The sequence below is a fragment of the Cinclus cinclus genome, chromosome 3 (genome assembly GCF_963662255.1).
Source record: "Cinclus cinclus chromosome 3, bCinCin1.1, whole genome shotgun sequence".
Taxonomy (NCBI): Eukaryota; Metazoa; Chordata; class Aves; order Passeriformes; family Cinclidae; genus Cinclus; species Cinclus cinclus.
Genome location: NC_085048.1, coordinates 3,496,201 through 3,565,683, shown reverse-complemented (window position 1 = coordinate 3,565,683; position 69,483 = coordinate 3,496,201). Strand labels below are relative to the sequence as shown.

The 69,483-nt window shown below is 49.5% G+C and overlaps 3 protein-coding genes across 3 annotated transcripts; 2 read left to right on the top strand and 1 right to left on the bottom strand.

Annotated features, from left to right (window-relative positions):
- The first annotated feature begins 19,626 nt into the window (after window positions 1-19,626).
- Window positions 19,627-20,685, top strand: PAQR8 (progestin and adipoQ receptor family member 8). The gene has a single exon (XM_062488402.1). The coding sequence runs from the start codon at window positions 19,627-19,629 to the stop codon at window positions 20,683-20,685; it is 1,059 nt and encodes a 352-aa protein (XP_062344386.1).
- Window positions 20,686-28,832: 8,147 nt separating this feature from the next.
- Window positions 28,833-45,578, top strand: EFHC1 (EF-hand domain containing 1). Its single transcript, XM_062488401.1, has 11 exons — window positions 28,833-28,937; window positions 33,909-34,130; window positions 35,774-36,061; window positions 37,795-37,944; window positions 39,012-39,204; window positions 39,432-39,652; window positions 40,362-40,502; window positions 41,661-41,874; window positions 42,213-42,360; window positions 43,162-43,363; window positions 45,453-45,578. The coding sequence occupies exons 1-11, from the start codon at window positions 28,833-28,835 to the stop codon at window positions 45,576-45,578; spliced, it is 2,010 nt and encodes a 669-aa protein (XP_062344385.1).
- A 1,763-nt stretch (window positions 45,579-47,341) lies between these two features.
- Window positions 47,342-66,988, bottom strand: TRAM2 (translocation associated membrane protein 2). The gene is made up of 11 exons (XM_062489609.1): window positions 66,857-66,988; window positions 59,495-59,558; window positions 57,209-57,318; window positions 56,856-56,972; window positions 55,216-55,274; window positions 54,601-54,685; window positions 54,436-54,506; window positions 53,672-53,776; window positions 53,386-53,544; window positions 52,237-52,406; window positions 47,342-51,600 (listed from the first exon to the last, which is right to left on the bottom strand). Exons 1-11 carry the CDS (start codon window positions 66,974-66,976, stop codon window positions 51,527-51,529), a joined length of 1,134 nt encoding a protein of 377 aa, XP_062345593.1. The 5' UTR covers window positions 66,977-66,988; the 3' UTR covers window positions 47,342-51,526.
- Between the last annotated feature and the right edge of the window lie 2,495 nt (window positions 66,989-69,483).

Below are 69,483 nucleotides of genomic sequence, written 5' to 3'. Positions count from 1 at the left end.
TTATGGGGTTTGTTTGTTTAAGTGGGCACATCATCCACTGAGGATCTAAATTGGCTGGAGGAATCTGTGAAAATCCCCAAAGGAAATAAGATTTATCCCATAAAAATTGCCAGAACCCGATGTGAGATTTCACCTCTGAGAGGCTTTTCCTCCCTCTGCAGCAGGCAGAATATTAAATCCAGCAATGGACTGTCTGCATGCTCCACTGCAGATAAAATATGGGTGGAAAAATTAAAATATGGGTGCAAAGCACCCCGTGAGTACAACACGGAGCGGGTACCAGGGTGGGATTCAGGCATATCTATGCGGATTGCACAAGATCTCACCCACATTTGGGTGGTCAAAACGAATCCCAGCCCACGGAGATGTTGTTGGTGGATGCGGTTTTCCTCCTGCCAGGAGCTCCTGGCCGCAAGGTAACAGGAGTTGGGGATAAAAATAGCGCTTGTGTTATTCATGACAGCGCCCTATAGCAACTGCTGAGTGCCTGAATAATTCATCGAGCAGGGCAGGCTGGGGAGGGATGGACAGAGGTGGGGAAGGCTGGGAAGAAGGCAGGAGCCTTCCCTGCCTCTTGAGATTCCCCAGGATTGTGGGTTCACCTCCCTGCCGAATTCTGGAGGTTACGGGGTGAAAAGGCAGCACAAGCTCACAGGGACGTTTAGTACTTCCTATCCACTGGAAAAACAACAACAACAACAACAACAACAACAAAAGAAAAAGAAAAAGAAAAAAAAAAAACCCCAGGAATTAAGCACTTAGCACACAGAGGGACAGGTCTGCAAGGCTTGCAGAGAAACAGAAGGATCGAGGGTGGATGCAGGAGCAATTTCTATGGCCAGAGCACTCAGTGTGGATTATCTCATCCCCTCCTCACACCTCTGTGTGTCAGCATCCACCTGTACTTAGTTTCTGAGGTTTAAGAGTACCCTGTGATCCCTCTAATACTCTGGGATGTTGTGGGGTTTTGTTGTTATTGCTGTCATTTTGTTGGTTTTGTTGTTTTGTTTTTGTTTTTTTTTTCCTCGTAGTTCAATGAAATGTCAGTTTTCAAGCCACAGTTCAATTTTCAAGTTGCCATCTCTTTGCTTTCCTGTCTGCTGAGTAGCCTTGCCTCACCCATGAAGGGTAGGGGTGAGATTTGTGGCTCATTCACATCTCCAAAAACAGGGGAAGGGTACCCCAAATTCGATGGAGTGTCACCTGATCATCAAGCAACACACTGGAGTGGAGGTTTCTAATCTATTTGTAATAAAATAGAAGGATAACAACATGGAATGCAATGTTTGGAATGGAGAAAAGCCTCTTTTTAGAACTGAAATTATGTGGAGAAGTGAGACCACCTATGAGATGTTTTTATCAGGGTAATTTTTACATTTTCCAGGAGATTAAAGGGATTTATATTTACTGGGTTCTCCTGAAGCTGCAGTTGCAGGAGCTGAACCCTAACTAGGGGGTGAATTCATTCTCACAAGCGGAGTGTTGTCCTGACTCTCTCATCACAAATAATTTGATGCTGAAGGAGCCCTTCTTAATCCTCTCTCCTGACCTTTTCCCTAACACAGGCTGGAGAACTTCACCCCATGGCATCTTCACCCAGCTCAGGCATTTCTGACATTGTTTTCTTGAAGGATTTGTTATTTCCATGCACTCTGGTAAATCTTTAAATGGTTATAGAGTCTGGTTTCTTTCCAAGTTGCGGAGAAGAAAAACATGGAAAACTACTATTAGGGTGTATAAATGGAATTTCTTTTTTTGAAAGGCACAGGGAGCTGCTGGTATCTCACCAGGAGAGCACAGGAAAGTGGGTAAGGAGTTAAAGCTCTGACTTTCAGTGTGTTTGGATGGGCTGTAGCCACCTTCTTTCTTCCCACAGTAGGAGCCCAGAGCATATGGATTTGTTTTTCCTCCCAGATGCCTCTAGCACAGCCCTAGCACAGCGATGGGAACATAAAATCTTGTTGTGGTCCTGATGCACAGCTACTCCAGATCCTGTGGGGGTTCATCCTGTCTTCGTGCTGTGCAGGAGGAAAATACAGCAATTAATAGAAAACCAAAACAAACCCACACAGGCCATGCCTGCGGGCATAGGGAAAACTGAATTCCAAATGAAACCAAAGGAGTGGCTGAATCAACAAGAAAGCTATGGAATGGGACAACCCAACCACATTTGCAGGGAAGTCCAAAGGGGCCCAGACACACAGCTGAGGTTTGGTGCTGTTATTTTTGGTCTCCTCATCTGCTCTCATGACTTCTGGCTGTTACTAAACAGTGACAGCTGCTTGTGGGTTTTTTTCCCCTATTCTCTCATTTTTTCTACCCTCAAGCCTAAAAATCACCCATCTGTATGCAAAATATCTCTGCCTCTTCCTCAGAATCTCTGGGAGCTGCTGTCAGCCCTGGGGCAGGATCCATTGGTCACTTGAGCAAGTGATATCCAGCTTTAGAATCACAGAATCATGGAATGGTTTGGGCTGGAAGGGACCTAAAAGAACTCTTAATTCCACCCCCTGCCATGGGCAGGGACACCTTCCACTATCCCAGGCTGCTCCAAGCCCCATCCAACCTGGCCTTGGACACTTCCAGGGAAGTGTACATCACCCTTATTATAAAGAATTTATTCCAAGCATCTAATCTAACCCTGCCCTTTTACACCCATTCCCTCTGTCCTGTCCCTCCATCCCTTGTCCCCAGTCCCTCTCCAGCTCTCCTGGAGCTCCTTTAGGCTCTGGCAGGGGCTCTGAGCTCTCCCTGGATCCTTCTCTTCTCCAGGTGAACACCCCCAGCTCTCCCAGCCTGGCTCCAGAGCAGAGGGGCTCCAGCCCCTGGAGAAGCTCCTCTGGATTTACTCCAGCAGCTCCATATCCTATTTATGCTGAGTACCCCAGATCTGGAGGCAGCTCTGCAGGTAGGGTCTCACCTGAGAGAAGCAGAGGGGCAGAATCCCACCCTCCCCTGCTGCCCCAGGACTTGGGGGGTTTCAGGGATGGGTCATGTCCATCTCTCACCCACCAGCACTCCCAAATCCTTCTACCCAGGGCTGCTGTGGATCTGTTCCCCGCCCTGATGGGAAGCTGCAGCACTCAGTGTAAGGCACACTAGTAACCCCCATCAGACTGTCACAATGGGCTGTCACTGCTGCGGGCAAACCACGAGGAGGCAGGGAAATCCCGACCCCGAATTGCTACACAATCCTTGTGCAGCACGTGGGGAACAGCTGATGGTGCCAAAATTAACTGCATCGAGCTAATGGTTCTTCTTTCTGATTGCAGAGGCTGAACTTGGTAACCCAGGGCCTCTGTGGATTATTTTTTCTGAATTATTAGTCTTATATTATTACATATAATAAAGCCTTAGTGTTCTAATGTGTTATTAGTGTTCTAATTCTGCACCTGCAGCATTTTTATTCAAAACATGGATTTAAAATTAGCCAAATCGATGATGAGCCTCAATTCTTGCCCATATGGGCACAGACAGGGCAAGAAAAAATTATTTTCCCCCACTACAATAACAGCAAGTCAATATTTCTTATTACAGGCAAATACAGGGAAAAGGTAACTCATCCTACTTTCTGGATTACATTTGGTGCTTGGAATACCTCAGTTGTCTTTGATGCAAAGCTGCTGTGCTGCTCCTCAGCAGCATTCTGTGGACATGGATGCTTCTTGGTGGAGGGAGACCCTGATCCACAAGAGATCCTTTTTTTTTTTTTTGAGTAATAACTCTAAGCACCTAAAAATAACAGGACAACCTTTTGCAGGTCCCTTCCAAGGTCCTTTCCAACGCATTTGGGTGGGGAATTAAGGCATTCAGGACATGTTTAAGGGCACAAAGCATGTTTGAAGCCTATCAGATGACTGTAGAGGGTAGGGAGAGCCCAGCCTGGTACAATCCAGTCTTACCTCTGGGACTAATCTCCTGGGCAACCACAACCACACCTGGGTTTTGACTTGGAAGGAGCTGGGTGATTCATTTCAGAATTTAAAATGTCAATGGTAGGGATTAACAAGGACTGCAGCACAGCAGGAGAAGTTTGAGATGAACTGTGGAGTGTGGCTTGGTACCACTCACCTGAGAGCCAGTGATCAAAGAGATCTTTGATCAAAGAGATCACTGTGCAGTATCCACCAGGCTTGGGGTGCAAAACAGTCTGTCAGCACCCACCCAGGAGAGCAATTGTCGAACACAGAGCTGCCCTTTGCCCTTCCTACGCTGCCCTGGGGCGTGCCTTGAGGTTAAATGAGGTAAAAAACCTTTCACTGGAGTAAAATAGGTGCAGGTGGCCCGGCCCCATCAAAAAACAGCGGTTCTGACAAGCTGGAGCAGCAAAACCCGCATGAACCAGCTGAGGCAGAGCCTGGAGAGGGCAAACTCTGTACTCATAAATTAACCTGTTCCTGGAGTCACGCTGACTCTACAGCTGCTCCCATCACTGTGGCTTTGGCACGGCTCCATCCAGGATGCATCAGCCTCTCCCAGACATTTCCCAGGCGTAGCTCAGGAGCCCAGAGGCTGCTCCTGAAAGGCCATTTGGGTGCAAATGCCTGTTTTCTGGAGCCCGAAGATTTTGGTGCTGGCAGTTGGCTCGAGGCCATACTGCCTTTAGCCTGGAAATCTTGTGGAAAATCATCTGCTCCTCCACACTTGCATGTCCACAGCACTGAAATCCAGGGGTTCCCCCCACTGAACACTCCACGGAAGTATTCTGTCCCATTGCTCATTTAGGGCCACACAGAGCAGGTTGCCCAGGCCCATGTCCAGATGGATTTTAAATATCTCAAAGGATGGAGGTATCTCTTGCTGGGCAACCTCTGCTAGTTCTTGGCCACCCTCACAGTAAAAAGGCATTTGCTGGTGTTCAGAGAAATCTCCTGTGCTTCAGTGGGTGCCCATAGCCCCTGGTCCCGTGATTTCTGCTTTGAATGTAGAATCTCCATCTTTGAGAGTGATTTTGGGGGCTGAACCAGGTGACCTCCGGAGGTCCCTTCCCACCCCCAACCACCTTGCGGTGACTTGTAAATCCTATGAGGAGAGGCTGAAAGCTGGAGGACTCTCAGAAGGAAAGAAGGAGGCTTGGGGGGACCTTGTGGCTCTGCACAACTCCCTGACAGGAGGGGACAGCCTGGGGGGTCAGGGTCTGCTCCCAGGGAACAGGGACAGGACAAGGGGACAGAGCCTCAAGCTGTGGCCAGGTGATGTTCAGGTTGGACACGAGGCAGAAATTCTTCATGGAAAGGGTGGTCGGGCAGTGGAAGGAGCTGCCCAGGGAGGTTTGGAGTCTCCGTCCCTGGAGGTGTCCAAGGAACAAGAGGATGTGGCACTCAGTGCTCTGGGCTGGGGACTGGTCACAGGTTGGACTCGATGACCTTGGAGATCTCTCCCAAGCGGAACGATTCTGTGACTCTGTGACTTTCCACCCCTTTCCCAGATGTGTCACTGGGCTCTCCTCTGCGCCCGCCGCTGGGGTGATGGCATCTGGCTGATGCTGCAGGTTTGAGCCCCGCTTTGTTTGGCCTGGGCTGGGCTGGGCTAGGCTGGGCTGGGTTAGGTTACGATGGGTTAGGTTGGATTAGGCTGGATTAGGATGGATTACACTGGGTGAGGCTGGGTTGGGTGACGCTGGGCTGGGTTCGGCTGTACTGGGCTAGGCTGAGCTGGGCTGGGTTAAACTGGGGTGGGTTAGGTCAGGCTGGATTAGGCTGGGCTGGGTTAGGCCAGAGTTGGTTAGGTTGGATTAGACTGGATTAGGCTGGATTAGGTTAGGTTATACTAGGTTAGGTTACACTGGGTTAGGCTGGGTTACATTGGGTTAGGCTGGGTTAGGTTTGGTTAGGCTGGGTGAGGTTGGGCTGGGTTAGGCTGAGTGAGCCTGGGCTGGGTTAGGTTGGGCTGGGTTAGGCGGAGTTAGGTTAGGTTACACTGGGTCAGATAAGGATGGGTTAGGTTACACTTGGTTAGGTTAGGCTGGGTTAGGTTAGGCTGGGTTACGTTAGGTTAGGTTAGGTTAGGCTGGGTTAGGTTAGGCTCAGTTAGGTTAGGTTAGGCAGGGTTAGGTTAGGCAGGGTTAGGTTAGGTTAGGTTAGGTTAGGTTAGGTTAGGTTAGGTGAGGCTGGGTTAGGTTAGGTTAGGCTGGGTTAGGTTAGGTTAGGCTGGGTTAGGTTTGGTTAGGTTAGGTTAGGCTGGGTTAGGTTAGGTTAGGTTAGGTTAGGTTAGTTTAGGCTGGGTTAGGTTAGGTTAGGTTTGGTTAGGCTGGGTTAGGTTAGGCTGGGTTAGGTTAGGTTAGGTTAGGTTAGGCTGGGTTAGGTTAGGTTAGGCTGGGTTAGGTTAGGTTAGGTTAGTCTGGGTTAGGTTAGGTTAGGCTGGGTTAGGCTAGTTTAGGTTAGGTTAGGCTGGGTTAGGTTAGGTTAGGTGAGGCTGGGTTAGGTTAGGTTAGGCTGGGTTAGGTTTGGTTAGGTTAGGTTAGGCTGGGTTAGGTTAGGTTAGGTTAGGTTAGGTTAGTTTAGGCTGGGTTAGGTTAGGTTAGGTTTGGTTAGGCTGGGTTAGGTTAGGCTGGGTTAGGTTAGGTTAGGTTAGGTTAGGTTAGGCTGGGTTAGGTTAGGTTAGGTTTGGTTAGGCTGGGTTAGGTTAGGCTGGGTTGGGTTAGGTTAGGTTAGGCTGGGTTAGGTTAGGTTAGGCTGGGTTAGGTTAGGCTGGATTAGGTTAGGTTAGGTTAGGTTAGGCTAGGTTAGGTTAGTTTAGGCTGGGTGAGGTTAGGTTAGGTTAGGTTAGGCTGGGTTGGGTTGGGTTAGGTTAGGTTAGGCTTGGTTAGGTTAGGCTGGGTTAGGTTAGGTTAGGCTGGGTTAGGTTAGGCTAGTTTAGGTTAGGTTAGGTTAGGCTGGGTTAGGTTAGGCTAGTTTAGGTTAGGTTAGGTTAGGTTAGGCTGGGTTAGGTTAGGTTAGGTTAGGCTGGGTTAGGTTATGTTAGGTTAGGTTAGGTTAGGCTGGGTTAGGTTAGGTTAGGTTAGGTTAGGTTAGGTTAGGTTAGTTTAGGCTGGGTTAGGTTAGGCTGGGTTAGGTTAGGTTAGGCTGGGTTAGGTTAGGTTAGGTTAGGTTAGGCTGGGTTAGGTTAGGTTAGGTTAGGCTGGGTTAGGTTAGGCTGGGTTAGGTTAGGTTAGGTTAGGCTGGGTTAGGTTAGGTTAGGTTAGGTTAGGTTAGTTTAGGCTGGGTTAGGTTAGGTTAGGTTAGGTTAGGCTGGGTTAGGTTAGGCTGGGTTAGTTTAGGCTGGGTTAGGTTAGGTTAGTTTAGGCTGGGTTAGGTTATGTTAGGCTGGGTTAGGTTAGGTTAGGTTAGGTTAGGTTAGGTTAGTTTAGGCTGGGTTAGGTTAGGTTAGGCTGGGTTAGGTTAGGTTAGGTTAGGCTGGGTTAGGTTAGGCTGGGTTAGTTTAGGCTGGGTTAGGTTAGGTTAGGTTAGGTTAGGCTGGGTTAGGTTATGTTAGGCTGGGTTAGGTTAGGTTAGGTTAGGTTAGGTTAGTTTAGGCTGGGTTAGGTTAGGTTAGGCTGGGTTAGGTTAGGTTAGGTTAGGTTAGGCTGGGTTAGGTTAGGCTGGGTTAGTTTAGGCTGGGTTAGGTTAGGTTAGGTTAGGCTGGGTTAGGTTATGTTAGGCTGGGTTAGGTTAGGTTAGGTTAGGTTAGGTTAGGTTAGTTTAGGCTGGGTTAGGTTAGGTTAGGTTAGGTTAGGTTAGGCTGGGTTAGGTTAGGTTAGGTTAGGTTAGGTTAGGTTAGGCTGGGTTACGTTAGGTTAGGTTAGGTTAGGATAGGCTGGGTTAGGTTATGTTAGGCTGGGTTACGTTAGGTTAGGTTAGGCTGGGTTAGGTTAGGTTAGGTTAGGTTAGGTTAGGTTAGGCTGGGTTAGGTTAGGTTAGGTTAGGTTAGGTTAGGTTAGGTTAGGCTGGGTTAGGTTAGGCTGGGTTAGGTTAGGTTAGGTTAGGTTAGGTTAGGTTAGGTTAGGCTGGGTTAGGTTAGGTTAGGTTAGGTTAGGTTAGGTTAGGCTGGGTTAGGTTAGGCTGGGTTAGGTTAGGTTAGGTTAGGTTAGGTTAGGTTAGGCTGGGTTACGTTAGGTTAGGTTAGGTTAGGTTAGGTTAGTTTAGGCTGGGTTAGGTTAGGTTAGGTTAGGTTAGGCTGGGTTACGTTAGGTTAGGTTAGGTTAGGTTAGGTTAGTTTAGGCTGGGTTAGGTTAGGTTAGGTTAGGTTAGGTTAGGTTAGGTTAGTTTAGGCTGGGTGAGGTTAGGTTAGGTTAGGTTAGGCTGGGTTGGGTTGGGTTAGGTTAGGTTAGGCTTGGTTAGGTTAGGCTGGGTTAGGTTAGGTTAGGCTGGGTTAGGTTAGGCTAGTTTAGGTTAGGTTAGGTTAGGCTGGGTTAGGTTAGGCTAGTTTAGGTTAGGTTAGGTTAGATTAGGCTGGGTTAGGTTAGGTTAGGTTAGGCTGGGTTAGGTTATGTTAGGTTAGGTTAGGTTAGGCTGGGTTAGGTTAGGTTAGGTTAGGTTAGGTTAGGTTAGTTTAGGCTGGGTTAGGTTAGGCTGGGTTAGGTTAGGTTAGGCTGGGTTAGGTTAGGTTAGGTTAGGTTAGGCTGGGTTAGGTTAGGTTAGGTTAGGCTGGGTTAGGTTAGGCTCGGTTAGGTTAGGTTAGGTTAGGCTGGGTTAGGTTAGGTTAGGTTAGGTTAGGTTAGTTTAGGCTGGGTTAGGTTAGGCTGGGTTAGGTTAGGCTAGGCTGGGTTAGGTTAGGTTAGGTTAGGCTGGGTTAGGTTAGGTTAGGTTAGGTTAGGTTAGGTTAGTTTAGGCTGGGTTAGGTTAGGTTAGGTTAGGTTAGGCTGGGTTAGGTTAGGCTGGGTTAGTTTAGGCTGGGTTAGGTTAGGTTAGGTTAGGCTGGGTTAGGTTATGTTAGGCTGGGTTAGGTTAGGTTAGGTTAGGTTAGGTTAGGTTAGTTTAGGCTGGGTTAGGTTAGGTTAGGCTGGGTTAGGTTAGGTTAGGTTAGGCTGGGTTAGGTTAGGCTGGGTTAGTTTAGGCTGGGTTAGGTTAGGTTAGGTTAGGTTAGGCTGGGTTAGGTTATGTTAGGCTGGGTTAGGTTAGGTTAGGTTAGGTTAGGTTAGTTTAGGCTGGGTTAGGTTAGGTTAGGCTGGGTTAGGTTAGGTTAGGTTAGGTTAGGCTGGGTTAGGTTAGGCTGGGTTAGTTTAGGCTGGGTTAGGTTAGGTTAGGTTAGGCTGGGTTAGGTTATGTTAGGCTGGGTTAGGTTAGGTTAGGTTAGGTTAGGTTAGGTTAGGTTAGTTTAGGCTGGGTTAGGTTAGGTTAGGTTAGGTTAGGTTAGGCTGGGTTAGGTTAGGTTAGGTTAGGTTAGGTTAGGTTAGGCTGGGTTACGTTAGGTTAGGTTAGGTTAGGATAGGCTGGGTTAGGTTATGTTAGGCTGGGTTACGTTAGGTTAGGTTAGGCTGGGTTAGGTTAGGTTAGGTTAGGTTAGGTTAGGTTAGGCTGGGTTAGGTTAGGTTAGGTTAGGTTAGGTTAGGTTAGGTTAGGTTAGGCTGGGTTAGGTTAGGCTGGGTTAGGTTAGGTTAGGTTAGGTTAGGTTAGGTTAGGCTGGGTTAGGTTAGGTTAGGTTAGGTTAGGTTAGGTTAGGCTGGGTTAGGTTAGGCTGGGTTAGGTTAGGTTAGGTTAGGTTAGGTTAGGTTAGGCTGGGTTAGGTTAGGTTAGGTTAGGTTAGGTTAGGTTAGGCTGGGTTAGGTTAGGCTGGGTTAGGTTAGGTTAGGTTAGGTTAGGTTAGGTTAGGTTAGGCTGGGTTACGTTAGGTTAGGTTAGGTTAGGTTAGGTTAGTTTAGGCTGGGTTAGGTTAGGTTAGGTTAGGTTAGGTTAGGTTAGGTTAGGCTGGGTTAGGTTAGGCTGGGTTAGGTTAGGTTAGGTTAGGTTAGGTTAGGCTGGGTTAGGTTAGGCTGGGTTAGGTTAGGTTAGGTTAGGTTAGGTTAGGTTAGGTTAGGTTAGGTTAGGTTAGGTTAGGCTGGGCCGGGCAGTGCTGGGCTCGGCCCACGGGGCCACCCCGGGGCGGGGCGGCTGCGCATGCGCGGAGCGGCCGCGGGGGCTCCCAGAGGTGCCGGGGTTTGGCGGCGGCCGCGGGACAGGGCAGGGAGAGCGGGCACGGCGGGGACACCGAGGGGACACCGAGGGGACACCGGGAGCGGCCAGCGCGGCACGGGAGAGCGGACATTGAGTGCGGGAGGTGGGTGTAGACATGGCGTGCGGGCGATCCCCTCCCCGCGCTGCCCTCCTCTCCACCCGGGACACTCCGCCGAGGGTCCCCAGCGAGCTCCCGGGGCGGGTTGTGCCCCTCCTGCATCCCCGGCGCTCCGGGAGCATCCTTCCCTGCGGGACAAGCGGGATGCCGGGATGGGTGCGGGAGGTGGTCGGTGTGCGGTGCCTGGTGCTTGCAGACACCCCTGGGATGCGGGAGGATGCGGGATCTTTCCCTCTGTGCCGCGCACAGTTGCGGTTCGTCAAGCCGGGGTTGATCCAGTGGTCAGGTGCGTGCTGGGGGAGATCTTAAGGAGGGGAGGGATGAGCAGGGAAACACGGATTTTGCCTTAAATTGCCCCGTTACCGGTATCTCAAGGGCTTCCTGAAGGAGAGAGGTGGGCAGTGGTTTTCCTCCGTGTTTGTTTGAAATGGCTGTGGGCGGATGTTCCTTGAATGACTTTGACACCCGGGGAGCTCTGGAGGCCGCGGGAAGGTGATGCATAGTTCAGCCGTGAGCTGGGAGAAGAACCAGCTCCCGGTGTTTGCCTTGGAGCTGCCGCTCGCTCCTGGCGCCGACACGAGCAGGGGCGCGTCCCCAAAGGGTCACCGAAGGATTGTTGTTCCCTGCTGATCTTCTCCAGGGTGCTTCGGAGTCATGTCCCCCCCATATCCTATCTGGATTTTTTTTTTTCCTTGCTGAAAACACCACAAACATATCTTTCTTTTGCTTTTTTTTCCTTGGCAGGGGGAATATTGTGGGCAGTCTTAAAGCATTCTGGTTTTCTTGAACACAAATACACAGATATATAACTTCAGGTAAACATTTAACAGTTGTTTGTTTAGTGTCAAACCAATTCCTCTCTGGTATGAGCAGGTTGGGTATGGAGCATGCTAGTAGCTGTGCCTAGGTGGCTTGGACTGGGGCACGCAGGTTTTTACTGGGATGGAGAGGTGCACTTGTTGTGGAATGCTGTGGGATTGTTGCTTCAGAGCTGGGGCATGATTTACGGATTGCTAGCTGGAGGATTTTTGGGTGGGATGAGGCTTGGAGCAGCCTGGTCTGGTGGAAGGTATCCCTGCCCATGGAAGGAGGGTTGGAACAAGATGAGATTGAAGGTCTTTTCCAACCCAAAACATTTTAGGATGCTAGGATGGCTTGTTGTGGATTAGGATGAGTATAATGCTGCCCCTGACAGCAGTCATTGAAAAAGAGTGAAGTTATGGAAAGGTAATGAAAAAGGATGAGTCCAACGGGTCTGAAGTCTGTTTTTGCCTTCTGCCAGGGCAGGGAGGGGACAGGCAGCCATGAATTCTGAATTCTAGCAGCAGACTGTGCTCCTGCCTTGGGGTGCCGTGGTGATAAGTGCTTGAAAATATTCCTTGAAACCCACTCAGGGCTCATCAGGCCAAACCACACAGTTGCACATTTCCTTCCGCGCAGCAGGGGAAGGTGTGGGTTAACAGCCCTGCACCCTGCAGGATTTTCTGTTTCCTGGGCATTAATTGCTTTTATTTGTTTACGCTGAAGCTGCAGCCGCAGCCTGTGGCTGAGCAGAGGGCTGCGTCCCTGTGAATGCAGGGAGGGATGGCCATGCCAGCGAGGCTGGGGACAAGGGAGGTGCCACCACCGTGTCACGTGCGTGAGTTTGCAGCTACTTGCACATCTTGATTCAAGCACCAGCTTAATTTTTTTTCTGCCAAGTTTATGGGGTAACCCTTGCTCATGGGGTCAGACCAGTGGCCCTTTAATTGTGTGAACAATTAATCATTATTAAATTCCAGAAGAAGAAATACCCAGGGAGGCTGCTGGAGGCTGCAGCTGTACAGGTGCCATACCTTATAAGCTCCATCTTTCACAGAATCGTGGAATGGATTGGATTGGAAGGGACATTAAAGATCATCCAGTTCCATCTCCCTGCCATGAGCAGGAACACCTTCTACTAGACCAGGTTGCTCTAAGCCCCATCCAACCTGGCCTTGGACACTTCCAGGTAGTAAGGGGAAGCTTGCTCCCAGCTCCTTCCCACCCTCCAAGCCCTACCAAATGTATGGGATTGGGTGGGGTTCTAAGCAAGTGTATACACCACAGCCTGCATCCCTTCTGTGGAGGGAATCTGACATCTGGCTCTTCCTTGGAGCTTTGTAGCCCCCAGGAAGGGCATCACTTCTGTCACTGCAAACCTAGAACCCGGCTGGGAGAGGCCATGGGGTTAAATGGGACACGGTCCTGGATGGGGACAAAGATTTTTAGTGCAGGGGAGAGGAGAGCTTGTGGCTCCACGGGGTTGGCACAGGGCTGCAGTCTCTCCCTGGCAGTGCCTCGTCTCTGCCCGCAGCAGCCGCAGGGCTCTGCATGATGTATATACATTTTTTTCGAGTGACCAAAGCTCTAAAATCCGCAGCCTTAAAAAAAATTATGTTTTTGTGCAAGAGGCTTTTGTGGATGACAGCAAAGCTGAGCAGCTCAGCCCAGAGGTTCTTTTGGGGATGATCTGAACCAACAAACAGCACACGGCCGGTTTGGTTTGGTCACTCTGCCCTCACGCAGATGGTTCCAGGGTTGTCCCATGAGCAGATGGATCTGAGTACAGAGGGATTGGATGGCTTGTCGAGGTCTCCCTGTGCTAGCAGGAGTTCCTAGTTCTAGATCTGCAATGAAGGAAGATCAGGAAATTTAGGAAATTTGTGGAATAAGTGGGATGCTACTGTGACATATCCGGGCTCCTTTTTCAATCAGTTCAGGGGGGAAACCCCCAGGCACTTTGCTGGCATGATTCTGGTTTCTGGAAGTGGTCAGTCCCAGTCCATCAGTGATCCCTGCATGGCTGGATACAGCAGGCAGGGACTGGTGGGGGTGGCAGGACCAAAACCATGCCCAGGAGTGTGCTGACACTTCAGCAACTTGATGGTTACAGTTTGGGACTGTGCCCTGGTCTGGTTTGATTCCTGGTGTACTTGTCCAGGGATTTCTCAGACACCTGAAATCCAGCGCCAAAGCAAATTCACCCAAAGGGTGCTGTGTTGGTTGTGTGTGGGAACAGAAAGTGGTGAGTGGATCAGGAAAGCACAAACAGCAAAGGATTAGTCAGATCAGGAAGAAAAGCTGCAGAGTATTACCTCGCCCTTGATCAAGTTTTGATACAGAGGGAGTGGATTTGGCAGAGGAAGGATTTCTCAGCCAGGGTCTGTGAGCAGAATTAGTGAATATTAACTGGTGCTGCAGGTGGGCTTCTATTTTTTTTTTCAGGAATTATTTGCTGTGTTATCAGCAGCATCACCAAGCTCTAACCTGGGTTAGGCATGAGGAAACTGAAGCTGTGCTATCACAGCAAACCAGAACTGTGCCATTCCCTAACATGGTTTGGGAGATAGCACAGTCCAGGAGTTGTTCCTGGCTGACAGTCTGTGTGTGGCCACGCATTTGAGGGGTGCAGCAGCACAGGACTGGCCAAGACAGCCCAGCTGATCTCTGAGAACCTGATGTTGTGGAAACCAGCATGTGCCTGATGCTTGGACTCTCACAATATAACCACCAGCCTCATCCTGTCTTTGGTTTGCCAATTTTGGGGTACCATTCCCCTGCTTTGCTCCCCCAAACACCACAGGGCCTCGGGGCTGGCCCCCTTGTTGGGATGCTTTGCTGCAGGGACGTGGCATTTGCCAGCAGCTTTGTTTTGCTCTGTGCCCTCCAAGCACAGCGTTCCCTGCACTGGCTCTGCTGCTTTCATCCCCTGGCCCCAATCCCAAAGCTCAGGCAACGCTGAGCCCATGTCAAGAGGCACTTGCTGCTCAGCACGGCTGAGCTGGCTGCTGGCCCAGCTCTCTTCCAGGCCAGGAATTGCAGGGGAGCTGACACTGCCATGGCTTCCGTGGGGGATCCTGCCACCTCCCACTGGCTTTCATGGCTTGTCTCCCAGCATCACGAGATGCTCGTTTCCTGAGGGATGCAAGCTTGGACAGACCCTGCTTGGGCCGCATGCTTTGTGTGTGTGTGTGTAGAGAAGGGGAGAATTTGAGCCATCTTCTTTTATTTGAATTTTTCCATGAGGTTATTTTGACCTTTTTTTCTTAACAGGTCGGGTTGGTTTAAGTCATGCTCTTCAGTAAATCACATGGCATCACCTTTTACCTTCCAGAGCACCCCAACCTGTGCAAGCCTCTGTTGGAGGAGTCATGGGAATTGGGCTGATGTAAATCTAACAGGGTACCTAAAGGCCTCGAGGGAAATAAAATCTTCTGTGCAATGCACTGTTAAGTAGTCCCAGCACTGCCCAGTGCATTAGGAGCACAATACCTCATTTCCATCAGGGAGATGAAGAATGATATCCCCATTTCATAGACAGGGAAGTGTAAACCCAGTTTACAGAAGCCTGGAGCACCTCTCTGGTTGTGGGGATTTTCACTTTGATGCTGGAGTATAGATAAGTCCTTCACACCCTGCTGCCTGCCCTGGAAGGCCTGGTCCCTGGCACAAACCATCAAATCATGGAATCACAGAATGGTTTGGGTTGGGAGGGACATGGAAGCTTACCCAGTTCAACACCCCTGCCATGGGCAGGGACACCTTCCCCTATCCCAGGCTGCACCAAACCCTCTCCAACCTGGCCTTGGACTCTTCCAGGGATCCAGAGGCAGCCACAGCTTCTCTGGGCACCCTGTTCCAGTTGTAAATCCCAGTAACTCCCTGCAGAAGGGATCTGAGCGCGAGGTGTTCCTGCTGCACTCTGGAGGAATGTTGGAACCTAAATCTGTGGCAGGAGAAGGACGCAGGTAATACCAAGACTGCACAGGAACTGCTGCTTGAGCCAGTCCATGGTCTCTTATTTTCTCAGCTCTGGAGGGACCTTTCCAAAACACGGGGCAGAATGGAATGAAGGAGCTGGCACTCTGCTCCCAGGATGGTCTTTCAAAGTTTCCTCCAGCCCTTCAGAATGGTTTAATTACAGCAGGAGATGTTTGTGCTCAGGGAGGACCAGCCTTCAGCCAACAACGTTTGGGATGGAGCTTATCCAGTGCATCTGAGCTGGGTGCAGCCCTGGTGTAGCCTCTCCCAGAGCTGAACTGCTCCCTGCCATCCTGGTCCAGTAGAAGCTGTGACACCAGAGTTAACTCCATGTAGGAAGGGGTCACAATAAAACCCCAAGTTTCAAAATGACCTGGAATCCCCCTAGGGGCTTTTGCTCAACTGCCAGAAGACAGGAATTGAGGCATTAATCACCTGCAGCTCTCCAAATCAGTCTGTTGGCCAGTCTGTTATTTTCATGCTGTCCACAAACACTTCTTCTTTTTTTTTGTTTTCTTCTGTTTTAAATGCCATGCATTTATTAAAGACTTCCCCAAAGCTGAGTACCCCCAGTCCTCCCTGCTTTGTTTACCAGGAACTGCTGCCTTTTTGGAAGCCTGTATAAACCTCTGATGCCTGAATACCAGTCTGCAAGCAAATCTATTACATTGATCCAGCTTCAGTCCCAGACACTGAACTCGGGGGCCAGACCGGTGGGAAAATCGACTGTACACTGTAGGAAATTTTCTCATTCAAACCCTTCCATCAGACTGTGACCAAAAAAGCAAAAGAGCTGGGAAAAAGCTCGGGTTTCCAATTACCCTCTTCAAAAGGGAGAGAAAAATTGGAACAGGATCGTTCTCCTCCTGTGCCGGGAGTTTTTATTGTGGATGTAATGATCCAGCCTGGCCATCATCCACACCCTCCTTCTCGCCTTGCAGCTCCCTCCCTGAACAAACGATACTTGGTCGCTGTTAATTGGGAGCAGCCAAAATAACTGAATCCCCGGAGATGGGGGTGAGGATGGAATCTCAACGAGACACCCCGCCGATGAATGTGGCTTTCAGCTGCTCCTACGCCTCTGTGAAGGGAAAAGAATAGGGGCTCTGTGGAAGTGAAACAGTCAGTGCTGACCTTGGGTTTCTGGGTCACTGTATTTTTGTTGTTGTTTTTTTCTCTTTCTCTTTTCTCACGTTAATTGTTCGTCACTTTGTCCCATCACATGATCGCTGGAAACTGCCAAATTGTTCTTACTCACTCATATCACAAGGTTTGAAATAAGCAGGCTACCAGGTTCCTGATTCAGTGCTGTTCAGCCCAGTATCAGATGTGTTTCTTGTGATTTCGGACTATTATTGAATCTCTGCCCCTCGCAGCCTGTTTAAAACTGGCATTTTCCAGCTCTGAAAGCCTGTCTGGAATAATCTGTGCTGTCAGGAAGATGTGCAGTGCCCAGGCTCTCTGAGGTGATGCTTGCTGCATGCACTGAGCTCTGGGGATGAGAAACTGTGGCAAAATCCTGGCATGAGCACGGGCGGTGCAAGCCGGAGCCAGGCTGTGCCTGGGACAGAAGCTGCCTGTCTCTCTCACACCCTTGTCAGCATGCAAAGCAGGCATTCCCATGCATTCCTGTTCCCAGGCTCAATTGCCACCTTCCCGTGTGTTGCCTTTGCTCTTTACGTGTGGTTTTCAGCAGGTTTCTCTTCAGGAGATGAGCACTGACTCTGCTCTCTGCAGGTCTATGCCCTCTTGGAGCTGATTTTCAGTTCCCTTTGTGCCGGGGTTCACTCTGGCATTACTCTGTGTTCTCCAAGATGTAAGAACTTCAGCATGTCCTTTCTTCTTCTGCCTTACCATCATGATCATTAAGTCATAGAATCCCAGAATGGTTTGGGTTAGAAAGATCATTTTGTTTCAACTCCTCTGCCATGGGCAGGAAAACCTCTTCCCTGTGATGGTGGTGAGGCCATGGCACAGGTTGCCCAGAGAAGCTGTGGTTGCCCCATCCCTGGAAGTGTCCAAGGTTGGATGGGGCTTGGAGCATCCTGGCATAGTGGAAGATGTCCCTGCTCATGGCAGGTGGTTGGAATGAGATGATCTTTAACATCCCTTCCATCCAAAACCACTCCACAATGCCATGATTTTTGAATTAACTCCATAAGCTACAAGAAGCCAGAGTAGACTGGCTGTACATTGGAACAGGGCCGAGTGAGTGCTGCCTCCTGTTCACACCATGCTCTCATAGGAGTGCCCCAAAGTCAAAATTTGGCTCACCTCCCTAAATTTTGGCATTCAACTCCACAGGGATACACAACCTGCTGAATGAACTGCATGTCCCATCATGGATCAGGACCCTGCGGGCCCTTAGGAGAGAAACGAAGTCTTTATGAGTGTGCACAACATTAACTCTCCAGCAAGTGTGCTCTCTTCAGCATTACACATCTGTGAAATTAAAACAGCATTCCAGGGACCATTTTGCCTTCTGTGGCCAAGACAGCTCCATCAAACACAGCAGACAAAGTGCCCTGTGGCAAACAGGGAAAAAAACCTCCAGCCTTGAGAGATGCTAAGGGAGAAAGTGTAGGGAGTGTAGGGCAGAAAGAATATTCTGGAAAATTAAAACTAATTATGCCAACTCCCCTCTGCTAGAATACAGAAGCAGCATGAAAATATTTTATCTCTTATCAGATGCTTTGGGTTTATACAGGAAGTAAGACTTGCTACCTGGTTGAGAGTCTGCTCTGACTTTGCCCTCTGTGTTGTCTCATCCTGGGACTGCCAGGTCCCACCTCCCTGCTTTTCGAAAACTCCCTCATGGTATTTAACACCGTCCTGTCCTCTGTATCACAGCCTAGCAGGGGTCTCCCATCACAGGATCACAGACTGGTATGGGTTGGAAGGGATCTTAAAGCTCCTCTAGTTCCAGCCCCCTGCCATGGGCAGGGATACCTTCACTAGACCAGGTGTCCACACGAACTGTTGGTGTCTCACGTGTGGACACAGCTGGTATCTCATATAACAGGAGAAAAATTGGCTGTTTACCACGCTCAGATAAAATACTTACTTGTGTTTCTTTTTTTTTTTTTTTTTTGCTACCTCCATCCCTGCAGCTCCAGTTGTATACATATAAGTTTAGGAGACAGATTCTGCTCATGCAAACCTGTGTGTGTTGGTTTCACAGGAGTAATCAAAGCCCTGCACAGTCTGGTGAGACCCCATCAGCACCAATTTTAGTTTAACATGGGCATTTGTGATGAATTCTCTCCTGTTTTGTATGACACAAACACCAGCAGGGAAGAGAGGTTATTGAGAAACAGGGAGTAGTGGGAATTAATGCCAGGAATTCTCCATACATTAGGATCCTGCTGTACCCTGAATCTGAATCTTGCCAGCCAAAGCTTAGCAAGTCTGGAGGTTACCAAGGAGCAGAGCAGGCAGAGGAGTGCCCAGCACTGGGTATGGCTGATCTGAGCACGCAGGGACTTCTCTGGCAGTCTCTCAGCATTGGCTGCATGGATGCTCCCAAACTGTACCCAAACTGCAGCCAGCTTGGATGTGAAGCCTCTAATTTCTTCAGTCCCTCTCAGTCCTGGTGCTTCTTACTTGTGGAGGGATGAGGGCTGCAGGTTTGGGGCTGTGGATTTCTCACTTCTCCCTCTGCCATACTCACTACAGTAACCCATGGGCAAGTTGTGTGACAGGGAAGCTTGAGTTTCTTTGCAACCTCCATGAATTGGTTGGGATGCTCTTGATTCATGGGTGGACAGGCAGGTTGTCCCTTAGATGAGTCATTTACATCCCAGTTTTGTCCCTGAGCATTTTGTTTTGGGGTAAGGGGTGAAAAATCACCTTCATAAATCATCAGATGCTTTCTTGCCAACTAACTGCTTCCTGCAGCCCCGTGTTGGCAGCTCATGGCTCCTGAACATGCTCCAAGATGTGTGCCTGAGGAAGTGGGGAGGAAGGGCAGGCTTGTGACATTGCTGTGCCCATCTGATGCAGGCTGACTTGGCTCTGCCATACTCCTCTGTGCTGAATTTAGGTCAGGGAACACATGTCCCTGGGAAGCTGGTACTCCCTCAGTCCCCAAGAGATCTGGTAGCCCTAAGCTTGACAATATTTGTAGAATCATGGAATGGTTTGGGTTGGAAGGGACATTAAAGGTCATCTTGACCCAACACCCTGCCATGGGCAGGAATGCCTTCCACTATTCCAGGTTGCTGAAAACCTGGCCTTGGACACTTCCAGGGATTCAGGGGCAGCCACAGCTTCTCTGAGCAGCCTGTGCCAGGGACTCGCCACCCTCACAGGAAAGATTTCCTTCCCAATATCCCATCTATCCCTGCCCTCTGGCAGTGGGAAGCCATTGCCCTTTGTCCTGTCCCTCCATCCCTTGTCCCAAGTCCCTCTCCAGCTCTCTTGGAGCCCCTTTAGGCACTGGGAGGTGCTCTAAGGGCCAGCATCTCGATGGTGCCATGGTTAATCCCACTGGGAATGGCAACATGCTCTTCTCCCCCATGCACCACCATTAACATTTCATCTTTCTCCCATCCCCACAGGGCAGGAAGACGACATTCCCTGGTGCAGGGCTGAAGGATGACAGCCATCCTGGAGCGGCTCAGCACGCTGTCCCTCAGCGGGCAGCACCTCAGCCGGCTGCCCCGGCTGCTGGAGGACGGTTTCCCCAAGATGCCCTGCACGGTGAAGGAGTGTGAGGTGCCGCAGCTCTTCCGTGAGCCCTACATCCACAGCGGGTACCGCCCCACCGGCCAGGACTGGCGCTACTACTTCCTCAGCCTCTTCCAGAAGCACAACGAGGTGGTCAACGTGTGGACTCATCTCCTGGCGGCGCTGGCCGTGCTGCTGAGGTTCAAGACGTTTGTGGAGGCCGAGCAGTTGCCTTTGGACGCGTGGTCCTTGCCGTTGCTCATCTTTGTCCTCTCTTCTGTCACCTACCTGACCTGCAGCCTCTTGGCCCACCTGCTGCAGTCCAAGTCAGAGCTGTACCACTACACCTTCTACTTCGTGGATTATGTTGGAGTCAGCATCTACCAGTATGGCAGTGCCCTGGCTCATTTCTACTACAGCTCTGACCAAGCCTGGTACGACAAGTTCTGGCTTTTCTTCCTGCCAGCAGCAGCTTTCTGTGGCTGGTTGTCCTGTGCCGGCTGTTGCTACGCGAAATACCGGTACCGACGGCCTTACCCCATCATGAGGAAGATGTGCCAGGTGATCCCAGCAGGGCTGGCTTTCATCCTGGATATCAGTCCCGTGGCTCACCGAGTGGTTGTGTGTCATCTGGGGGGCTGTGAGGAAGATGCTGCTTGGTACCACACCTACCAGATACTGTTTTTCCTTATCAGTGCTTATTTCTTTTCCTGCCCTGTCCCTGAGAAATACTTCCCTGGCTCCTGCGATATTGTTGGTCATGCCCACCAGATCTTCCACACCTTCCTGGCCATCTGCACCCTGTCACAGCTTGAGGCCATTCTTTTGGATTACAAGAACAGGCAGGAGATTTTCCTGAAGAGACACGGGCCTTTCACTGTTTATCTCTCCTGCATCTCCTTTTTCGGTTTGGTGGCCTGCAGTGCCATCACAGCTTACATCCTGCGATGCAGGATCAAGGCCAGCCTGGCTAAAAAGGACTCCTGAGAGTCACGGACGTGACAGGCATGACATCACCAGAGAAAGTCAAGAGAAGGGGGCATAACATACTAGAGACATGACTGTCTTACTTGCCTAACACGCCATGACTAACCAGGACCCTGGATTCAGATGGAGGGCTGGACACTTAATGCTGGATGCATTTTCACAGCAGGGATTGCCTTTTACCATCTGGGGGGGACGTGGAGTGTTTTAAGCCAGAACAAGTCATTGGACCAGGGATGCTGGAATAGGCAGAGGTTCCTTGTTCATTCTGGTAGAACTGTGGGTGAGACTTTGCTGAAGGTCAGGGAGGGCAGCCTGGAGGCTGTGGAACTGTAGAAGGGTGTGCCAGGGCTCACAACACCATGAGGACCACAGCTGGGTGTGATGACCTCTCTGGGTTTTGCCATATCTGTGTGACGACTGCTCCTGTCAAAGGCAGTAGGAAGGTTTTGGGAAGTCTGTGTTTCTAGTGTTTGGGTGTGAGGGCATGTGTGGCACCATGGCTGCTAGAATCCTTTCACTGTTCCAGACAGGTTCTCTCTGCATTCCCCTTGTCAAGTGTGTCAGTGCCAGGTCACTTAGATGGCTTTGGGAAAACATCTTTGGAGATCCAGGCATGACCTGGGGTCCTCTGGGACAAACTGGGTCTGTGTCATCTGTCTAGGGAGTCTGACCAACCTCTAGCAATTTCCATTAAATGTGGAATAACTTGGATGTGATCTGTTTGATGCAGGAAAGGCTCTGCTCCTCCAACAGCACTACTGTGGTCACAGCTAAAAGGGTGTGAAGGTGAAGGAGTCTTTATTCCCCTGTTAATGGTGCTTTGTGTCCTTGGTGAGCATTGGGGGAAAACTGACCTTGAAGCTGCAGGGTTGCTGTTCTATAACGAGTGGGGTTGTGACTCTGGCACGTTTTTATCAGTATTAGATGAAGGTTGAACAGCAAAAAGTAGAAGCAGGGTGACAACATTAGGGTCCTGCACAATCTTTGGATGGGTTTGTCCTTGGGACTTGGTGATTCCTGTGTGGAGTAGCAAAGATAGTGGTCAGAGTCACTTAATGTCCATGGGTCACTCCTGTCCAAGTTAACAAAGACTGGATTACCGTGTCTCCCACTAGAAGAATCTGTTCTGTGCTTGCCTTGGGGGAATATTGAGCATGGAGCCACCAAGGAGGTTTAAATCCTTGCTGAAACCAAGGAATCCATGGGACTTATCCCAGCCACAAATTTGTCTCGCTGAACCCAAGGGCAGGCAAATGAATTGTGATTGCTGGTTCTGAGCAGGAAGAGTGCAGGGTTGGGGATATGTTTGGTGAGGACAAACACTGGTTTCTGCATTTCATCTGTGTTTTAGCTCTTGAAGTGCGTGTGTGTTCGTGTTCCATGTGTATGCATGGGATTTGTTATCCAGAAGGGCTTTGCTGTGGGATTTTATATGTGCAGAGCCTCCTAGTTGGGTTAAGATTAACCTGGAGGAAACAGTGCTGTCCTGTTGGAGGAGCAAGATGGGCCAGACAACAGATTTGTTAATAAGTGGTGGAAAACAGACCTGTAAATAGGTACTTTGCTGGTCCTGTGTTTAGTAGGTAAATTTGGAACTCATGGCCATATAGAATATTAGATACAAAGTGAGAGGGAAGTAAGTTTGGAGTATAGGAGAAGAAATCATAGAAAAGCCTTCAGGAGGTCATCAAGTCCACCCTTTCTCATCAGTCCTGGCCTTAGCTTAGAAATTAATTACTTAACTTCGTAGGGTGTTTTTGATGGTACAGATGGTACAGCCATGCTGACCTAACAGAAAATCTGCCTCAGGGGAGATGCCAAGCAGGGATAGTCCCACTTGCACCTCACTGAACCTCTTCCCATGCACAGAAGCTCACCTAACCACAGAGCGAGCCAGTGCCGGGAGAAGGACCATTGGGAGACCAATCCTACTGAAAAAATGTCAGTAATTTTCAGCTGGTTTTAACTCTGAGCCAGCTCACTTGGACAATGCAGCTGCTGGCAGGGAAGGGCTGGAATAGAGGCCAGGAGCAGTTCCTCCATGCTTGGCAGCTGGCTGCTTGACTCACTCAGATGCACTGATGGACTGCTCCCTCCATGGCCTCTGGCTTTGTTTGTGGGTCTCCTCCCAGACTGAGAAAAGGTTTCCAGTGGGAGCAGCTTTTTCTCACAGCCTAATTTGCCTTGGTTTTGTGGTAGGTGAGGCAGAACAAAGCACTGGGTGTGGAACTGGCTGGATGGCATAAGTGGGTTCCTGTGCAGAAACAGAGGTAAGTCAGGCTGGTCCAGAGTTAACTTCTGGGATAAAATGGAGAAGGATTGGGCATGGCTGATAATAGCAAACCTGCTCTGCTGCTACCTGGAGTTACACTGGTACCAAGGGAAGGGATCACCCAGGTGTCCCCTTCTCTGAGGGTTTGAGAACAGATGACATGCCCTGCCCTTGTCGAAGGAGGGTGAGTATAGTAATTCCATCTCATTCAGGGACAGGGAGAGGAGCCCACATGGCTCTTCCAAGGTACTTTTGATCATATCTTCTCCCTGGCTGACCAGAAGTGACACTTCTCTGGAGCAGTGGTGTAACAGTGGAGGTGTTTTTGCACACTCCCACATTTCCCCTCAGGTGAAGCCGCTCCCATCTCCACCTGGCCCTGCACTCCCACCTGGAGCTGACCTCCTGGTTATGATGATAGGTGGCGTGAGTGGGGATCTGCAATACAGATCTGTGCTGCTGTGAGGATGTACCCTTGTGTCACAAGGGGCTCACTGACACTGGAGCTTCCTTCATCTCTGTCTCCGTCCTCTTCCTCCAACCAGCTTCTTTCTTTCCTTCATCCCCAGACTTCATCCTTTTGCCTTATGTGACTGGCTACCTTCCTGTGCAGACTCCACATGCTGCAGTCTGCTGGATCTCAGCTGGGAAGTGGCTGTGGAAGCTTTGCCAGTGATCCAGAGGACACCAGGGCTGGATCTGGAAAAAGCCAAAGTGCCGCTGTGATAAATGGTCAGCTTGTCTGAGCTTTCCAGGACCTTCTCCTTGGACTCACTGCTTGGAGCAGGTCTCCTCCATCCTGGTGTTCCTAAGGAGGCATGCCTGGAAAGGATGGATCAGTGGCCAGGCTTGGTGAAGAGCTGACCACCAAAGGCTGAGCACACCTGAGATCCCAAAGGGACCCAGGTCACAATCCTCTGCCTTGGGAATCTCTGGTCCTGAGGTGGTGTTCCTTCAGATCTTGCAAACCAGGACAGCTCCTGAGAATTCATCCCAATGTGCCTTGTGCTATTCCTTTTGAGGATTAATCCTGAAAGAACCTGAGGATCAAGAGCAGCCTCTTTGCTGTCTGCTGGTCCATGGTTGCTCTTCACAGCCAGTTCCCGCTGACAGGGTTTGCTCACTGTACTGAGCAGGAGGAGAGGACAGAGACAGGTGCCTTCAATTTGTATTTATGCCTAATTTGTGTAACGAGGCAAGGACGGGTTCCTCATGTGCCTTGCAATTTACATCTTTTACTGACATGATTATTTTTAAGCACTGTTTGTTACTAAACAGAAGTACAAAAGAGTTGTTTTTTTTTTTTTTTGGGAAACAGGGAAGGATATGTGTGTTCCTTATTAACCATCCCCTTCCCAACTCCTATCTGCTGACTTTGTATTGTTGAAAACAATGACAATATTTTAAGCTTTGTACTGTACTGATCTTTATTTAAAAACTTTAGTTGAAAAAAAAGTCTGTGAAAGCAAAAAAGTTGGTGTGGTGTGAAATTCTCAAATGCACAACTACAGAAGGTTATGAGTCATTAGAAAGAAAAGGGGATAATAATTACAGAGAGGATATATTAGAGTGATAATAATTACAATAATGAACAATAAAGTGTGGTTTTATCTGTGCATTTCAAAGCACTTTCAAAGTTTCACGACACCTATTGGATTTCATTCCCATTCCACAAGGGTAGTGCAGAACAGCTGCCTTGCAGCTGCTTAGACAAATTCTAGTTCATTATCCACAATCACAGAAGGGTTGAGTTTGGAAAAGATCTCTGGGGCCACTTGCTCCCACCCTCAGTTCAGGCACATCAACCCAGAACTGGTTGCCCAGGTCCATGTCCAGGTGGATTTTGAGTATCTCCAAGGATGGAGACTCCATCACCTCTCTGGGCAATCTGTGCCAGCGCTTGGCCACCCTCACAGAACAAAAGCATTTCCTCATGCTCAGAGGAACCTCCTGTGTTCCAGTGTATGCCCATGGCCTCTGGCCCTGGGACTTGGCACAGAGCCTCGCCCTGTCCACTTTGCACCCTCCCTTCAGGAATTTATACACACCTAAAAAATCCTTTAAATATTCCCTGACCCTCTCCTCTTCCACCATGGTACATATTCCTTGCTCCAGCCCTTCCCCCTGGTCTCAGGGGACCAGGGATTTCTGAAGGCTGGTCTTGCTGGTAAAGACTGAGGTGAAGAAGGCTTTTCCATGTTCTCTGTAGCCAGCTGCCACATCCTACTGTGCAGTGGGCCCACAACATTTTCCTTCTTCTCCCTTTTGTCACCTTACAGAAACCCTTCTGCTTGTCTTTGGCATTCCCGAACAGATTCCAGTTGGACTTTGTCTTTCCTCATCCCCACACATTCAGATAATGTCTCTGTATTCCTTTCTATCCACATCCTTGCTTTCACCTTCTCTCTGCTTCTGTGTTTGAGTTTTTCCAGGAGCTCCTTGTTTACCCATGCAGGCCTGCTTCCTGCTCCTCGAAATGGACTGTTCTTGAGCTTGGAGATGACTCTTCCCAGGCCTCCTTATCCCAGGGCACTCTACCAAGGGGATAGAGGCCTTTGAAGAGACCAAAGTCTCAAGTCTAATGTTTGATGTTTACCCTCCTCCCTTCCTTCAAGATTGTGAACTCTACCATTCCCACTGAACCACAGCTGGTGAGTCTGATACCCAGCAAAGCACCTCTCCTTGGAGGCTCTTCCTTCACTCAGGGGAGGGAGTTACCAGCACTGCATTCCAGAAACTTCCTGGACTGTGAATCACAGAATCATAGAAGGGTATGGGTTGGAAGAGGCCTTAAATATCATCTCATTCCAACCCCCTGCCATGGCCAGAGACACCTTCCACTATCCCAGATTTCTCAGGGCTCCATCCAGCTTGACCTTGAATGTTTCCATGGACGGTGCATCCACAGCTTCTTTGGACAACCACTGCCAGGGCCTCACCAACCCCACACTAAATAATTTCTTCTTAGTATCCAATCTAAATCTACTCTCCAGCTTCATTTTGAAGCCATTCCCTTTTGTCTTGTCACGACATCGTTTTGTAAATAGTCCCTCTCCATCTTTCCTGTAGGCTCCCTTCAGGTAGTGGAAGACTGCAGTTAGGTTACCCCAAAGCCTTCTTTTCTCCAGGATGAATTATCCCAATTCTCTTGGCATTTCCTCTTCAGAGAGGTGCTCCATCCTTCTTTCGTTGTCCTTCCAGTAGGTGTCAGGGTGACTGAAGTCTCCCGTAAGGAGCAGGGCCTGCAAAGAGGCAACTGTCCAGTACCGCATCACCCAAACTGGTTATCCCTTGAACCCTCCCCTCGTGAGCTCTTTGTTGGCTCATCATCCATGCAGAATTCCAGGCGCTCCAGCTGTTCTCTCACTAAAGGGCAGCTCCCTCTCCTCACCTTTTTGCCTTGTCTGTATCCCTCCATTGCAGGACTCGGGTCGTGGCAACCATCCCACCACACCTTCCTGATCCCAACAAGATCACGGCCCTGCAGATGCACCCAGATCTCTGACTCATCATGCCCAGTCCCCACACTGCCGGTGTTCTCTACACACACTCCAGAGAGACACCCCAGCACACTGATTTCCAAGATTTAGGGATCCTAGTTTTAGGGATTTCTCCATCATGGTGTTTTGTTGATGTTTTGATCCCTTTCTATCATACCACTGCAGGTTTTCAACTCATCAGCCTTATCTGGGAGGGTTGTATGTGATCATATACATAATTCATCAATTCTTCCTGACTTTCAGAGCTTAAAACTTCTAGAATATCTTCTATTTTTCCTTCCCATAACCAATATTTTTAATTATTATTTCTTAATATAGCACGCAGAACAAGGCTTCTGCAGGTTGTGTTTTTACCCACCAGAGGGCGAGTTGTCTTCATCTATGTCCTCCACCAAAGCACAGCCCGATAAAGAATTCCTTCTTTTCATGAGTAGGTAGCAGGGATGTGGGAAGACGAAAAGGCTCATCTTAACCTTGGCAAGTCAGCCTCGTCCATACAGAAGTTGTCAAAGATGAAGCTTAATCCAGATCTTCACTGTAATTCCTTATTCCTCATTTCTCCTCTCTCCTGCTTTACAGTCACTATTCCTAAGCACCAGCTTCTGCTGTGTCTTTTATTCTGCTTCCTTCTGTGGAATCCCAGAACGGTTTAGGTTGGAAGGCACCTTAAAGACCATCTCATTCCAAACCCCTGCCATGAGCAGGGACACCCAGGTTGCTCAACTTGGCCTTGGGCACTTCCAGGGATGGCGCAGCAACAGCTTTTCTGGGCAACCTGTCCCAGGTCCTCCTCACCCTCACAGGGATGAATTCCTTCCCCAAAATCCCATCTAACCCTGCCCTCTAGCAGTTTAAAACCACTGCCCCTTGTCTTGGCACTGCATGCCCTTGTAAAAAATCCCTTTTTTGTTTTCCTGGAACCCCTTTAGGAACTGGAAAGGACTCCAAGGACTTCCCAGAGCCTTTTTTTTCTTCAGGCTGAACATGCCTAGCCTGTCATCTTTACAGGCACTCTGCCACACAGCCTTGTCACAATTTGCAGTCACTTTCCTTGGGAATGATCCTTGGCACACGGAGGTGAGTTCCCTTCTCTGCCTGGATATTGCAACTTGAAAAATCAGAGGGAGGGTTTGATCAGGGTCCTGCGCCTGGGTCTAAGTCAGCCCTCACACCAACAGCTTTGCTGTCTTCCAGATTCAGCTCTTCCAGCCCTGCTTGGCCTTCAGTCCATTATTTTCCTTTCTAAGCTCATCAGCCTCATTCTTTATCTCCCACCGTCTGGCTTTCTTCTCTCTCCCACACCGTGCTCAGACAGACAGTCTGGCTGCAATTCTCCCTGCTTAACTTCTGCTTACAAAACGCTCGGATCTGCCGCCTGCCCTTGAATCACAGCCTGGCTTGGCTGGTGTACTGGTGATACAGAGAACAAAGCAAAGATGTACATGAAACCTTATTTTTCATGGAATCCTGGAAGGTTTGGGTTGGAAGGGACATTCAGGATCATCTCTTTCCAACCCCCTTGCCATGGGCAGGGACAGCTTCCACTAAGACCAGCTTTCTCCCAAATCCTCTCCAACATGGCCCTGAACACTTCCAGGTTTGAGGATTCCACTTCTTATGGTGAATCCACAACTTCTGCACACAACAACTTGTTTTCCATGGTGATGGGATTAGCTCTGTTTTCTCTCTTGCATTTGGGAGTGACTTTTGCAGAGCCACCTTTTCCTTGATGGTATCTCTGATGCTTCTTTTTGCCCTTTCCTCCAGAGATAAAAATCATGTTTGAAAGAGAGGAATTTTATCAGTGCTACACATGAAAAATACACTATTTCACAACTATATGCATTTTTATACATCATAAACCAGCACAACCACTTCTGTTAAAATATTTCCATCACTCCAGGTATGGATTTGTCCCTTCACAGCTGCTCCTCACTCTGGGCACTGCACAAGGCAGGGAAAACTCCCCAAAAAGAAGCAGTCCGGATGCCACCACCCATTAGGGCGGCCAAGATGTTTTAACGTGAGGGGCTACGAGGGAGATACGAGGGAGCTCTGAGTGGGATATGAAAGCCTGTGAGTGGGATCCGAGCGGACTATGAGGGGCTGTGAGGGGGAAATAAAGCAGGATTAACCCTTTCCATGTGTTTTTTCCCACGCTGCGGGGGCCGGGCTCCCCTCACAGGGGTGGGGGGGGCGGTTCGGCCCCTCAGAGCCCTTCCCGTCGCTACGGCGACCGCGCGCCCCGCCGCGCTCACTGCGCAGGCGCAGGGAAAGAGGCGGGAACGACCGTCCGCGCATGCGCACTGAGCGCGCGGGTGGTTGCCGTGGAGACGCGTCGGTCGGGCCGGGCCCGCAGCGCCGCCGCCGCCGCCATGAGCTCGGGGCCGGAGCCAGGGCCGGGGCTAGGGACAGGGCCCCCGATCGGGCCCGGGCCGGGGCTGCCCTTCCTCCCCGGCTGCGTCATGAAGGACCCCACGGTGAGCGCGCCCGCCCACTGTACCCTCGCTGTACCCCCTTCCCGCGGGAGGCTCCCCCGATCAAAGTGGGCTGGTCTGGTGGGTGCCCCCCTGAGAGGCGACCTCAGAACGCGCCTCTGCACCTCCCCGCACGCGCTTCAGGTGGTACCTGGTATTCCCTGAAGACACCCTTGGAACCTGGTATTCCTCAGACCTTCCTCTTAGATCCACGGGAGACTTGGAACCCCTAAACTTGATAATATTCATAGAGTCGTGGAAAGGTTTGCGTTAGAAAACCGTAAATGGCTTTAGTAAGAAGACCTTAAAGACCATCCAGTTCCAGCCCCTGCCATGGGCAGGGATGCCTTCCACTATCCCAGGTTGTTCCAAGCCCCGTCCAACCTGGCCTTGGACACTTCCAGGGATCCAGGGGCAGCCACAGCTTCTCTGGGCACCCTATACCAGAGCCTCACCATCCTCCCAGGGAACAATTCCTTCCCAAAATCTCATCCATCCCTGCCCTCTGGCAGTGGGAAGCCATTCCCTGTGTCCTGTCCCTCCATCCCTTGTACCCAGTCCCTCTCCAGCTCTCCTGGAGCCCCTTTAGGCTCTGGCAGGGGCTCTGAGCTCTCCCTGGATCCTTCTGTTCTCCAGGTGAACTCCCCCAGCTCTCCCAGCCTGGCTCCAGAGCAGAGGGGCTCCAGCCCTTGGAGCATCTCCATGGTTTCCTCTGGACTTGCTCCAACTGATCCCTGCATTTCTTGTGTTTTGGGCTCCTAGCTTGGATGCAGCACTGCAGGTGGAGTTTCACAAGAGCAGAGTAGAGTGGGAACCAGTTTCTTCAGGGAACATGTTACCCCTTAATCCATACCAAGGGAACCTGCTGTTCCCTCAGATCAACCTGTAATTCCCCCAAGAGGTCTGGTACCTCCTGCATTCACCAAATATCCCTGAGACAACATGGTGTCCTTTGAACCCGTGTCCTGGGAACCTCAAACTCACCAAACCCTGGACATGACCCCCAAAGAACCTGGTGCTCTGTAAACTCATTTAATGCTCCCCAGCAGATTTAATATCAACTTAGCTCTCCCCTAGGGACTTGGCGTTTCTCAAAGTCACCAAATGGACTCAGTTCTGGGGGATCTGAATGCTGTGTACCTGCCTGGTATCTCCTGATCCCTCCCATAATTCTTCCAATGTTATTGAACATTGCAGTCTGTTCCCAAGGGATCAAGTATCCCTGGACTAACCTTCAATGGGATTTGGTACTTTTAATCTTCTACCCAAGGAATCCATTGCATCATGTACCCAATCTTATAGCCCTGAATTTGTCCTGATGGCTTTGGAGAGAGACACACTCACCCCTCCTCACCCTCATTTGTGAGCCTCACTTAAAATTTCAAACAATTTTTCCATAACTACAGAGCTACTGTCTGCAAACTCACCCCTTTGGATATTCAGTTCCCCTGAATCCATCCAATAGTTCCCCCACAGTTCATGAGATACCCCAAGGAATATCCCGAAGCTTGCTTCACAATCCTGAAACCTGATTCCCTCAGAAAAACTGCTGTTTCTCTGAACCATCTGAGTTTTCCCAAAGTGAAGTCTTCTGAACTGATACTGTCCTGAACCAAGTTCCTTAAATTCACGTGATGCCTCCTCAACTGAATATACCCAGGAGAACCACTATTGATCAAACCTTGAGCATTCTTCCAATAGGAATTAATTCCCCAAATATTCCCAATATCATTATTTCCTGGGCATAGTTTATCTATTACATAGATATACCCTGAAGTGACCAGTCTCATTGGCAATCAGCACCTTCCTGATACCCCTTCCTCCAAAGCTCTGATATTTCCAAAACTGCTCTCCTTGTGTTGCCTGGAGAGCTGAATTCTTGACAGTCCAGGTCTGGAACCTGATAACCTGATGAGAGAACTGGTATCCCACCACAGAACTGGTGCCATCACAGCTCCAAGGATCATCTCCAGGAAGTGACACACTCTCAGCTGCTCCCAGGTTCCCTGGAAGAAGCAGTCTCATCCTCATCCTCTGCACCTGATACCTAAATGAGGAAACAGCCTCTCCTTTTCCCCATCCAATGGTCCAGGCCCTCAGGACCTGATAACCCCAAATTCTCCCAATGTCCTCTTGAGGAAGTGGTGCCACAGAGAACTTGCATTTAGAGAATGGAAGAACAGAAGATGCTTCCATTTATTTCTCTGATATACTAAAAAAAAAAAAAAACAAAACAACAACAAAAAAAAAACAAAAACAAACAAACAAAAAAAAAAAAACAAGAAAACAACCCAAAAGCCGAAAGGGGGATTGTTTCATGCCTGGTTTGGGCACATGAGGGATTTACAGCCTCCCTGGAGAGCATATTTAACAGAAAACATTCCTGGCTGCATTCACCTTTGTATGTGGAAAGTACTCGTCACAGAATCATGGAATGGTTTGGGTCGGAAGGGACCTTAATCATCTTGTTCCAGCCCTCTCCCGTGGGCAGGGACATCTTCCACAGATCAGATTGCTCCAAGCCCATCCAACCTGGCCTGAAATTGGTGACAACTGGGTTCTCCAATTGTATATAAATTACTAATAACAAATAATCATTCAGTAATAAAGGCTATCTCAGAATTATCATCAGATAATAATATTTCCTTGAAATAATTTGTAACATCTTGAAAATCTACAGTTTTCCAGTCCATAAAACTGGCATCACAATACTTGGTTTCCAAGTGAATGCTGAGATGTTCTGAAGGAAACCTCTGTGTTCAAGTGAAGTGTTGTTACTACTTAGTGCTCACAGGACAGGGAGACAGGAACTGGGAGAGGGAATGGTGTTTGTGTGAAGTGTTACAGACTTGGCGAAAAGGATTTAATTCAGTGGAATTTCTTCAGATAAACACTGGCAGAAACTGAGATTAGGAGTTTACATTCTGGGCTTTCCCTTTTAAATTTGCATTAGTCACCTGGTCCTGGGTGATGTTATCTGGCATCCAGGCTCACTTTGGGAGAGCTTATCCACTGAAGAACCTTATGAGCAACGAGGTGCTTTCTTTAGGCAAATGTGGGCTCTTGAAAGCCTGTACACTTCTAACAAGCACTGATATTGCTCAAATTAAAGACAAACTTCCTGGTTTTCCTTGATTTTTTTTCCCCACAGCTTTCCCTTGGTATTTATTTAACTAAAGGAAGTGGAAGTTCTGTGGCACTTTATAAGATGTTCTGCAAAAATGTCTTCAGACAAATCTTTTCACCTGTTTTCCTCACTGCTCTCTCCATTGCAAGATCTATAGATGTAGTTTAAAGAAAAAACAAGGAATTATGTGGAATTCAAGTGGGGCCTTGAAGGTATAAATAAGATTAGAAGCTTAACTCTGAGAGGCGAGGGAGGTGGTGGAGAAGAAGCAGTTTGCATGCCTGAGGTTGGACTGACTGCAAGCCTGAGGCTGGAAAAAGGAGCTGTAGCTTGTTCTGTCAGCACTGGAAATGCTTACAACTTTGTTTTGCTTGGCAAAAGTCAAGAGGTTTTTTTATCAGGGACTCATAATTTCCCCTGCTTTCTCTGGAGCTTTAAGTGTTGAAAGTGGGAGCAGGCAGGCTCTGGGAGTGCAGGTGAGGTACCAGGTGTGGTGGAGTGTGCAGCAAGCAGAGTTTGATGTCACTCAAGTCTGACCCTGCTCTTCAGTGGTGAAGAACAAGGCTGACAGAGATCAGGTCCTGTGCACAGCTCTGATTGAATGCAGCCCTTGGAGAAGGATTTGGGGCTGCTGATGGATGAGAGCCTGGGACACAGAAACCCCAGCCATGTGCTGGGCTGCTCCCCCTGTGTGAGCAGCAGGGGAGGGGGTGATTCTGCCCCTCTGCCCTGCTCAGGTGAGACCCCCACCTGCAGAGCTACCTCCAGATCTGGAGTCCTCAGCATAAATAGGACATGGATCTGCTGGAGTAAATCCAGAGGAGGTCACAGAGATGCTCCAAGGGCTGGAGCCCCTCTGCTCTGGATCCAGGCTGGGACAGCTGGGAGTGTTCACCTGGGGAAGGATCCTTAGAGCCCCTTCTCAATGCCTAAAGGTGTCTCATGAAAGATGGGACAAACTTTTTAGCCAGGCTTGTAGCAGTAGGACAAGGAATGATGTTTTTAAACTCAAAGAGGTTTAATTGAGATTAGATACAAGGAAGAAGTTTTTTGCAAAGAGGGTGGTGAGGCCCTGGCACAGGTTGCCCAGAGAAGCCACGGCTGCTTCATCCCGGCAAGTGTCCAAGGCCAGGTTGGACAGGGCTTGGAGCAACCTGGGATAGTGAAAGGTGTCTCTGCCCATGGCAGGGGGTGAAACTGGGTAAGCTTTAATGTCCCTTCCAACTCAAACTGTTCTATGAGTCTATGACTCTGTAGACAGGTGATAAAACAATTAATGTGCTTTCGAACATTTTGTAATTGTAGTTCTGTGAGCATGACGTGCCTTGATTTAACCCTGCAGAGAAAATCCTGTATCATGCCCAGGGGAGGATTAAGAAAATAAATAACAATGGAATTCACAGAGAGTGCACAACAGTGAAGGGAGCACCATAAGGCAATAACTGTAGTCCCATGGTGCTCTGAACTGCTGACAAATAGGGTAGGGAACAAAGAGCTGGTGAGTTAAATACCAGGGCAGATAAAGTGCTGACATGCTGTTCTAGGCACTGTATGTGGTGTCAGTCAGGAAATTCAGTGATTTAAGTTCTTCCAGAGTCTGTGGCAGTGCAAGGATCTGAGTTCACTCTCATGCTTTGTACACCCACCACTGTTTTTTCCACTTCCCTATCTAAATACAAAATCTGATTTTAAATAACTGCTGCAGTAGTTTATAATAAAATGTTGGAGATGTGTGTGGGAGGAGACATTCTTGATATTGCACTCTCTTACTGGGGTTTTTTATGCTTCCAGTAGCTGTATCTGCTAAATTCATGCAGTATTTTGATAGCTGGATTTCCTTCCAACAGAAAACATCTTTTCATCGGTCCCAGACACTGGACTTCAAAAATGGATATGCCTTTTCCCGGCTGCCAAGAGAGGGGATTGGTGGGGAGACACTCTTTGCAAATCAGCTCTCTCAAGATGAATTAGATGATTTATGCACCAAGGGAACCTCACTGACCTATGGGCAAGTCAAGAGGCCTGCCCCTTCCCGCTTCACTCCAGCATTCGTGGCTTATGACAAAAAGGTAAAAAGGAGATGATCGCAGGAATATCACTGGCCAGATTCAGAGACATAAACAGTCAGCTCCAGGGTTCACGGGACTGCATGCAGCAGTTTTCAGATGCCAGAGCCCTTAGTCAGAGACAGCTGAATCCCAGGCTGAAAGAGGCTTTCTTTGCTCAGGAGAAGTATTATAATACATAAACAATATAAGACATTCCCTGCAAGTTACACTCGAGCATTTCCAGCAGATGTTGGAAAAGAGGTTTGATTAGCTCTGGAAAGCTCCAGTTTATAAGCATTGCTGTGTAAACCAGAGCCTGGAGTTTTGTGTTTCCAAAACTAGATTGAGGTTGTAATTGAGCTTTAACTGGAAAAGTCAGTCTGCAGAGGGAACCCTGGCAGCCTGTTTGATCGTGGTCTATCTATTCATGCTTGCGTTGGTCACCACAACATGTCACAACCTGAACTGCTCTATTAGTGCTTCCCATCTGGGTGATCATATCACACTGGGTGGTGTCTCTGTGTCTGCTCAGAGCAGTGCTGAGCTGACCCGTGGTTTTCACTGTGCCAATGGCTCAAGCTGCAACCCGCAGCCGTGGATGGAGCAGCTGCTGCAGTGGGAGCTGCAGGGCTCTGGAGCTCAGCACGTGCAGGCTCCACACACTGCCAGCCCTGCCAGAGCAGTCTGCAGCCAGCCAGCCCTCAGCCTGGCTGTGACACAGGCTGGGAAACAGATGTGCTCTGTTAATTGCTGAGGCTGTTCCTTCAGAGTAATGTAGATGCTGCTGTTTAATCTGTCAGGTCCTTCTATGCCCCTTCCTTCAAGCCGCAGGAGCAGCAGGCACCCCAGTGCTGCTGGGGATGTCACAATCCCTTGTGGAGAACTTTGCTGACTGATAGGAACTTGCTGGCTATATAATCTCTTAATTATCCAGACCTCTGGGCTGATCTAGGCTGGGTATGCAAGGCCTGATTGGCCACCTGCACTTTCTTAGGGGCATTGAATGATCTTGGAGGGAATATTCCTCCTACTTCTGCCAACAGAGGGACTGGCTGATTACTTTCCTTGTTTCCCCAGCACAAATCCGTTTTTGCTGTCAGTGCTGAATATCTGTGACTTCAGATCATGGAAAGGGACTTTCAAGATCATCTTGTTCCAGCCTCCTTTCCATGGGTAGGGACACCTTCCACTAGTCCAGGTTGCTCAGAGCCACTCCAGCCTGGCCTTAAAATGATGACCTCTTTCGGATTTTAAAATCCTCAGATGTGGTTGAACTCTTTGCTAAAATCTGTGGATAACTTCCCTAAATCAGGGCTGTAAATAAAGAGCTGTGTGTAAAACAGTAAAGTAGATTACTGTCAGCAGCCAAGCATCTGGCAGTCAGTGAAACAGCAGGTGATCAAAAAGTAGGGAAAAAGCTGTATTTTTACACTTTTCTCAGGCACACCAGATTTGCAAAAGGCACATATTGATAAAAGCCCTCCTGGTGCCTCTGCTGTCACTCACAGATTAGGCCACAGCTGTCTTTCAAGATTCTTAGAATCTAATCCACTAATATTACACCACCAAAGCAAATTACAAATAAATTATTCACCTTGATAGACTAATCATGGTTTTCAAATTGTTTCTTTCTCTCTCCCTTTGCTATATTATCCCTTGGGCAGGTTTTGAAGTTCGATGCCTACTTCATGGAGGAAGTTGCTATCTCTGCAGAGGAGCATTATCGGATCCGCCAGGTGGGTCTCTACTACTACCTGGAAGATGACAGCATGTGCATCATCGAGCCCAAGGTGAAGAACTCGGGCCTGCTTCAAGGCAAACTCATGAAACGTCACCGGGTGCCCAAGAATGAGCACGGGGATTATTACCACTGGAAGGATCTGAACCTGGGCATCGACCTCACCATATATGGCAGGACCTACCGCCTGGTCAACTGTGACTGCTTCACCAAGGTGTGTTGTGGGGACAGCACTGACAGAAAGACTCCTGGGAATGGCAGGAGTCTTTTTAAATTTTAATTACCTAGGGTCCAGCAGTTTGCAGCTGTAGCTTTTGTGATGTGGGTGCTCGCAGTCTTTCATTTTGCTTTTTGTGTAGATTTCTTTTTTCAAGTTGAAGGGGAGTTCAGGGTATGACATCTGCTTGAGGGCGAGTTAGCTGCCCAGTATTTTTGCCCCAGGACTGCTCTTTTGTCCTCAGGACTTCTCTTTACAATACAAATTCTAAGTTCATGACTGGGCAGTTTAACTGCTTGGAGTCCAGATGAAACATTGTGCAGACATGAGTGGGAAATCAGTGATCCTGATTCTTTTCTGATTTAATATTTCTCTGTTAGGAACAGTGGAAGGAAATACAAGCAGTAACTCTTCACACATCCATAGCCAAGCCATGATCCATGGGTTGAGAATCATGGTATGAATTGACCTTTCTAAGAAAGCTTACTCATTGTCTGCTTTTCTAATTCTGGCTGTTTCTGTGCCAGTAAATGAGATAATAACGATCCAATAACAAGAAATAAGAATTACCAGTATGCTGGTATCCTGCTACTTTGTCCCCAGTAAAATCTCAGCCCTGGTCAGCTACTATTCTTCCAGGCCAGGAGTTAGACTGCTCCAGGGACCATTCCCAGTAGGTGAGTTACATGCAGTCAACCTGTCCTGGAGGCTGGGAGAGTTTAGGTCCAGGATCTTCCTTGTCAGTTGGCCTCAGTGCCCAGGAATGTTCCCAGGCATGTATAAGATATTGGTCTAAATGTGGCTGTAGGGCCACCTCTGCTGCAGCTGGGTGACTGCTCAAGTCAGCCCACATCAAATCAAGAGCTGGTCCTCATGTTAATATTGATGAAGAACATGGAATGAGCTACATGGGTCTACATCTCAATAGGCCAGTAGTGTATTTATCATTTACTGACATCTTCCAGACCAGAAAACTGTGAGTCTGAAAGTGTGAACCTGCCTTGTGAGTCTCCCAGGGGATCTCACGTTCCTGTGGGAGATAATTGCATAGGTGCTTCCTGGGCTGAATGTTTTCATGGACCACTTCCCAAAGCCAAAAAGGGAACAAGTCCCTTGACTTCGGATGTTATTTTGGGTGACTGATGCAAGTCCATGAGTAACACCCTGGATTTTGTTCATGGTCCAAGGTAAGCTAAAAATCCCTTTATAAACAAGCAGATTGCACTCTTTCTGTGGAAAAAGTACTCCTGAAAGATGGAATGAAGCTGCCACTGACACATATCCTCATGCCTGAAGGGTCTTGATGTGCCTAGTTTGGGTGACACTAGCTTCTTCTAACAGTCTGACACAGCCCTAAGTTCTTGCAAATTTAGGCTGACCAAATCTCTGTTTATACAGCAATTTGATCTTTTTCATTTACATAAAAGAGACCAGCTGACAGTTATCTTCCATTTAAAGCCCTAAGGCCAGGGAAGACTGTGCTTAAGTGAAATCTGAGTTAGGATGTTCAGGACAGGACTGCTCTAATTAATTAAAGGGTAAGCAAAGTTAAGAAGCAGCTTAAACAAATGTATTTGTCATCTGTTGTATTTTGCTGTTGCTGTAGAATTCTCTGTGAGGAGTGAACTTGAAAAATTCTGACCTCACTCACCCCAGCCCACCTGTAACCTCTAGTCACCTCTTACCTTCAAAACTCCTGGCAGCACTAACACCTCAGATGACCTTCCTAGGTGTTCCTGGAGAGCCAAGGAATTGTAGTGAACCCTCCAGAGGAGCTGGTTTCGGATCCTTACACGGAACAGCGTCGGACACCTGTGCAAAAACCCATCGTGCCTGCAGGTCCCGATCCCTTCAGGCAGTTCCTGACCTATGACACGAAGGTGAGAGAGCTAGGGATTACCCAAATTATTGTATAATTACCCACATCACACTGGTGAGGTACCTCCAGTCCTATGTCCTGGTCTGGGCCCTTCACTTTAGGAAAGACATTGAGGGTCTGGAGTGTGTCCGGGGGTGGGGGCTGGAGCACCAGGAGAGGCTGAGGGAGCTGGGAAAGGGGCTCAGCCTGGAGAAAAGGAGGCTCAGGGGGGATCTTGTGGCTCTGCACAACTCCCTGACAGGAGGGGACAGCCATGGGGGGTCAGTATCTTCTCTCAGGCAAGTGACAGGACTGGAAATGGCCTCAAGTTGTGCAAGGGGGGTTTAGGTTGAATTGGGAAGAATTTCCTCCCAGGAAGGGTGATTAGACATTGAAACAGGCTGCCCAGGGAGCCTGTTTGGAGCCCCCATCCCTGGAAGTGTCCAAGGAATGACTGGATGTGGCACTCAATGCTCTGGGCTGGGTGACAAGGTGGGGGGTCAGTCAGAGGTTGGACTCAAGGATCTTCCAACCTAAAAGATTCTGTGATTACAGTGAAAATGTGCTACTGAAACCCAGGTCTTGTGAGTGTCTGCAATCGCACTCATTCTAAATTGTCTCAGCCTGCTGAACAGACTCCAGATTTGCTCCTTTCTTGGCTTTAGTGAGAAACAAAACCTTTTATGTTTTTTTTTTTTTTTTCTTCTGGGCTTTGTGCCTTGTAAACGGCTCCTCTTTGGATTGCAGAGCCTGTGTTCAATATCATCCATTACTCTCTTGCTTTCTGTTGGGATGAGATAAGCCACCTGCCTCTGGAATTTAGCAGCCAGATGCAGTTCTATTAGGAATGGTCTTGCTGCATCCACTCCTCCCCAGCAAAATACTGATGCCAGGTGCTAGAGCAGACAATTTCAGACAAACACCAATGCCCCTTGCTCTGGCTAAATTCTCCGTGTATCTCTCCTGCCTCTTCAGGAGCTGAACCATGGGGAACTCTTGAGCATCTCAGTGTGAAGAGTTTTGATTTCTGCAGCACCAAAGGATGATTCTGATCCATGTCTGTCTGCCTTTTCTTTTTCTCCACTCCAGGTGCTTCGCTTCTATGCCATATGGGATGACACCAACTGTACCTTTGGTGATCACCATCCCTGCATCATCCATTACTTCTTGGCAGATGACACAGTGGAGGTTCGGGAAGTCCACAAGAGAAATGATGGGAGAGACCCATTCCCAGTACTCATGAGACGCCAGCGCTTGCCCAAAATCTTTGTGGACAAGAACAGTAAGATTGGCACATCCATCTGTGCTAAGGTGTCATTATTTCATGGTCAAAAAAAAAATTCTTCAAATGGTGACTAAATTCTTTCTCTTTTGGGGAACAGTGGCAGGAGAGCAATGCCAGCATCTCCCTGTAGCTGTTTATACATCTTGCCTTTATATCCCTTTTCACTAGGAAGTGTTAACATCTCCCTGATTGATTTATTTTTCCTGCTGCTCCCTTGTCCTTAGAGAACTTCCCAAGCTGTGTGCTGGAGATCACTGACCATGAGGTACAAGAGTGGTACTCACCCAAAGATTTTGGTATTGGCAAAACTGTCACCCTCCTTGGACGCACCTTCTTAATCTATGACTGTGACAAGTTCACCCAGGACTTCTATCGTGAAAAATATGGCATCACAGACTTCCAGCCAGTGGATGTAAATAAGAAACCACTTGAAAAAGTTCCACAGGTACTGCAAACAATTTCTCAAAAGAAGGGAGGAAAGGAAGCAGTTGGTATAAGCTCTTATAGTAAAGTAGAGGTCCAGGTTAGTAAGAACCTGTAGAAAACAAGTTCATCTTAAAGAAAAAAAAAATCAAGCAACTTGAAAAAGACAAGGCAAGAATGGTCATAATCAATATAAAAATGAAAGCCTGGCTGCACTCATATTACTGAACTTTCCCTCACTCTTCAAAACAGTGTTGCCAAGTCCAAACTGCCTGCTGGGGATGTTCACAGCCCTTGTTACCTCCCAAACTGAGCCTGGAAATGGTTTGGAGCTGTGGTTTAGACCACAGGCATAGTGGGGATTAGGTTACTAGTGTAACCATTTGATGGCTGAGTTCCTGCGCATGGGAAGGTTTAGTTGGAACTAGATGATTTTAAGGTCCTTTTCAACCCATACCATTCTATGGTTCTTTAATATAGCCATAACCTCTTAATTCAGAGAAATTACCTGGCTTTCTGGGTTTCAGATTTGCTTAATCCTTTTATATTTTCATTAAATAAAACACATGGCCAGGCTGGTATCATCTATCTCTACTGGGCAGGATGTCACAGCTCTCGCTACCTGGCAGCAGAATATTTCCTTCCAAATCTGATGGGCTTTGCTAAGCCTTGTAAATTTTGTCTTGTTCTTAGTTGCAGCTGGTTATGGTTGATATCTCCTCTGGGTGCAGGTAATTCCTCCCTACAATGGTTTTGGCATCCCTGAAGACTCTCTCCAGAACTGCCTTAGTCTGTTTCCGAAGCCTCCACGGAAAGATATCATTAAGATGCTGGAGAATAATCTCAAGGTCCTGCGGTACCAGGTGGCCCTGGTGAGTGTTTTCCTTGGTGGAATAATGCCAGCAGGATGGGAGGAGCAGCCTGCCCAGACAAAGCTGTTGGCGGACTCTCCTTTGTGCCAGTGCAAAAAGAGAGAGTTCCCTGAACCAACACGAGTGTCCCTAGGGAGATGCAATGGGGTTATTGTGTGCTTGCTGTGACAATTGGCAGCTCACAAAACTAGGGAAAAAAAATAAGGCCATAAAGGACAAACGAGACCTGCTACAAACCCACAGCCATTTATGGAAAAACTCCCTCTGCCCCTGCTATGTGATAGATGGCCCCAGCTGAAGCAGCCTGCACTGGGCACTGTGCCTTGCCTGCCTGCCACCGCTGCCACCAGCCAGTGCTTGATGCCTCTGCTGCTGGCTCCAGTCCCTGTCCTTCTCCAGGCTAGTCCTGCATGCAGCAGCCAGCAAGGAGCTGTCCTAGCAGAGCAGCCAAGTGTCGGTGTAGAAGCTGGAAAATCCATGGGAATGGTGTTTTCCACCCACAGCAGCACCCAGGCCCTGGCCTTTGTGCTGGCTTCACAGCTGGTTTATGCAAGGAGCCTCTGGCACATCCAGCAGCAGCGATGGCATTTCCTGTGCTGCCTTGTGCCTGCCCTCTCCAAACACTCCGGGTGGATAAGGGCTGGTTTCTTTTCCCTGTTGTGCAGGAGTTCCCTAAAGGTCACAGCTGAGGAGTTAAGATCCACTTAGCTTTCAACTCAGCAAGTAAACCCACTGGTGTGTCAGGGGAGTGACTTCCTGTGACTAAGGGCTGAAGCAGTACCAGCCTCTCTCAGGCACTCAGCATAACGAAAAATGTAATTTAAATCGGAATTTTACAGGCACTCTGGGATGAATCATTCCATATAGGATATTCCTTTTTCTTGGATTACTCAGGCTCTGGAAACACTGAGTATACTTGGTAACTTCAGCCCAGATTCTGCTTCAGTGGCTTGAGTAAAGCAAGTAACCTTTGAAATTCAGATCCTAAGTGCTGTCTAGTGCTTTGTTAAGCTATGTCAGCACATCAAGTGCTTTGTTTAGTCAGCTATAAAAAAAGCTCTGGGTGCTTATGAGTGGGTTACTAGGTACTCCTAAGTACCCCAGGCAAGGAAAAGCTAGTTCAAATGCTCTGGTCCAAACCTGCTACTCTTGCTTTAGGAATCACCAGTGCCTGAGGACAAAAATCGTCGTTTCATCCTCTCTTATTTCCTCTCTGATGACACTATCAGCATCTATGAACCCCCAGTCAAAAACTCTGGCATCCTTGGAGGCAAATACTTAAAAAGGACCAAAGTTACCAAGCCAGGGTCTACTCCAGAGAATCCCATATACTATGAGCCCTCTGACCTCACCATCGGTTCTACAATTGAAGGTAAAATCCAGCCTGGATTTACAATACTCTGCTCTGATGTGTCATTTATTGCATGGTCAGTGCATATATGTCCATTCCTTCACTGGAAAGTTCAGCTTCTTCTGGGTCTGGTTACATTTGAGTTTCCAGATCAGCAGCTGGTGTACATTGATACAACTTTGTTACTGTCACTGTTTGAACACTTCAATCAGTGAATCGAGGAGTGAAACAAGTAGAAAAGCTGGCTCAAAGCTTTGCCCAGTCACAGGAGAAGAATCCTGCTCCCTCCTGGATGAAGAAATTACTTTAACCCATGCTAAAACACTGGTAACATTAATTCTTTAATGCTTCTTCCCCAGTGTTTGGCCACAGGTTTGTTATCACTGATGCTGATGAATATGTGCTTAATTATTTGGAGAGAAATGCAGAGAGTTTCCCTGCAGCAACAGTGCAATCCATAAGGGATCATTTCCTCCCACGGAAGGTGGCAGTGGATACTACCAGCAGGTAGGCTACAAAGAATGGGCTGGTGGAGCTAAGTAAGACTAAAGTTGACAGCTTTTTCAGCAGCCTCCCTGGGCTCCAGCCTCCTGCTCTGCTGGTGGTTCATCTCCAAGAGGATGTGTTTGGGCACATTCAGAGGGTGTGAAGTGTCTACAGTAAAATGTTGTGGCTGCTGCCTGCCACAAAGCCTCCTGGGACAGCTCTGGCCCAGAAGCAGAGACAGAGAAGTGGTCACAGCACCAAGCCCGAGTTCAAGAAGTGTTTGGACTTCCAGCCAAAATCATAGAATCACAAAAGGGCTTGGGTTGCAAGGACCTAAAGATCAGCTCAGTCCAACTCCTGTAATGGGCAGAGACACCTTCCACTATCCCAGGTTGCTCCAAGCCCTGTCCAACCTGATATTAAACACTTCCAGGGATAGGGGACAAATCTTTTCCCAAAAGGCCTCAGTTCACTGTAACAGATGCTGCTAACTTGAGCTGCTTGATGGTTGTAGGCTCAGCAGGTGGTGGTGGTGCCCTTTTTCAGGGCATTTTTTCCTTCTTTGCTTATCAGCCCATCAAAGCCTAGACCACATCCTCCTTTTAGCTGTCTGGACCCAGTTTGTGTGACCCAGTAACAACACTGTTACCTCAGAACATTGTTTGGAGGCAGTTATATCATGGTTCTGGTTGAAACTCAAGTTTCCCTCAGTTTCTGACACTGTGGAGCACAGAGGGAAGTGCTCCTTTTCCACTCAAGTGTCACAGCAAGGCTGCCAAAATGGGTTTTTACATGAAGTCCTGTTATTCCTTTCTTCTGCAGTGGTGTCCCCAAGAAGGACCTGGATGACTTAATTGTGGAGGTGCAGAAAGAACTGAAGCTCCAAGAGCCCTTCAATACCAGGCAGTTTCATGAGGCATTTCATCATTTTGATGAAGAGGGCTCTGGCTTCCTGGATAAAGCAAGATTTTTAAATGTTTGTGACAGGTTCCACGTGCCAACCAGCACCATTCTTCTTAAAAAGGTCAGATGGAAGGGGTGCTGTGCATGTGGAATTCCCTTCCTATGGCTCTTCCAAAAGATTTATTCTAAAAACCAATTCTAACCAGCTGCTCTAGCTTTCAAAGGAGAACAAATTCAAGAAAAGTACAAGAGAATCTCAGTTTAGAAAAACTTCTGAGCTGTTGGACTGAGCCTGTGCCTTAGAGGAGATAATATTGCTGTCCTCTAAGGAAAGGAAAAAATGTTATCCAAGTTGCCCCCCATGTTTGGCTGCACTGTAATATGTGAAAATTCCTGCTGGTTCAGGTCTTGGATGAGTAGAAGAGGTTGTGTATTGTGGTAGAGATCAAGAATCATGATAAAAATTTTGCACAGGGTCCTTGGAGTGTCTGTGATGACTTAAGCACAGCTGGGATTAAGTAGAGGTGACACTGAGATGTTCAAGGAATGTGCCTTAGGAAAGCTTAGAGACATTCTGGATTTAACAGCAACTGAACTGAAGGTCTTAAAACTAAGCATTTTCTACTACTACTACTACTACTATCATTATTATTATTATTATTATTATTATTATTATTATTATTATTATTATTATTATTATTTTAGAATCATAATGTCCTAGTTAACACTTGTTGGGCACTATGAGCGACAAAAAAAACGTGGAGATCACAGACTGCAGAGCAGAGAGTGTGAGGGAAACTAAGGGAAAAATTCCTTCAATGGGGATGGAGGAGGATCCTTTCAGGAATATGATAGGCAAGGATGTTTCCTCAGCATCATGTGATAGGCAGTAGATTAGTGGCCAATAAAGGGGCACTGGGACTTTAGAGAAATCTAGAAACCAGAGGGAGTTATTTACCCCCTCTAAAATAAAAACTTCTCTAAAGCAGGCAACTGTGAGCATCACAGCCATGGTTAGCAAGGTGCATGGGCAGGGGATTTGTGTCTCTGAATGTGGGATGAATAAAGGCTCTGACAAGCACTCAGGGTTTTTCTGTACCAGATTTCATCAGAGCTCACTCTGCCCCGAGGAATTTACAGTGTGGTGACAATCCCTGCTCCACTCTGAGTGGGAGAGAAGTAACACTCCTAAAATTATGTGGAGAACCTGTGACAGTTGAAGCTAAACTCCCACGTGTGAGCCCAAGTCTAGGACCTATGCACTAAAAACATCCATCTCCTCTCCTGAAATCTTAATCCCAGTATTCCCAGAGCCCTGGGAAGCGTGGCAGGGCTATAAATTAAACATATGGCAGAGAGTTCACTGCCTGGAGAGGAGCACAGTTGTCAGTCGCAGAAGCAAACCCCAGACAGAGAATCTGTCTCCAGGCAACGAGGGGAAGAAGAATCCTTTCAAGGAATTGTGATATTAGACCTTTTCCTTCTCGCTGGGTGTCAGAAGGAGATTACTTATGCAATTAAAGAAACAAAAGCCTTCTTTCTTCCCCTGAAGCACATAAAGGCTGTGGCCCTGTAACACAATGCAGGGTCAGGCACAGACACCAGAACTGGCTCATTAGTGGGGCTGTCACCAAGCTCAATTATCTGTGTCTCCCCTTTGTGCCATGTGCACACCCCAAAGTGACACCAGGGAACAGTGACTGCTCACATACACTGCCCCTACCCCACTTTTGGCAGGGATTTCTGCATGATTTCCTCTGGCCCATCTCAGTCTGTGGCCATGCTTTGTATTTTTGTGGCTCTGTTGCGACTCCAGTGAGGCCCAGAAGGAAATCAGGATTAAACTCAAACACTTTAACTCTTCTCATTGCACAGCTTAGTGTCATCTATAGGCATTCAAGGTTGGACTTGAACCTTTAGATCATCAAGTTCAACCTTTAGATCATCGAGTTCAATCCTTAAATGGTTGGACTTGATGATCTAAAGGTTGGGCTCAATGACCTGGTAGGTCTTTTCAATACTTAATGGTTCTATGATTCCAAGTTTACCTGTGATTCAGGACTACCAGGATGGGGAAATCCACATGGGGGAATAACATCTGCTCTGTCACACAAAGAAAACTCTGGGCACTTTCCTCTAAAAACAACCCCAATTTTGCAGCTTTTTCCAACTCTTGATGATGTTTCCTGTGTTTTTTTTTATCCCCCCAGCTGATTGACTACTGTTCCTGTGATGAAGACAAAGTAAACTACCGTGAGTTCCTTCTAGCCTTCCCTAGTAATCTCTTCGCAGAAGCTGAAGGGCAGGACCAGCAACTGAATCCTCAGCTGACTTGAAGACATTGTACTCCAAAAAGGGTGTTCTGTTTTTCACCCTTTCTTCATTCTCTCCCTCCCTCTTTTACAAACCCAGCTGATTCCACCCTCATGTTAACTTTTTTTCTTCCTAACCTCTCCCTGCCACACCCAAACTCAACCTCACTGCTGGAAGTTGAAATGAAACTTACAGGAGACAAAGAAATAATTCTGAGAACCAAAGTCAGGTTCTTCCACCGTTTTCTCAACCTTTTAGTGCAGTACTTTAGAGAGCCAAAGCTCTCTGGAGCCTGGAGAGAAAACCACTCAGATGGGCTTTTCACCTTCAAGTAGTGAAGACTGCCAGTTTGTTATTAAAATTGCAATAAAATTGCAGTTGCTATGAAAGTGTTAAAAAGTCTGTTTTAAATAGAATGGCTGGAATAGCTAAGGATTAAAATAAGGGTGGGGGGGAAAACACAAATTGTAATTCTGGGTCTGCTCAAAATAGGATGATGATGGTGAGTTATTTGGAAGTAACAGGTCTGCACACAAATCTGCTGACAGCAGCTCTGCATTTTTTGACAAGAAGCTGGGAGAATGGTTTTAGGACTGAGATCCCATCTAAACCCACCTTATTCACCTGTCAACTCACCACAGGTCTCCAAGGAAAAGGGAACGGGGCAGTTGGCATAGCAATGGAGTTATGACACTCGTGCTCTCTTACTCATCTCCCCATGACAAGGTAACGTGGCAGGAGCCTTCTCACCCCAAGTGACACCTGCCAGGTGTTGCCATGGAGCACACAGAAAAGGCAGCTGGCACACACACAGAGAACAAAGCCCTCTGGAACAAAATACTGCTTTAAATCAGCTTTTGTGCCGTGGATTCCCACTTTCCCTCAGACAGCTGAGAGTCTCCGTGTGACAGTTCCCTCCCATCTCCCCTTGTTTGGAGCGGTTACTGCTCTTCCCTTCAGGGCCCTTTTTGTGCTGCTGCTCACCCTGAGCATGGATCATTCCAGGGATCTCTGGTCCACCTCAGATCTCAAGAGACCAAAAACTTACAGATGAAATTACTTGAGCTGTAGAAAATCAGAAACTATTTTCTGCACAGGCTACGAAACCATAACCTAGCCCTCAGCCAAGTGATGTCGTGTGCCTGAGGCCAGCTGCACAAAATACACAATATAGCTCACCAAAAAATATGTGCCTAACCACATCAGATAAATCATCTCCTACAAATACCCTTATCCTCCACTCCCTCTGATGAAAGCAGCCACAATTAATGAACTCTGGAGCAGCTGCCTGTGCTGTGGACATGGGAAATGTGGGAAGAAGAAACCCAGCTGCAAGGGCTAGAGGTGACAGGATAAGGGGGAATGGCTTTAAACTGAAAGAGAGTGGATTTATACTGGGGAAAAAATTCTTCCCTATGAGGGTGGTCAGGCCCTGGCACAGGGTGCCCAGAGAAGCTGTGGCTGCCCCTGGACCCCTGGAAGGGTCCAAGGCCAGGCTAGACAGGGCTTGAAGCAACCTGGGATATGGAAGGTGCCCCTGCCACATGCACAGCTTAGCAATAATAATAATGCATCAGTGGAAACAGCACTGGAAGAATCTATGCCTTTTATTTATTTATTTATTTATTTATTTCAGAAAAATACTTCTGCTGAGTTTATCACAAAAGTCACTGAACAACGAACAACAACAAAATCCGTACAAAAACTGAAGTGACAGCAAGAATGAAACAAATGGGATAAAATACCAGAGACTGTTAATTCCCCCCCACCCCCTCCAAATCAGGAAATTTGCACTAAAGCATAAATATGGAAGAACAGAAATTTTCCTCGAGTTCCTTTGCTGAAGTTACAGCAGTCAAGTTTAACATTTTCCAGGAAAAACTACACACCTCTGCCTGGCTCTTCCAACAGCCGTTCTTCACAGAAAAAAACCCCACAGCTCCAAGGAGGAAGAACATACTTCACTGCTGGGCATAAAACCTATTAAACCAACCTTTCATCCCCCATGAAGCTTCCTGGAAGGCTGCAAATCAAACCCCACCATCCCCATCCACTGTTGACACAATCTACCAAAGGCAAGAGCCTGAGGCTGCTGTAAACCCTGCAGGAAAGGCAGGGTGGCTCTGAGCTTCCAGTCACTTGGAGACAAGGAAGAGACATCCCAGAGGGGCCACTCTTCCCTCCAACCAGGAAGCCTACCAAAAATACCTTTTAGAACACTTAGTTGAGGGTAAGGGGACCTACAGGGGAACTAGAACTTGGCTACTACTAACCCAAACATGATGAGTAAGAAGAAAAAATCCTAAACAACAACAACAACAAGACAAAACGTGACTGTAATGCCCCGTAACGTAAGAGTCACTCAAAAACTGTATATGAAATGCTACATCTGCTCTTCGTCCACCCTTTCTCTTCCCAAGCCCATTCTCCAACTAAGACAAGAGAGAACTACTGCTGGTATTTCACAGCATTTCTAGCTAGGACAGGAAAACACTACACTTCACCCTAAAAACCACAGACTACTCAATTCCTGACCACCTTAAGTTGGATAATGGACATATTTAGACTACTAAAGCAGCCTCAAGTCCATGGGAGGGATGCAAGGAATCATGTCCCACTGGAAGTTTTGGATAATCTCCATCACCTTCTGCACAAGAGCTCCTGTTCGGGGTTGGATCTTGGTGGTTGGACTTTGACGAGTTTGGAGGCATTTTCCAACCTCACCTAATAATTCCATCATGTTTTCTCCAGATGACACAGGGCTTGACAAGATGGGGCAGGAGAAGAGCATCCACTAAAGGGAAGTGAGCTTGTGTCATTTCATAGGCAGAGCGACCAAGGACAGACTGACCACTAAGGGCTTGCAGTGAAAATGCTCCAAGAAAAAGCTCTTTGGGCTGAGAGGAAGGCTGGATCTGCTGAGAAATGACACGGACACAGGAGCAGTTACTGTGGGCTTGCAGCCCAGGGATTGTGCTTGCACTACAACACAGAGATAGGAGCAGCCCATGGCAGCCCCTCTGATGGAGAGGGGATTGCAAACCTCCAGGATGACAGCAGATATTGCCTCACAACAAAGGCTCAGCTAAAAAAAAAAAAAAAAAAAAAAAAAAAACCACAACCTGCCAGGTTTGGGTCTAACAGAAGGATGGGGATTTCTGAGGACAAAATATAGGGGAGGGCTAAAAAAAAAATAAAGCCCCGTCATCTATAGGTTTTAAAAACCAAAATCATAAAAAGAACACATGGAAATGCTTCAAAAACAAATGTCCCTTTTCCCGGTAGCTCTACCAAAAAGAAAATAAAACACACATAAATGTAGCATATGTTGTACATATGTAGTAACAAAGGAGGGTGTTCAGCTACTGCTATAGTGCAGAGAGAGGCTACAACATAAGGCACTTGGGATACAAAGCATCACCAGGTACTGAAGGAAGAGAGAGGATTGTGCAAGTGGAAAAGCTGCCCGAAGCCAAGCAGGCAGGAGGAGGAATCATTCAGCAGATGTGTTTTTGGGGGCTCCATGTGTCACCTGCTAACAGAGTCAGCAGCTTGGCTGCTGCAGAAAGGCCTGGCCAAGGGTCTGAGGAGGTGCCAGCCAGCAGTTGCTCCTGGAGGGCACTGGCAGTGGATGGCAGGGGATGGGAAGAGGCAGGAGAAAGGAAAAACCTCTCACACTAGACCTTTTCCACGTTCTCCCCAACATACAGCTCTTTTTCCCCAGTCACACTGCACGGCAGATTCTGTCGCTGCCTCTGAGCCAAAAAGTGCTTTATCCTCCCAGCACAGGCTATGAGCAGCAATGGCAAGGTACCACCAAGGGCTCTGCTCCAGCCTCCTTCCCCAGCTCCCCTGAAAATGGGGAAAGCCCTCTCCTGCCAGAATCTCACTTGACACTCACTGTTGTGGGGATTGAGGAAAAAGTGGAATTTGACCAACTGTCCTCATGCCCCTGCACGGTTTCTCCTTCCAGTGCCTCCTCAGCAAGGAGAGGGGGAGGAAAGGACAAAAGACACCCAGATAAATGGAAAAAAACCCAACTCAACTGAAAGAGGGGCAGAAAATCAACTGTCACCGGTTCCTCAAAACACAACTGGCGTGAAGGACAACTGCACCAGCCTCAGGCTGGAATTGCACTCGGAGAGAGCCAGAGTTCATCTGCCTCCAAGGGCTGAGACAGGGGCATGCCAAGGATCAATCCTGGACTGCACATGGAGAACACCCCAGCTCTGTGTCCCTCTCCTGACCCAGCCAAGGGGACACACCACGAGTCCCCTGCTCCTGCTGTGGTGAAGCAGAACTAAAGCTACGGCCGACTTTGCTGCACAAGGGGCACCAACAGCAAAGCCCAGCTCAGGAACCACCCCAGAGAACAGTGTGGGGACGGAGGGGCCACTACTGCTCACCTGCCAAACCTAGCCTGGCGTGGCACCCCAAAAAGAAGCCCAGAGAGATGGCACTCACCCATGAAAGCCCAAGCAGATGCTGCTCCCCAGCAGAGTCAGCAAGGGATCAAGCTGGTGGGATCTGGCTTTCCACAAAAGCTCTTGCCAGCACATGGAAGTGGCAGCGGGCAGGAGCAAGAGAGAAAAGTGGTCTGCAGCAACAGATGGCCTCTGAGGTAGATTTGAGACAACTCCATCTGCTAACAGATACGTGTTCACAAGCCAGGCTTCTCCTAAAATGCAAGCTGCTCCTTGCAGCTCTGGCCTCCTTCCCCTTCCTTCCCTGTCATCTCATTCACAGGTCAGAAAGGGATGAAGGGGCTAGGATTTTTGGAAGAAACCTTGGATTTGATAGCACCTTGGGTGGATACAAGCACTGCATCCTTTGGAAACAAAGTGTGAGGCTGGTGGCTGCCGATGGCACGGCTGGACTGGTATGGTCGGGATGAGGAAGGCTGAGGCGACAGCACGAGGGACACAGTCCCACTGATGCAAGAACCCTTTGCAGCAATCACCTGGATGTGGTCATGAGGAACAAGAACACCAGGTCCACGAGGCACAGAGAAGCTGGCAAACGGCTGACAGGAGCCAGGCCAGTGCTCAGAGCAGGGCAGGACTTAAGGATTCATGTGGAACTGAGGATGTTGCTGCCCCATAACAAAATACTGAGAGCTATAGAGCCCTGGGCCCAGCTCTTGGGGCTGAGTCCCAGAACAGCCACAAGGCAGCCAAGAGAAACCTAGCTGGGGAAAGGCTGGGAGCTGGACCTTACACGTGAAGAGGGAAGTACTCTCCCTTCTCTGCCACCCAGTTCTCAAAAATTCTCAAAAGCAGAATTCAGAAAACCCCAGTCAACCAGGGGTCCACCAGGAGACAAGACAGGGTTGAGCTTCCTCCATCAGACCCTGGTCTCTCTTTGCAGCACCACCATCCTGCTGAGCACAGCCCAGATGTGCCCCATCTCACCTGAGAGCACCCCTGAGCCTCAGATCTCACAGCCCAGATGTGTCCCACCTCACCTGAGAGCACCCCTGAGCCTCAGATCTCACAGCCCCAGCACATTCCCCCAGGAATCTGATCCCACAACACACATTTGGTGCCTTCAAGCTGTCATGGCCCTGTCCCAGGGGCTCAGGGAAGCACCATGAAGAGAGGGGAGGAACATGCTGTAGGAGAAAAAAGGATTGTTTGGAACCATCTATGATACATTTGCAACCATTAACCAAAATAACCGAACGCTAAAATGGAAAAGGGAAAAACAAAATTGCACGCTGGTTTCTGATCAAACAGAGGAAGGCAAAACCAGGAGGGCTGGAAAAGGTTCCTATGAGGGGGATGGGAGAACAGGAAAGGGGCCTTTTTGGTTTTATTGCAAACGATTCACGAGAGCAAGAAAGGAAGGGAGGTGAGCAAGAGACACCTTGGGAAGATGATTCCGAGCCTTCCAAGACGCTGCTCGTGAGAAGCAGGAGGGGCTGCTCAGTCCTGGTATCTCACCCTCCTCCCCAGGAGACAACCCTTGGCTTCTACGGAGACTTGAGCTTCTTGGTGCGAGGTGAAGTTCCGTTCTCTGCTTTCACCACTCCGTTTTCATGGTAACCTGGGGATGGCAACAAAGGGACACGGAGCTGGTGAGGGGTCTAGAGGGTAACCTTAGGGAGCTGGGAGTATTTAACCTGGAGAGAAGAAGGCTCAGAGGGACCTTCTTGCTTGCCACAAATCCCTGACAGGAGGGTATAGCCAGGTGGGGCTCTGCTCCCAGGGAACAAAGGACAGGAAAAGATGAAATGGCCTCAAGCTGCCACAAGGGAGGTTCAGGTTGGACATTAGAAGGAATTTCTTCACAGAAAGGAGGGGAAAATAATGTGTTCACAGAAGTTTATTTATTCCAAATAAACACTGGAATGGGCTGCTCAGGGAGATTTGGAGTCGCCAGCCCTGGAGGTGTCCAAAGAACTCAGCACTCTAGTCTGGTTGACACGGTGGTGATTGGTCAAAAGGTTGGACTCCATGACCTCAGAGGTCTTTTCCAACCTAAACCATTGTGTGATTCTATGGAGAAAGAAATTTGTTCCTTGCACAAGCCAAACCCTTTATCCTCTCGGGACTCACAGACATGGAGAAGCCCCCGTGACATCAGGACACTGCTGGGAACGCCCTGCACGGGCAGCAGCCTGCTGGGGGATGCTGAACCCCAGGACTGACACCTCCACAGTGCCACCCTTCCAGCACTCACCCGAGTCCCTTTTGAGCAGCTTGGTTTGCTGCTTGGTGCCAGCAGTGGCGGCGGCTCGCTTCCGACTGCTCTGCTCGTTCCAGTACTCCCTCCAGCGCCGCAGCTGGAAGTGGATGAAGCGCCACATCACCGAGGCCTGGAAGAGGCACACCAACAGCAGCACACTCATTCTGCCAGGGGCGGAGAAGAGGCAGGCTGAGAACACAGCAGCGAGGCCACCCCCAGCCCAGCCTTCCCCCCGCACCGGGGCCGGTGGCCGAGGTCCCCACGCGTGGCAGACGCTGTCCCTCCAGCCACCATCTGTGCTTTCTGCCACCCCTGAGCCCAGAGCAGCCACCTTCCTTTCCTCCACACCATAAAGCTCTCAGGTTTTGATTCATTGATTCTTTCAACTTTAGGACAGGCATGGATGAACAAGATCATCTCAACCCACACTGCCCAAAACACAACGTGACACAGTGAAGGTACAATGTCCCCTGATGATCTACAAGGTGGAAGGGAGGTAAGAAAGACCCTCAAACCCTCAGGTGTGCCAGCAGTCCTTGCATCAAGAAGCTTGGGAATGACCATGCCTAACAAATTCTGAACTGAACCCACAGCTGCTGCAAGGGTGAGAAAGGCTCCCAGACTTGTCAGACTGCAAGGCATGAGGAGCCCATTCCATCCTCTGCTTCCCACATCAATGGGCAGCAAAACATGGCCAAGCAGAAGGGAAAATGCCTTTTCTTTGACCACATCCATGTAAATGCACTTACAGGTACAACAGGGAGTAAGAATTTCTCCAAGATATACTTTATAACTTCACTTGATTAACACTTTATTTCCTGACTTTTCCTCTCCATTTTGGCTCGGTGTAGCCTTTAAACCCCTCATTGCTTCCTCCACACCCCCTTCAGCTCATTAAGACCTTCCCTACATGGAATCAGGATCAGATCCCCACTGTCTAGATCCCATTTGGATGCAGCTTGGAGCAACCTGGTCTAGTGATGGTATCCATGTCCATCGAGTGATGGTATTCACGGCAAGGGTTGGAACGAGATCTTTAAGGTCCCTTCCAACCCAAACCATTCTGGGATTCCATTATTTCCAAACTCAGCAAAACCCATGCTGGGGTAACACAGCTAAGAAAGACACAGGAGACATTCCTACCTGAAGAGGATATTGTTGAAGAGGAAGCTGAAGAAGTTCCCTCTCTCGGGGTCCAGGGCCTGGCTCTCCACACGCGGCAGCCCGAAGCCGATGACCAGGATGTACAAGGTGAGAGTGAAGAGCCTGGTGACCACAAACACGACGGCCCAGACGTTAAACCTGCAGGAGGGGCAAGCAGAGGTGTGGGCAGGAGCAGCCCCAGTGCTGGCCCAAGAGGGGACAGCAAGATCCAGGCTCTCCTGGGCTCCAAAGGAAGATGGGAGCCACAGGCAGCTCCCCTGCTTACAGCTTCTCGTTGTTCTCGTCCGTGAAGTAAACCAGCCGTGCCATGTGGAAGAAGAACTCAGCCAAGTACTGCAACAGCAACAGGATCAGCCCCAGGCGGGTTAAGCTGGCAGGGAAGAGGAAGAAAAAAGCATCACTGGCCTGGCCAGCCTTCATCCTTCATCCTTCAAACCCAGCTACAGCCTTAGCCCTGCTGTCCACGAGCTGCAGCGCCAGCCCAAAGCCAGACCTCTGTGAAGCAGTGGGAGTAGGACTGCAATAGGGGAATTCCCTGTCTACAAATCATCAGCACAGTCCAAAATACTAGCAGAGCTGGGATGTACCCAACACCAAACTTATGGCCGGCCAGGCTGCTCTGCTTTTTATCAGAGAATGGTTTGAAGTGGGAAGGGACCTTAAATCTCATCACCTCATTCCAACCCCCTGCCCGGGACATCTTCCACCGTCCCAGCTCGCTCTAGTGTCCATCCAACCTGGCTTTGAACAGTTCCAGCGATGGGAAATCCTCTGGACAATCCGTGCCAAATGCCTCACCACCCTCAGAGGCAAAAATTTCTTCCCAGTATCCAAATCCCTCATTTAGTTTCAAACCATCCCCCTTGTCCTATATACTTGCCTAGGTAAAAAGTCTCTCCCCACTGGAACAATCCCATTTATTCCTTCTAAGCCTCTCACCCCCACTGAGGATTCCCAGGGTAAGAAAAGCTGCCCAGCCCTCTCCCTGGTGTGGGAGGGGATGCTGAGATGCTGAGGCAGGTGACTCACTTGAGCAGGTAGGCGCCGGCGATGTGCAGCAGGTAGAGCGTGATGCAGCGCAGCTGCCGGGGGATCTCCTCCTGGCAGGGGCAGAAAAGCCACATCAACCTCTCAGCCCTCTCCACCTGCCCTCTCCCTGAGCTCCCTCTCCCAAAACCTCCACCTGGCTCTCACCTTGCGGACTTTTTGGAAGTAGAGCTCGGGCAGGGCGTGCAGCCAGTATGCTAGCTGGCACAGGTAGAAGAACTTCACCTGGTACCTGAAATGCAGGGAGGAGCCACGTGAGCCAGCCTAGGCCACAGCAGGACCCCCAGAACCCGAGTGCCAGGGTGGCATTGGGCAATCCCTCCATTGTTTTGGAGCCATAAGATTTAGGAGAAATCATTTCAAGGCTGAAATTATTTGTTTGGCTGAGAGAGCCGCACATGGAGTTTATCCAGATGCTTGTGCTGTGGTCTCTGTGCTCTCAGCAAACCTCACTTTTGTAAAAATCCAAGAAGGAAGGGTCATCCCCCACTGCATTTCTGCTGTGAAAAATGAACAGCAAAGAGACTTTCCCAAGATGATGCAGGAAACAGGCAGGATGAGTATTCCTGACCAAACCCCCCAGAACGCCCTCCCCAGGCTCACAAATGAGATATGCCATTCCCCACAGTCTCACTGCAGCATCCTTGCTGCAGGGTGCATGCAGAGGGTGCTGTGCTGTCAGCTCCCCACTCCCAGCAGGCAAAACCATGGAGAGGAAGGAAGTGACCAGCCTCAGAACAAAATGCCCTCACAAGCGCTTACGGCAGATAAACATGCGGGTAGTTTTCCCACAGACTCCGGGGGTTTGAAATGTATCCTTCCTGAAAAGGAGAAGAGAGGCAAGGCTTCAGCAAAACAAAACAGATTATGAGAGGGTGGGCTGATGGTACAGTGAAACAAGGAACTGGGGATGACACTTGAGTCTCATCACAGCCTGCAGGAAAACACACAGTCCCTGTGAGGGCCAAGGCCGAGCTCTCCATCTGTGTGTCTCTAGCACCCCTCCAAAATTTCACCAGACCCCTTGTTTGGGGGCTGAAAGCTGCTTGCTCAGTTGCACAGAGCATCCCAAGTTCAGGAGAGGATATTTTGGGGTTTGGAATGCTCTGGAGGTGTAGGGGTGAGCTTTCTGTATGGCATGGCTCAGGCAGCTGTGTGCATGGTCCAGAGGCTTCTTCCCCACTGGCACTTCCAACCCCAGCAGCACTTAAGCAACAAGAAGTGCTTCTGAAGAGAAAGAGGAAAAGAAACCATCAAAAAGAACTGGATATGAATTGGACAGTTTCACTTTCTAGGTCTTGCCTTACAGGATGGGACTCCCTTCTCACTCCTGCCACATGGATGGTGCCCTGAGCTTTGCAAGGAGGTGCTGGCATGGAAAATTTGTCCTGTCCAGTCACCATCATCCATTCCCTGTCTGTCCCAAGACCTTTATTTCTCAGCTGAGGAAGGCCAGGGAAGCACAAGGATGACCTGCTCCGCACATGTTGGGTGTTTGGGGAACACATCACAGCAATGTGGGTTGTATAGGAGGCTCCAGCCCCCCAGCTGCTTAGGGATGGGTCTGGCACTGGGCAAGGGAAGCCCAAAATCAGCAGCATCAACTGTTTTGCCCATTTCCTTCCTCAGAGCCCAATGGGACACAGGCAGTGCCAGCAGATCTCTAAAAATGCTGGCCTCAAAGGGAAAAGTAGTTCTCTGAGAAGGGCTGGTAGGACCCTCCGAGCAGTGGGGAGGGGATCTGTCCCCTAGGATCCACCCCCAGAGTCACTGGAGACCACAGCTGGACCCCAATGGCTGCAGGGAGAAAAGCATCATCACTTCACACTGCCAAAATAGTCAGATCTCTCCCACACCACCTGTTCTTTCTTCCTACTTCCTTCCCAAAATGAATTTTCCTTCTGAATTCTTTGGGTTGACATATCCTCAAGGAACAGTACTGCTCCCCTGTTTTCAAAGATTCCCTCACCATCAGCTTGCCAAGAAAGGAACCACAAAGAGGGATCCCAAAATTCTGCCAATTAGCTCCATGACCCTGCAAAAGGCACCCAAAAACCTCAAGGCATTGGATGTACATAAGGAGGGAAATAAGAAGCTGACAAAACATCAGGTCTTGGAGCAGAGGATGGAAATGATGGGGCCAGGCAGGACTTCTGAGGCCCAGCTCTGAAAATATTTCACAGCCCATTTACCTGTGCCTTGTACAGAACAGGAGAAGGATCTCCCAAAACTGCCCTTGTGCAGTGGCTGGAAAGATCCAGCACTTCTGAAAACTAAACTGACTGCAATGTGCCTGTTTTGGCCCAGAAGCTGGCTGGGGACTCTGCTGCCTGTGGGATTTTGTGCTCCAGAGCCCACAACTCCCCCTAGAAACCCAAATGCCAGCCAGCCCTGTGCCTTACCGTCACCGTGACGTACAAGCACCAGATGACAGAGGTGAGGTGGAAGGCAACCAGCTGCCCTGACTCATTGAACTTGCTGTGTTTGACCTTGGAGAGATGTAGACGCCTGCTGATTTTCTGAGAAGGAGCAGAAGGAGAGACAAACAACAACAACAAAAAAAAACCAACATGAACCACCACGTGAGCCACCACCTCTCCTCTCCGCATCACAAGCAGCCTCCAGAGATGAAGGCGCACTCATCACCACCTCAGCCCCCAGACTACCCCCAGAAGAGCATTTAACTGCAGCAGGACCACGGCCCCCTGTGGGATTTGAGGTATTTTGAGGACACAAGACAGGGAGTGGTGCTCACGTCCAGGGCGTATTCCTGCACCACCGCGTGCAGGATGATGGCGACGAAGATGTAGAAGAGGATGGTGACCAGATCCTTCAGCCCATAGTGATACTGGACCAGCTCCCCATCTGCAAAGAGACCAAAGTGTGGGTCAAACCCCTACAGCCCAAAGGATTGCCAGGTAAGGGCTTAGTAGGGAACAGTTTGGATGGGGACACCAGAGATAGGTCTTGACAATGCCAGATGCAGGAAAAGGGCTCTCTCCAGGGCTAGCTCATGGCAGAAGTGGGTGGTTTCCCCTCTAATAGGTACAAACCTCAAGGGAGGGGACACTGGGGACACTAAAAGCTTCCCCCTGCCACTAGGGACAGCTCAGTTGTGGAGATGGGAATTTATAACCTGGAGGGATGAAGACATGGGAGGCTGAAGCAGGTGAAGCAGGTGATGGGATCAGGGGTGCCCCACTAGGAACATCAGGGCTTGGGATAGGATTTCTACCCCCTCAGTTATGATTTAACACTTCCTTAGGATCTGCCACTCCTCCCTGAAAACTGCTGGAGTGAGATTCAGCTGTCTAAATGCAGATGCCTTCTGCTATTCAGAGATCTGAGGTAGCAACACAGGGCTGGTGGATGAGAAATAGGACCCATGGGAGCTGTGCTCTTCTGGAGCAACAGGAGACCTAAGAGCACCCAAAATACCCCAGACGTCTGCATTTAGGTGACTATTTGCAGCCCTGAAGCTTATGGGAAGAAGCAGAGTTGGGACGGCTGCAGGAAGTACCATCACATGAAGCTCAGGCCACCCCTGGCTGCTTTCTCCCTCACCCTGATCCTCTCCTGATACCAATGCTGGGAAGAGACCACTCTGTCACCAGCCCTGCTTACCCTAAACAAAGTTTCATTCCAAATTTCTAAAATTTGAACAGGATTTATGAACACAGCTGGCACAAGGATATGAAAACACCCTGTCCTTAGGAGCTCCCTGTGCTGTGCAGACCCAGAGGTAAAAATGGTGCCTGTAATCCCAGAGCAAGGTAAAAGACAGAATTGCAAGGCCAGAGAAAATAATATCACGTGTATATGCTCTGCCTCCTCTCCCCAGGGTAACTCAAAAGCTCTAGCAGGAGCTGTGAGGGATGTGGGAAAGCCTTGGAAAATTTTTGATTCCTCCCAAGAAGCTGCTGCACCAAGACCTCTCTCCCCACTAGCTCATGCCCTATATTGATACCCCAAGACCTGGTCCTGGGGAGGTGTTTCTGCACTCACTGGGACTTCTCGTATCAGGAAAGAATAAATCCCTTAAAAACCAGCAGCGGAAGTTGTCTGGACTGTGCCACAGGGGAGAAGGGACCACAATTTAATCTGGAAGCTGAATGATTCCTTCAGCCATAACGAAAGCCTTTAAGGGCAGAGCTTTTATCTTCCGCATGTCTGCCTCATTGTAGCTCCACTAATCCCAACACCCTGCTCTTTCTTTGGATGATTACTCAAACACTCCCAATTAACTGCAGTTTTCTGCCACCAGGCCAGGCTTTGTGCCCCGGGCATTTGGCTCATCCTGAGTCCAGGCCTTTACCCAAACCACCTCCTGCTGTCTTCACACCAGTGCCCAGATCTCTGCCAGATCCAGAGGGGCTCTAAGCCAGGAAGGCAGCAACCAGCAGCCAAAACAGAACAGAGGCTGAGCCTCCTGGCTGGGAGCTGGGACACCTCCTCTGCTCTGTTGGGTTCCAAGCTGCACCAGCTCAGAGCCTCCTGGAATTTAGTCCCTGTGAATCAACACAGGGATGCTGTGCACCACGTGCATCTCCACACCCTCCTCTGCAGGTGTCATCCCCAAAAAGCAGCAGGATAGGGACGACATGCACAGTCCCTGCTGCTTGGCAGAGGTAAATCCCTCCTGCTCCTCAGGGAGACAGAAAGCTGCTCCAGGCAGGCAATCACACAGCTGGATCCTGCCTGACCAGGCTTGGAGCAGCACCCTCCCCCTGCAGGAAGCAAAGAGTGAGTGGCCTGGCCATGGCAGAAAGAGAGAGGAAGCCCCCAGACCCCTGGAAAGCATTTCTTCCCAACTCCGGCAGCATGAGGGCTGGCAGACATGACTAGAGTGCTCTGAGCCACTCAAACTTTGCTTCTTCCCAAAATACCTTGTTTTTAACACCTCTTCCAGACTGCATTTACTGCCAGACAAGACCCTGAGCTGTTGATCAGTAGAGGGTGAGCCCAAGCCAGCTGGAAGTGAGGGTTTGGGGCAGACCAGACTCAACCTTCCCTTGGGATTGATTGCAGAGGCATCTCTCACCTGCTGTAGGCACACTAACATTATACTGAGGTAAGATGAACAGGAAGGCAGTCTTGGCTGTGACCTGTCAAAGACACAGAGGGGAGAAGAAGCCAATCAGTTGTTAAATCCATTCCTCTGGACCAGGTTTTTTCCTACTACAATGGGAAAGGCAAATCACCCAGGGAGATGTGCTGGCATCAGCTGCATTTGCAGAAACACTGAACCTTGCACTGGCCACCCACAAGATCTCAGATGCATGTCCAAAAAGGGAAAAGAAAGCCTGGGATTAAACATCAGGACATCCAAAAACCAGGGCTTTGCTGCTCACTTGCCATTTACTGAATCATAGAACTGAATCATGGAATGTCCTGAGTTGGAAGGGACCAAGAAGATCATTGAAATCCCATTCCTGTTCCTGCACAGGACACCCCAAGAACCCCATCCTGCGCCTGAGATCATTGTCAAAACCCTTCTTGAACTCTGCCAGGCTTGGGGCTGTGACCATTCCCTGGGGAGCTCAGGGTGCCCAACCTCAGGGGAAAGAACCTTTCCCTAATATTCAACCTAAACCTTCCCTGACACAGCTCCAGCCATTCCCTCTGGTCCTGTCACTGATCACCACAGAGGTGGCCATTGACTAAATTGCTTTTAATTCAAAGGAATGATCCTCCTCAGCAGCAAAGCAAGAGGCTTTGTGGGGATGGGGCAGAGCATCCACCCCACAGGACACCCCAAAACAGCACCTCTGAGACCAAAGCATCCTCCAGCTAGGGCCACAGCAAAATCCAGACATCTAACACCAAACATGCCTTCATCCCATCCAACCCCACACTGGCAACAGTTCACCAGATTTTCCCTTTCCAGTGGCTCCCAGCCAACCCTCCAACACTTCTGAAGTACCCACCCTCAAACACATTCCCAAAAAACTCTGCCCACCAAACATGACGGAGATGAGCTTCATTTTACACAGACATGGCTGCCACTGCTTCAGAGCTGCAGGCTGTTAAAATCCCAGCTGGAAATTGCTCCACAGCTTGAGGGGGACACAGGGGGACTTTGCCAAGTGTTCCCATCCTGTCACCACCAGCATTGAGCAACCATTGCAGGCAGCTCCGGCTCAGGGACAGCAAACTCCATGGCATGTTTTCCTGATGTTTGGGGATTTCATTGTTTTTTCCACTTAAAAAAAAAAAAAGGGGGAATCCCACATGTTGTGCTCTGTTTGTGGAGGAGTAGATGCAGGAGATGGACACCATGGGTAGAGTTTGGGGTGGGAATGGAAAAAGTGCATCACCCGGCCTCAAGCTGGCTGAGGGAGACACTTCTGGCTCCTACAGACCTTGCTGGCTGGGAAACCAAGTTGCTTCATCCCAGAGCTGCACAGCTCATCTAGGACCTGGAGTTCACATCCAAACCTTGCCACAGGCTGGCACAGGGCATGAAACAAAGGCGTGGAGCCAGTGGTGGCTGTGGTGCTGCAGGGATGGGCAGCCGTGTCATGGACATGCTAATGGCAGCAGGCACTGATGGATTTACAGCTCCCCGAGTACCTGGCTGACATCCATTGCTGCAAACAGCTGGGAACAAGACATCATCTCCAGGTGAAGCCTCCTAATGTGCTGGAGAGGATACAGGCCAGAGCTGTGAGTCCAGGAAAATGACCCCAGAGTATCTCCACGGCAGCTCAACCCCACCAAAACTTCCAAGGATTGTCTTTATCTTCTTTCCCAGAGCACCTGGTAAGAAGGTTCTTCCATCCACTTCAGCATCATGCAATACTTTGTCTCATCTCCACACCTGCCTTTGCTTCCTGTGGGCTGGAGAACCACCAGCAGCTTTGGAGCCACCCCAGTACCCCTCCACCTTTCCTTACAGAGTGGTAGCAGGTCGTTTCCTAAAGTCTCAGTGAAATATTTTAACAACCAAAGATAAATGTAACCTCCTAGATGCAGGCATCTGCAAGGCAAAAACCAAGTTTCTGTGGCTTGGGAAATAGGGATCAGCACTGGGGATGGCAAAACTCTTCAGAGCCTGCCTTGAGCATTTCACAGGCAGCCAGGGAAAGCAGAAGTTTGGAGTGGGAAGAGCAGTGTGAGGATTATTCAGAAGCACAAGACTCACTGTCTGTTTGCTCTGAAACAAGATGCTGGTATGGGAAAGGAAGTGCTGGGCATGCTTCTGCCCTGCAGGGCAGCAAGTAGAGCCACAGCTGCCACTAAACTGCTACTGGCAGGGGCAAAATTCATGGAATCATAGAATAATTAAGGTTGGAAAAGCCCTCCAAGATCATGGAATCCAACTGTTCCTCCAGCACTGCCAAACCCACCACAAAACCACGTCCACAGGTATCACATCTACACAGTTTTTTAACAATTCCAGGGATGGTGACTCCACATCTTCCAGCCTGTTCCAATCCCTGACTGCCTTTTCAGCAAAGAAATTTTTCCTCATATCCAACCTAATTCTCCCTGTCATAACTTTTCAGATGGTGGGAGAGGAATTTGTGTCTATGGGACATACATGTAGCAAACACTGTATATTTATTTCTCATCCACTCCCTGCCCTGGATTAAGGGCACTCCTATGCAGAGGGAGATGTTCCTCATCCCAGCCTCATCCTGCCTTACACGAGGGATGCGGCACTTGGGGACATGGGTTAGGAGTGGCCTTGGCAGTGCTGAGGGAGTGGTTGGACTCAATGACCTTAGAGGACTTTCCCTACAATTAATGATTTTATGATTCTGAAGCAGATAAAGTGTGCCTGAAGCAGATAAATTTGGGAAGCAGTTGTCCTGGGAGCTCTCTACAGCCATGAAGGAACCACATCCTCAGTAGTGAGTGGCTTTCTGCTGCTTAAAGCCACTAACTCAAGGACCAAAGTGCAGATGGATAGAGAAGAGGAAAAACTCTACATGTCCACCAAGACCAGAGATCCTGAGATGCCTGGATCAGCCAGGACAGGGATGAAGCTGTTTCTCATGGCCAGAAATCAAATCACCACATCCACCTTGCAGCCCTGGGTGGCAGAGCAATAGATAAAGCCAAGCAATAACAGCACGCCCATACATTTACTGTCTACCACCAGGTATTTACTCCCTGATAACGTGGTGATTGGAAAAATCCACACCCCCACTAGCCTGGAGCTTGCTGCCTAATATGGAGCAGCAAAGCTCTCCCCATCATTTTTCAGAGTCTCAGAAAGGCTTGGGTTGGAAGGGACCTTAAAGATCACGTTCCAAACCCCTGCCATGGGGAGGGACACCTTTCAGGGTGCTCAGAGCCCCATTCATCTATTTAGAAGATGCTGTTTTTACACCTGACATGAAATGCTCTACATCGAAATCCCAATTCCACTTGATCACATGTGGAAGTGGCTTTTGAAAAGGTGTCTAAGCACACACATACAGGCAGTTTAGCATCTCTCCCAGAAAGTCCCCACTGCAAGTCTCAAACACTAATATTTTCAGGAATAAGGGATGTGAGGGATGCTTTTTGAGCATCCTTCCCCAGGACTCTATGAACTCCTGGAATAGCTTGCCCAGATTGGTTGTGGACTCCTCATCCCTGGAAGTGTTCAAGGCCAGGTTGGACAGGGCTCTGAGCAATCTGGTATAGTGAAAGTTGTCCCTGCCCATGACAGAGGATTGGAATGAGATTAATTTTAAGGTCCCTTCCAGCTTGAACAATTCCATGATTCTATGAAACACGTTTCCCTTCTCCAAAGCCTCATCACAGTGGGATTTGTATTCACCCCAGCCAGGAGCCCCCAGGCGTGCCACCATCCCCATGGTCCTGCTTGAGTTCCTCTGGAGGAAGGAAGCAACTCCAAACCTCTGGTGGGGGAGGCTGGGGGAGTTTTCCACAGTCAGAGCCGGGAAAATATTTCCAGGGCTTGAAAAACAACTCAAACTAATTACGGACAAAAAGCTGTCCAAAGGCTTTTCTCACAACTTTGAGGTTTTTTTCCTCCCCCTAGCCAGAGTTTATTGCAAGACAAACTTGCTGATCCACAGTATGGATTGACACAGGCTCTATATGTAAACTAAAGCCCAAACTTTGGACCAAAGCCTTTCAAAGTAAACATCTGGCTTTGACAAAAAGCCCTTCCCAAGGGTGGTGCAGCCCCTCTGCCCCCACAGACAAACTCATCCCCCAGCACGACACGATTTCCACTGCCTCACCCTCTCTTCTGTTTATTCCCTTTTTAAAAGTAAACCTAAATACCGGGGGTTTTGTACCTGTTTTCCACTCTTCCCCAGCTATTCAATCCTTACGCCGTCCGCATGCCTCGGTTCTCACATCTGGCAAAGACCAGGGCAGGCAGGAATGCATTTTGTTTTCCCTCATTAACAGTGGGAAGGCCTTAATTTTTAGAGTACTACGGAGGGGACCGGGAAGGGGAAAGTATATTTAGCAGGAAGCCTGGAAATAGCAGCTCATTCGTCAGCTGCCTTCTTCTGACAGTGTCACAACCCAGAGTTTGGGAGCCCGTGACTCACATCCCACGATCTGCACAGGGGGAAAGCCCAGCAAGGGCATGGAACACCTCCTAAAACAATGGTTTATAGCTTTATTTCATCACCCCATGCCTAAGACTGAGCCTCAGTTTCCCCACCTTAGAGATTTTAACAGCAGCCCCTGTCTAACATAGAAACTTCTCCGAAGTCAGCAAAGCTTCCCCCAAACTTGACCTGACACCACTCAGGAGCCAGCCCTGGTGGGACACAGGTTAAACCCAGCCTGGCCTTTTCTTCATTTTTCTGCAAAGCAGGGTGGCAAAAGGTATGCAAAGTAATTTCTGCATGAGGATGGGAAGCACCTGTTTCGTGTTTCTACACAGAGTCACTCAAAATAGTTTTTCACCAAAAAAAAAGGGGGAGGTTTCTTTCTGGGCTACAGCAGCCACTCACACATCGCAAAATACCTCTCTGGCACCGGGCAGCTGCACAACCAGGTGTGTTTTCACACCCTGAAGGCTTAGGGCTGGCTGGGAAGGAAAAGCCCTTTATAGTGCCCAGCTCAGGACAGCTATTGTTGGGGAAACTCCCTCCAAGCCTGGGGCTTCTCTCCCTGAGCAAGGCCATGATCCTCAAAAACACACACAACACTGGAATAATCAAATCACCTGAAACACCAAGAAGCAGCCTCATGCCACCAAATCCCACTATGACTGGTACCTGCTCCCTGCCACAGAGGAATTACCAGCTTGGTGAATCCTTGTGGAAAGGCTGTGCACCCAAAAAGATGCTCAAGTTGTAGGTTATGCTGTGCTTGAGCAGTGGGAGACCCATGGCAGCGCCCCAGCATCACCCTGAGCAGGGTGCTGGTGGAAGGAAGCAGTCAGCTCCTGAGGGATGCCTGGGAAAAGGTTAAAAATCTTATTTGTGTCTTCCCAAAAAAACCTTCCCTGCAGGAAACGGCCTATTGTGAGCAGGATTCAGCCTTTTCCGCTGGGCCTGAGCTTGGCTGTGGCCACTGGCATTGCAGAAGGTGGAAGCCTGGCTGCAGGGTGGGAAGCAGGGATGAGAGGAGAAGGAGGGGAAAGGACAGTGACAGGTCCTCCTCATTGTGCCACGGGATCAGAGCTGCCACCAAAACTCACCACAGAGGTGGCACAAATGGGCACGGATGGTTTGGAGGGCTGGGCAAGAGCAGAGGCTGATTTCTCCTCCAGGGGAAAAGAAAGCAGAATGAATAGATGTAGTAAGGAAATAAAAGTAAACTAAAACACCCACAAGGACCAAGAGCTGCCCCAAAGCCCATGCTGAGGGGAAGGCAGAGATGGGCACAAGGAGCACTGGGAGCCACCCTGGCATGGCAAGCACCGTCTCCCTGAGGTCTGCTGGGAGAGCAGCAAATTGCTGCCTTCAGCATCCGAGGGAGATTTAATTAAAAGACATTAAAATTAAAAAAAAAAAAAACATAAACACCACAAAGCACCCTCCCTGCTGCCACCTCCACTGTGAGGGGGGTTTTCATCATTTTTCAAAACTGCCCTCACAGCACCATATCAACCAAAAGCACCACATCAACCAAAAGCACCACATCAACCAAAAGCACCACAGCAGCAAGCCCAGGTACCACCTCTCCAGGACGGAGTTCCCAATATGCAACAAAACCTGCAGGGAGAAACCCTGAGACAGAGGTGCAACCTCAGTGGCATTTTCTTTTTAAAGTACGAGCAGGAAACTTGCAGCCCAACTCTGCGGCATTTGCATGTGGCTTTGGAATACAGCTGGTCCTCTTGGGTGGGTTTTGAAGCCTTTAAATATATATATATATATATATATATATATACGTGGACAATAACATTGAAAGGGGTTCGAATGCTGTAAGAGGCTCTTTCATTCAAATGACTTCGCAGTAAAAAAGGAGGGGGATAGAAAAGTAGGGGGTTCCAGCGGGGCGGAATTAAGGAAATGGATTTCCTCCTCCTGCGATTTGCTACAGAAGGAGCCTTTCCTCCCTTGCCAGGCCCCCCGGCCACCCCTTTCCCATCCGGATTTGCTTTGAAACGTGGCACTGCCGAAGGGGAGGGTTCAGGGGAGCAGGCGGGGGGGGGTCCCGGCCGGCGGTGCCGCTGACCACGGCCCGGTGCCTTGGTGCCTCGGCGTGGGATGCCCGGAGCCAAGCCAAGGGAAGGGGAAAGCAAAGCAGGAGGACAGGGAAGGAGCGGGAGCAGCGGAGAGAGCGGTGGGACAGCGGGGGTGAAGGTGTCCCGGGATGCCTTCCCATGGCCCGCGGCACAGCGGGATGGCCGGGATCGGGAAAGGCCTAGGAGCCCCCGGTGCTCGTCCCACGGCACGGCTGAGGAGAAAACACCTGGGAAAGGGCTGCTGTTAAAGTATAAAAAGGCCACCAAAAAAAAAAAAAAAAAAAAAAAAAGGAAAAAAAATCCTCCTATTTCCGAGAGCTGGGAATATCAGACAAGGCTTGGCTTCTCGCTGTGCGGGGCTGATGTGCCCCTCAGCGCCTGGGACATCCCGGCAGCCGCGGTGGGTTTGGGGCAGAGGTTTTGACATTCCCTGCGCTCCCCCTCCCCAGCCAGGGAGCCCCGGCAGAGCCGGAGAGGGGCACAAGGACGTGCCAGCCCTAAAGGCAGCACCAGGCTGGGTCCCCGTGGGGATGCGGGGATCCTCTCCGCTGGTGGGTGAGCGATGGGGAATGAATGGGGCGGCACCGAGAGCCCCAGACAGAGGGGTCCCGCACCCCACAGCCCCTTCCCCGTTCGGGATGGGGACACCTGGCCCGGGTGGGGACAGCTCCGAGTTGGGAGGGGGACACCCCATGCAGAGCAAGGGGGGTGAGCTCGCCCGCGGGGTGGGGACACACGGACAGCCGGTCCCGGCGGGGGGGGGGGGGGGGGCGGTGAGGGGCTCACCTCGAACATGAGGGCGATGAGGACGCTGAGCACCAGGCAGAAGCCGATGTCGGCGTGGTTGTGGATGAGGAACTCCTGGCTGAAGAGCGGGTGGCTCTTGGCCCGCCGGCGGAAGGCCATGGCCGGGGCCGAGCCGAGCCCAAACTTCCCCGGGCCCCGCGGAACTTCGCGGAGCGCCGCGATGGCCCCGCGCAGGCGCCGCCGCCTGAGCCCTCCCCGCTTGAGCCCGCCCGGCTCCGCTCGGCCCCGGACCGACCCCGCCCCGGCCGGCACCGGGACCGGCACCGGGACCGGCACCGACCCCGCCCCGACCGGCACCGGGACCGGGACCGGGTCCGGGAACCAGCACCACCCCGATCGGCACCGGCACTGAACCCGGCGCCACCCACACCGGGACCCGGCCAAGGAGCCGGTCCCGCATTTAGCCACGGATCTGCACCCAAACTGGGACCCAGCACCCGACCCTGCCCCAGAGTTGGACCAGACCTCGGCATGGACATGAACCTGGACCCAGCCCCGGTACTGGCACCGGGCCTCAACCTAGCCCTGGACACAGACCCGGCACCAGCCCCACCTCTGCACCCAGCTACCGTGCACATCTGGGCTCCCATCCACCTCTGCACCCAGCTACCGTGCACATCTGGGCTCCCATCCACCTCTGTACCACCTACCGTGCACATCTGGGCTCTCATCCACCTCTGCACCCAGCTACCGTGCACATCTGGGCTCTCATCCACCTCTGCACCCAGCTACCATGTACCCAGCACCTTCCCCCCCGTGCACACCCTGACACCTTGCTCTGCATCTCCAAGTCCCCATGCTGAACTCCAAATCTCCCTCATTAACCAGGGAAAGGCCTGAGACATGAGGTGCCTTCCCTATCCCACCACCTTCCCAAAACCACACCCCAGCTCGATCTGGGGGTGTAGCAGTGAGGACAGAGACATTCTCAACGGGTCTCCAGGGCAAGACAGTGGAGCATTTGCTGTTATTTATTGAAGTCAATCCCTAAAATTCCCCCCAAAGCTCCTCAGGGAACTCCAAGGACATGAAGGGAGTTATCAGGGCCTTTTGGTGGCATTGCTTAGGAAAATCAAGGTATAAACAGTGTTTTGATTTGAAGATATCCCTTCAAGCAAAACACAGATCCTTTTGCTTCCAGGGTCTTGTTCAACTCCTCCAGCATCCCTGGATCCCCACGGAACCCTGATAGATGTCTTGTGTCCAGTGAGGATGGATTCACAGGAGGGAGAAAACTCCACTCCAGCATATTTGAGAGAACTGAGCCGTCTCAAACCTGATGTTGAGAGCATAAAGCATTTTCCTCCAGCCAAATCCAGCCAGGGAAGCACAGTCCCTGGGTCCTCATTAAGCACTCGGTTCTATTAGGCAAGTCCTGATTAGCTGGGCTTACCCTCTGCTCCCCCCTCTGTGGTATTGTTTAGCCTTGGAGCCATGGGCACAGAGCTGCAGCCTGGCCCCTGCCTTTTACAGGAACACTGAAGGCACCAGAAAGGGATTTGCAGCAAACCAAATTTAATTAAAGGGGGAAAAAATATCCAAAGTTTCATCTTGGAAAAAAACCAGACAAATAACAACAGCCCCAGGGTAAATAATTCTACTTTCTGTAATGTCCAAGTATTGTGTTTCAATGTTGTTGGAAGTGAGATGTTTTTTCTGGGGAAATCTTTCTTGGACTAGTTTGAGGGGAGGGTGGGAGGTTGTTACATCATTTTGGAGCTGGAGGGAATGTTTTTCACCCAGCCCACAACCTGGCATCCATGGACAGTGCTCAGAAATTGGGCTGCTGGGGTAGGGCTGCTGCCCCACCCTCAAGCCCTGTTGGTGCAACTCCATCCTGCTTTATTTTATTTTATTTCATTTCATTTCACCTTGAAAAAGAGACAAGAGTGACCCTTTAAGAATAGCAAGCCAAGGGGGAGGGGGAGGGTGGTGGTGGTGCCAGTGGTCAGGACATCCACGTTCCCAAGCCCAGGCACTCACCTGGGTATTGTTTAATTTCTTAGGGACGTAGTCTCTGTTCCTGCCTGTTTGCTCCTTTTTCCAGATCACCAGAGTGGCACGGCCAGTTCTCCTGGGGAACCCTTGGGTCACTCCCTGCATTGTCAAAATTCATGCTTGGTTCCTACTCCCGTGTTGCCCTTGACAGCTCCTCTCACCTGTGGCATTGAGCTCTCCTGGGTTGCGGCATAACTCTCTGCATCTCTGAAGTGATGGAGAGGGTTTCCTTAAGAAACAAAATGGAAAAGAGAAGGTTCACAAGAGGCAAATGAGCAGAAATTTTCTACTCCAGAGCAGGCAAAAGAACTGGACAATCTGTCTGAGTGCAGTGGGAAGGAGATATCCTCTCGCTCCAGCCCTTCTGTGGGTGGCTGAAGCCCAAACGTTGATGAGCACCCCCAAAAGCTGGGCAGACCCTGGTCTAGCTCAGGATCATTCCTCACCTGAAAACATCTTCATGGGAATTGCTGCAGAAGGAGCAGAGGGTCTGGCCAGGTCTCCTCAAGCATTTGGGACATTTGGAAGATAGCATCAGCAGGTTGCCTGGAGCAGCTGGTCCACTGCCCTTCTGCCAGCTGCAATTTTCCATCCTGGGTTTGGACTGG

What these genes read in the sequence shown, in the direction of transcription:
- EFHC1 (XM_062488401.1), top strand. Translation starts at nt 28,833, where the DNA reads ATGAGCTCGGGGCCGGAGCCAGGGCCGGGGCTAGGGACAGGGCCCCCG. An exon ending in TCCTGACCTATGACACGAAG is followed by an intron (nt 37,945 to 39,011) that starts GTGAGAGAGCTA and finishes TCTCCACTCCAG; the next exon opens with GTGCTTCGCTTCTATGCCAT. An exon ending in GCAGTGGATACTACCAGCAG is followed by an intron (nt 42,361 to 43,161) that starts GTAGGCTACAAA and finishes TTTCTTCTGCAG; the next exon opens with TGGTGTCCCCAAGAAGGACC.
- PAQR8 (XM_062488402.1), top strand. Translation starts at nt 19,627, where the DNA reads ATGACAGCCATCCTGGAGCGGCTCAGCACGCTGTCCCTCAGCGGGCAG.
- TRAM2 (XM_062489609.1), bottom strand. Translation starts at nt 66,976, where the DNA reads ATGGCCTTCCGCCGGCGGGCCAAGAGCCACCCGCTCTTCAGCCAGGAG. An exon ending in TCATCGCCCTCATGTTCGAG is followed by an intron (nt 59,559 to 66,856) that starts GTGAGCCCCTCA and finishes TGTCTTTGACAG; the next exon opens with GTCACAGCCAAGACTGCCTT. An exon ending in TACCCGCATGTTTATCTGCC is followed by an intron (nt 54,686 to 55,215) that starts GTAAGCGCTTGT and finishes CCTGCATTTCAG; the next exon opens with GTACCAGGTGAAGTTCTTCT.